This window comes from Rosa chinensis, chromosome 1 (assembly GCF_002994745.2).
Source record: "Rosa chinensis cultivar Old Blush chromosome 1, RchiOBHm-V2, whole genome shotgun sequence".
Taxonomy (NCBI): Eukaryota; Viridiplantae; Streptophyta; class Magnoliopsida; order Rosales; family Rosaceae; genus Rosa; species Rosa chinensis.
Window position 1 is genome coordinate 43,780,962 of NC_037088.1, and position 72,089 is coordinate 43,853,050.

A 72,089-nucleotide genomic window follows, 5' to 3' on the forward strand; every position below is an offset into this window, starting at 1 on the left:
AACATTCTCTATTTCTCCTATGGAAAATGATTGTTGATTTCACGGCTGACAATTCCAACATGACTCAAAACCACACGACAAGACTTATTTATTAAATGGGTTAAGTGGGTTGGAAACATGTTAGCCGTTTAATAAATGATTTGAGTTTGGATTTAAATTTTTGACTCGATTATTAAATAGGTTGGATTTGGGTTTGTCACATGTGATACGACAAATACCTTGACCCGACATGACACGACAGCCCTACCTCACATGAGGCCTAAGATTTGTGATCTCAATCCTAAGTGTCATGATATGTCACATACACATATCACCTATTTGCCAAATCATGCCATGTAATTTTTGAGAAAAAAACCATCTTATCCTTCCAAAATATAATAGCTCTAAATTACTTTGACTTTCTTCTAAATTTTTTTTTTCATTACACTCATGCTTAGATTTAAATATCTAATTAATTTTTATTTCTTCAATCTAGAATAGAAAAAAATTTCATATAATTTGATTAATAGATTTGCACATACATTCGATCAATAGATTTGCATAACACATGTATATGAATTTGAAGTTTGTCAGGTTCCTGCAAATTTTGAAAGGGTACGGCTATTGCCACCTGACTATCTACTTAGTTCACCCTACACTAGAATTTTTAATCAAATATCGCGATACTAACCCTATAATTAAGAAATTTTGTAATACAGATATATAAAAATTAATCACAACCTTAGCCCATTACCGTCATGATCTTCCTTTGTAGCAATCTCTCTTTTCTAACCATTAAAAAAAAAAAAAAACTTTGGCACTGATCCAATTTTCTGCGAGTTCTCTTAATAATTTGATGGGATCCCGGTCTTCTTCTTCTTCTTCATTTTTTTTTTCTAGTTATGGCCCCTCAATTGAGGTGATAATTATCACTACAACTTGCCCACTTATATTTATAGATCATCATAACTGTAAATGAAACCGGCTGTGGGACTGAGCCTCCCAGTTAGGTTGGGTTTCAAACCTTTAAACAAAAAAAATCTATGATCATCATAATTGTTACTTCAACCTACGACACCAGAAAGTCATATGGTACAGGTTTGGGTGTTTTAAGAAGCATGGGTAGGAGGCATGTGAGAAGAATGGAGGTATGGGTGGATTGGTGGTATTCTTTTCTAATTCTTTATTTAATTATTCTACTTTTTACTTTTAAGAAGCAAGGGTCCGAAATACTGCAGGTACCACCGGATCGTCAGTCACCCAGTTGAGAAATGCTTCGTTTTGAAAGATTTAATAATGAATCTCACCAAGCAAGGAAGGATTGAGCTAGATGTCGACGATGTTGCTGAGGTAAACTGCACTACCATAGTGTTTGGGTTATTCGAGCCGGCCCCGTTGCCTTCTCTTCCAATGAAAGCACCATATCAGCTTTCAAGAAAACAATGCATAAAGTCAAAGTTAGAGGAAGTCAAGCCAATCCAGCAAGCGAGCCTCGCACCTGTTGCTACCCCTAAAGTTGACTCAGTTGTCGATGACGAGGGATGTATACTTGTCACTCGAAGGAAGGCACGCAAGAGCCCATCGCCATATTTACCTATCACTCAAGCAAAATGCAAGCAATCACAAGAAAGTCGTCAGTGTCTCCAGAAAGGTGGGACAAGATTTGTCAAAGGGAGGGGCAATCCTTTCGTTCGAGGTTTCATCAACAAGAGCCTTTCCCAAGAGAGGTAATGAACAAGAAAAGGTAAGAGCTGCCCATATGACAACAAGCAACACAATTGATTCGAAGGATTCTGCCAAGGCTGAGTCAAGCAAGGTCAATACGAACCAAATGTCAGAGGAGAAATAGGTGTTGAAGTAGCTAGAAGACCTACCATTGCACTTTAGCATTTCTGATCTACTACAATTGCCAAAATCTGCAAGATGTGCTTTGGTACAGGTGCTGATCAACATAGGCAAGTACTCCATAGAGATTAACAAGGTAAAACCGAAGGAATGCGTCACGTATGTTGCAGATTGTGACACCAGCCACTTTACGGATGAAGACCTTCTGTTAGGCTCTAAGCCGCACAATAGACCTCTCTTCGTGACAATGTATGTACGAGATCAAAAGCTAAACCGCATGCTTGTAGATGGAGGGTCCGCTGTAAACATCATGCCTAGGTCGACTATGAAGCAACTTGACATCAATGTGGAAGAGTTGTCTCGAAGTTGTCTCATGATTCAAGGCTTCAACCAAGGGGGGATCAGGGTAGATATGACAATTGGAGAAATGAAGTCGAACACTTTGTTCCATGTGATCGATGCGAAGACCTCATACAATTTATTGTTAGGACGACCGTGGGTTCACGAAAATGGTGTCGTCCCCTCCACTCTTCTTCAATGCTTCAAGTTCTACCATGGCGGAGTAAAAACAGTAATAGGTGATACTAAACCATTCATTGAAGCTGAATCTTACTCTGCGGATTCTAAGTTTTTCATGGATGATGAAACAGTGAGGGAAGTTCTCCCAGTTGGAGTACCCTCTACAGGGAAGACTGCAGAAGTGCGTAATAAGGAAGTGGAGTCCATCATGGCAAGAAATTGCAATGAGGAACCACATAACGTTTCGTTGGAAACTAATGTGGCAGCTTCAAAGAACAAAATCAACTCCTCTGCTCCAGTCCTTTGTTATGTGCCAAAGTCTAGGCGAAAAGAAGGGGAATCTCCTTTTGTGGAGGCAAATGAGCAAGAATGTCCGTGAAAGTTAGATGAGAAGGACGCAGAATTACTAAAAGAAACATCAACCATACCGTTGACGAAGTTGAGCATAAACTCCCACCAAGCAGCCGCTAAAGGGGTTTGTCAAACCAATTCAAGGCAAGACAGAGCATGGTACCCTTCCTGACAAAAGGATAAAGGAAGGATTCGACCCTAATGCTTATAAGCTGCTAGCAAAGGCCGGATATGACTTCAGTTCTTCGAGCAAGGAAGGTGACCAAGTCATCCCTGGTAAAAAGGTGCATGAGCTTAATGAATCTCAAAGGAGGTTGAGAGAGCAAGGATGCACAGCTGACCTTGCTAAAGCAGGTTTTGGTTTTGGACCAGGCAAACCAATCAAATTTCAGGAAGAAGAAAAGTTGCAAAGGCAAGCACGCAACACATTAGTGTCGAAGTAATAGAAGAAGAGACTCAGGAATCTAAATCTGCCTCTCATGTTTCGGCATTAATCGCATTCATCCTAATTCTCAAGCTATGATGCCTGAACAAGTTGATGAGTTGGCACCTCGAGTTTCTGCATTTGACCGTGTCGATACATCAACAAGCCGAATCTCAGTTTTCAATCGCATCGCCCAAACGACCACTCGAGCTTCCGTGTTCAATAGGTTGTCATCTTCCAATGAAGAAAATAAGAAATTTGAGTTAGCCCCTCGAAAGTTGGCACTTGAAAGGATACAAGCACCTAAAGAGCAACAGAGGCAAAAGAGAAAGAGAAGTGATGACCAAGGAAATGACAAAGAAATTCAAAGTTTCATCCCATCACGCATGAAGCGACGCTCTGTGTTAGAGGTGAGATCAAGCGAACAAATCAAAGTGAAAGAGCATACCATCATACTCACTGGCCAAGTCGAAATGGGTAACTTTGTTGGCAATGACGAAGATGAGATTGTTCAGTCCACCTATCATATCACAGTACCAGAAACAGAGGCTTTTGAAGAAGATGACCATGAACATTCTGAGGATGAAGTAGATGAAGATCCTCCAAAACTTGAACACGGGGAGCAAGCTACTGTCGACAAGCTTAAAGAGCTCAATTTGGGAACTAATAAAGATCTAAGACCTATCTTCGTGAGCGCTTCACTGAGTCCCGAAGAAGAAAATGAATACTATAATCTGCTGCTTGAATATAAAGACGTCTTTGCAAGGATGTACAAAGAAATGCTTGGCCTTGACCCAAAGGTAGTGGTTCATTGTTTGGTAGTTAAACCTGAGGCTCAACCGATCAAGCAAACACAACGACGCTTTCTGACAGAACTCCTTCCTCAAATTGAAGTTGAAGTTGATAAGTTGATTGCTGCAAGTTTCATTAGAGAGGTTCAATATCCTAAGTGGATTGCAAACATTGTTCCTGTCAAGAAAAAGAATGGATAACTCTGTGTATGTGTAGACTTCCGCGACTTAAATGACGCATGTCCGAAAGATGGCTTTCCTTTGCCCATCATTGAACTCATGGTGGATGCAACAATAGGGCATGAAGCTTTATCCTTCATGGATGGGTCATCTGGATACAATCAAATTAGGATGGCCTTAGAGGATGAAGAGCTTATTGCATTTCGCACTCCCAAAGGCATTTATTGCTACAAGGTCATGCCATTCGGATTGAAACATGCTGGTGCAACATATCAACATGCTATGCAGAAAATCTTCAGAGACATGCTTCACAAGTACGTGGAATGTTATGTCCACGATTTAGTGGTCAAGTCAAAAAAGAGGACAGATCACTTGCAAGACCTAAGAAGGGTGTTTGATAGACTACGCAAGTACTAGCTCAAGATGAACCCTCTCAAATGTACTTTTGGCGTCAGTTCAGGCAAGTTTCTTGGATTCATTGTGCAACATCATGGCATTGAAGTGGACCAGTCAAAGATTAAGGCCATTCAAGACATGCCTGAGCCACGAAATCTACGCGAGTTAAAGAGTCTCCAAGGACGACTCGCCTTTATTAGACTGTTCATATCGAACCTCGCAGGCAGTTGTTAGCCTTTTAGTCGACTTCTGAAGAAGGATATGCCTTTCGTATGGGATGAAGCTTGCCATAACGCCTTTGAAAGCATAAAGAAGTACTTGGCAAACCCTCCAGTGTTAGGTGCACCCATCCTTGGGAAACCGCTTATCCTCTACATTGCTACTTAAGAGCGATCACTCGGAGCACTCCTAGCCCAAGAAAATGAAGAAAAGAAGGAGAAGGCGTTGTATTACTTTAGTCAAACTCTCACATGACCGAAATTGAACTATCCACCGATAGAGAAAATCTGTCTCGCACTCGTCATCGCCATCCAAAAGTTAAGACATTACATGCAAGCTTACATAGTGCATCTAGTGGCATGAGCTTACCCAGTCAAGTTTGTTATGTCGCAACCAGTCTTAACAGGGAGAATGGAAAAATGGGCACTACTCCTCAATCAGTATGAAATCATCTACATACCGGCCAAAGCAGTTAAAGGACAAGCATTGGCTTATTTCCTAGCGGACCATCCTATCCCTGTGGATTGGGAGATTTCAGATGACTTGCCAGATGGAGAAGTCTTTAATACAGAGGTCCTCCCTACTTGGCAAATGTTATTCGATGGGTCTTCACGAGCAGATGGGGCAGGAGCTGGTGTGGTCTTCATTTCTCCGCAAAGACAGATATTGCCTTATGCCTTTACTCTTAGTGAACTATGTTCCAATAATGTTGTTGAGTACCAAGGACTAATTATGGGACTACAAACCGCAGCTGAAATGAAAATCTCAAATCTAGAGGTGTATGGAGACTCGAAGTTAGTAGTTAATCAATTACTAACTATCTATGAAGTGAAGAAAGAGGATTTAATTCCTCATTTTCAGCTCGCCACACAACTCTTAAAGGATTTTGATGCTGTCACACTAACGCATGTGCCAAGAAAAGAAAATCAAATGGAAGACGCTTTGGCCAACTTAGCAGCAACTTTGGCATTATCAGAGGATGAAATCATACACCTTCTAATCTGCCAACGGTGGGTCGTACCGACAATCTCTGAGCTTTGGCATGAAGACTCTAATGTTGTCTCTGTTTACGTGATTGATATTGATGACTGGAGATACCCGTTGATTGATTACCTCAAGCGAGATAAGCTTTCCAATGACCCAAAGCAACGCTCAGACATAAGACGAAGAGTATCACGCTTCTTCTACTACAAGGAGACTTTTTATCGACGATCATTCGATGGATTACTTCTTAGATGTCTGGGGAAAGAGGAAGCTGCTACGGCTATGGAGGAAGCTCATTTAGGAGTATGCAGAGCTGACCAGTCAGGTCCTAAGCTCCATTTTCAAGTGAAGAAGATGAGTTACTATTGGCCCACCATGGTTAAAGATTGCATGGAGTATGCACAAAGGTGTCAACCTTGCCAGTTTCACGCGAACTTCTTCCATCAACCACCAGAGCCATTGTATCCAGCGATTGCCTCCTACCCCTTCGATGTGTGGGGACTTGATGTTGTAGGGCCCATAACTCCAAAATCCTCTGCTGGTCACTCATACATTCTAGCGGCTACGGATTCTTTTTCAAAGTGGGCAAAGGCGGTGCCGCTTAAAGAAATAAAGAAAGAAAATGATGTAGACTTCATCAAAGGGAATATCATTCAACGATATGGTGTTTCGCACTGCATCATCACAGACAATGCCAAGTACTTTTCCAATAGTGCCATGGAGAAACTCTGTGAGAAATATCATTTCAAGCTACACTTTTCTTCTATGTACAACGCCCCGGCTAATGGGTTGGCTGAAACATTCAACAAGACATTGTGTAATATTTTGAAGAAAGTTGTCAGTAAAAAAAAAAGGGATTGGCATGAAAGAATGGGTGAGGCGCTTTGGGCCTACAGAACGACATATCGAACTCCCACGAAAGCTCCGCCTTACTCCCTTGTATATGGTGTTGAAGCTGTCTTATCCTTGGAGAAACAAATTCCATCTCTGAGGATTGCTTTGCAAGAAGGATTGATTGATGAAGAGAACGTCAAGTTACGCCTTCAAGAGTTGGAAGCCTTAGATGAAAAGAGACTTGATGCGCAGCAGCACTTGGAATGCTATCAAGCTCAAATGTCACGAGCTTTCAACAAAGGGGTTCAACCCCGATCCTTTCAAGTTGGTGACCTAGTACTTGCCATGCGCAAACCTATCATCATGACTCACAAGACTGGTCCTAAATTCAAGTCAAAGTGGGATGGACCTTATGTCGTCAGCAAATTCTACACCAATGGAGCCTACAAAATTGTGGCTGAAGATGGCATGAGAATTGGCCCCATAAATGGAAAGTTCCTGAAGAGGTACTATGCTTGAAGAAAGTAAGAAGACGCTCCTAGCCAGCACAAGCCTAAACTGCACATGGCACCAAAAAAAAAAAAGTCCGTTGAGTTGAAAACCCGAGAGGGCGGCTCAAGCAAAAAAAGGGACAAAAACAAAAATACACATCATCCATAAACCCTTGAACTACGTGATGACTTGATTCCTTCATTGGAAGGATACGCAGGCAGCTTGGGAATAAAAATCTCAAGTTCAGTCACATCAAATAAAAATAAAAGGTTTGTTTACCATTCATAAAGTAAATAAATAGAAAAGTACTTTATTTTCATAATAAGTTATGATTGTCAAAGTTTGACTTATTACAGTTAATAAAGGAAAATGAAAAAAAATTGTCATAAACTACGAATGGAGAACAGCTCTTCACACCCAAGTTAAACCCTTGAAGCTATTGCGGTGGCTCTCAAAAATATCTCGCAATGATTTTGTCGTCTCAAGCTCTGCAGTGGTCACCTCGGGGGTCTCTTTGATTTGAGTCTTCTCTCTTTCTAAGTCAATAAGCTTCTTTTCATGTAGTAGAAGTTTCTAGTCTAGTGAAGTCCCTATTTGCTCCAATTTTCGCAGTTCCTCCTTTAATTTCTCCAAAGACTTGAGCGCAGATTAGCGATGATCAAAGTCAGATTGACGAATTGAAGTGACCTTTCCAATTTCTGACTCTGTATCAGCTAGACGTTGATTACATGTGCCTGTAGTAGCCTTGCGTGAACAAGAATGCCGTGCCAAGTTGTATTGGTCAGCACTAGTCAGCAATCCCTCAACTTTACCCCTTACGAATGGAGGATCAATCCCATAAAGGCTAAGCTCAGCTATCAGCTTGTCAAGTTCCCCCTTCCTGGAAAGAATGATCTTTGAGGAGTGCTTCATTATCATATCTTCAATTTGTTTACAAACTGCTTTTACAAACTGCGGTAGCAGCTTGTTGACGAATATCACGAAGTTTTTAGCTAGCATCTATAATAGTAGCTCCACCAAGAGATGCCTAAAAAAAGGCTATGGTGTTCAGAGGCTTGGGAGGATGCACCTTGGTAAGTGGACTTGTACATGTATCAGTAGTTAAAAAAAAAAAAAAAAAGGTGCTTGAAGTGCAATGAAAATACACAAGAGTTAAGAATTGTACCTGTAGGGTCAATTTGCTGTAAGTCATTCTTTGCATTGGATGTTTCTTTCATGGGTAAAGAGTAAGCCTCAAGTTCAACTGCAGAAAGAACACGTATAGGGTCTGAAGAGGCGTCATCGTTCCCCCAAAGTGGATGACCATCAATCTCTGCACCCTGAAAAGATAGGAAAAGAACAATTCAAGTTCCAAAAAAAAAACCAAAAAAAAAAATTTGACGTAAGTCCAAAAAAGGGTTACCTCATTATGTTGCAGCATCGGTTATGAAAGAAGTTGGAATGTCGCCAAGAAAGTTAGTATTTAAAGTGAACTCAGCATTGAGATCGCAATAAGTAGGGCCAAGACTAGTGTCAGTTTTCCGACGCTTAAAGTGCACTTCACTATTATTGCTACTACTGCTTCCGCTACGCCTTCCTTCTTTGATGGCAGGTTTTTTCAGCTTGAGGTGATGGACCAAAGCGACGTGAGAATCTAAGAGTCCCCATCATCTTCTAGAGTGTTGAGCGGATGAGTCTGACAATCACTATTGGGAAGCAAAGTCCTATTAGGAGGTACAGGGACATTGGTGCTACGTTCAACTTCACAAGGAATCACATTTTTGTGATGAGTCGGTGCTGCACGAGTGACGTTCTTATCTTCTTTTGCTTTCAGAGACTTGTGCAATGGTCTATTAGTAGGCACTACTTTTGTTGTCTTCACTAGTGTAGAATGGTACTATTTAGACGACCAATCGACATAGTCTCTGGTAACCATGTACTCCGTGATAGCACTTTGGATCGGTAATGTTACCAAGCACTTGGTGTTCATTCTGGTGCAAGAATCCCAATGTTTATAAGTCAGAGCCAATACGCCAGTGCGAATGTCATTCTTAAGGCTGCCAGGAATGTCTTGGATATAACCAAACTGTCGACTAAACCGATGTGGACTGTATGGCTGAATGACTCGTCGGTTATCCTGTCTGAGAGAAAGATACCCGGATCAAAGGCTGATGAGATATATGAAGTCTAAATGGGAGATGTTATTGCGGTTGATAATCACTCTGCTCTCCGAAAATACCCTGGCAAATGCATCCATCCTCACATTGTCACATGCATTGAACAAAGAAAGAGCCTGTGAATCCCCAAAATGCTTAGCTGAAAATTCTCCGAATAAGCGAACCATATGGGGCCTTAGATGGTTGGGAAGTGGAGATTGAAAGTGGGTGCCGAAGTACTCTACTAGCCATACATATATATAATGAAAAGGAAGAGCAGCTGAACAATTACCTGAATCACTGGAAACAGAGATCTCTTTCAAACCCTGATAAATGCTAGCCAACATCGGTACTGCTAGGCAAAATTTAAGACCCTGTGCCATTTTGCTGGCAACTTTGAATACTCCCTAACGAATCAAACTGATGTTGTCTCTAGGTAAAACAAACAGGCACAACCAACAAGCAAGAAAGGCAACCAAATAGGAGGGCTCTATATCTTCACCCTCCATGCCTAAGTCATCAAATACTGCAAGGTTTGCAGGAGTTTGTTGTCGGAACTCATGGATCTTGCCAGATGGATTAAACGCATTCGGGGGCGGTTCTCTTTTGTTCATGTTGCTTTTGTTCGGAGGCCTCTTATAGCGCAAAGCTCCTCTATACCAATATCCTATCCATGAAGTTATCTTCACTTTCTGCCCTTGGCCTTCCTTGTAGAGCTTATGGTAGGCGAGAAACAAATAACGGCTCTGTTGACTCCCTTTGCTTGTTGCAGAAAGCTCTTAAGAAGCTGGAACAACCGCATCATAAAATCATTCGGCAATGGCCAAACCTCCAAGTTAGTCCAAATCCCAGATGGAGATGGACATTTCCCCGCTAGAAGTGTGGAGGGTATTCGTTGTAGGACACCAATACTCACAGAAGGCCCGTATGATAGGTGCAACACAGTCATAGCTGAATAGTGAAGAGAATATCGCTCGATAGAGACTGGCCTCCCGAGTAAGCTTTCCATTCCAACTTAAGATATCTTCTACCCATTCCCAGTAGAACTCTGTGTAAGAGAAGCCCCCGTTTGCTCGAAATGCACTGCTCCACTGCACTGAACCGTTGCATATACGATCGTTGAGAAGCGTGGATGGGACTTTAGGGTTGTTCTGATCATGATGCGAAGACTTCAATGGCAACACGTTTGAGCTTTGTTTGTCATGGCCAGATCTCTGTTTAGCTAGTTGGCGAGGTGCCACATGTGTCCACTAAAGGATGTGAACTGAAAGGTCATAAGGAGGGACATCAATTGCTTGAGGCCCAGTCAACGATGGGTACACCTGCAGAGTAGTGTCATCACTTTGAGTGTCCTCCAGATCCTCGAGGATGGTAATTGTCCCTTTCTTGAAGCACTTGAAGAAAGCCATGGCCACAAAAGGACGAGAAGCGCAATCATGAGTGCCTGATGATGTACGCAAAGCCTAATCGCTTTCAGTGGACCCTACCACGAGCAAAGGTGGAGGAATCCAAGCATTTAGGACATTCGCATTCTTCTCTTCATGAACCACCAAATACGTTAAGCCTAACCGCTTTTAGTGGACCTTACCACGAGCAAAGGTGAAGGAATCCAAGTGCTCAGGACGTTCACGTTCTTCTCCTTGACGTCGACAAACACGCAAAGCCTAACTGCTTTGAGAAGATTTTCCCACGATTAAAAACTGGAAAAATCTAAGCACTTAGGTCGTCTGTGTTCTTCAATTGTCACCAAGACCCTGAAAAAGAAAAATATATATATATTGAAATACATATGAAATTGTGCGACACTAAAAAAAGAGGTGATGTCATGAAAACAAGGGAGGGGGCAAAATATATACTTTCATACCTGTGCAACATCTGGAAAAAAAAATACCTATCCTATCTAGAGCGATGCCTCGCTCTAAAATTTCAGAGCGAGGTTAGGGTTTAGGGTCACTTTTCGGTCACATATCCACATCTTGACCGTTCAGTTTTTAGGTATTAATGTATAGATCATCTCTGCAAAATTTCAGCTAAATTGATGGTCGTTAAGGCATTGATAACAGCCTTAAAGCTAGTACGGTTCAAGTTGGACAGATTTAGTTCGTCCACTGGTTTAAGTGAGTTAGATACCTTAAAGATCATCAATTTGGTTCAAATTTTGTATAGATGATCTATACATTAGTATCTAAAAACTGAACGGTTGAGATGTAGATATGAGACTAAAAAATGAACCTAAACTCTAACCTAGCTCTAAAATTTCTAAGTAAGGCCTTACTTTTGATAAAATCTGTATATATATATATATATATATATATATATATATATATATATATATTGTCAGATAAAAAAAAAAAGAGATGGCTGCGGCATCATGATAAAAGAAGAATGTGGGGCATGTGACAGAGCATGATTAAGAAAAAAAAAGAATCATGTTTTGAACTCATACCGAACAAAAAAAAAAACACATCATGCTTGGGCTGCACGTGCATATATATGAATATGTCCATATTGTCAGAGGGTGGGACATGGAATCATGGATATTTGGAGAAAGCTAGTCATGCATGGCATGTAAAAAGAAAAAGATAATAATAATAGAAAAAGGAAGGTTAATCAACAGAGGAAGACAATGAATCAATGAGAGATGCCAAAAACTTGCCTCTGCCACTACCAAGAACTTGCGTCAAATCAAGGTCACACGAGAAGCAAAACACCAGTAGCTCCAAGCCCTGAAAGTAAGCGCAGGGCCACAGTTATCTCAATTATTAATGAAGAAATGAGTAAAGACAAAGCACCTTAATTACGTGATGTTCTTCTGCAATACCAAGGGCAAAAGGCAACGAAGCAAGGAAGTTGAGAGTTGGCAGCCGAGTCTAGAGTCGCTATTATTGAAGAAGACAAGTTTGAAAAGCAATTTCGAGGAGGCCTCTATTTATATTGAAAGGCTAGGATTTCTTATACAAGGAATTTCCTAATTGAGACTAAAAAAATATGGAGGAAATCCAAAATTTCCTACTATATATGGCACCAATTTATGTGATACTTATATTAATTGCTGAAATTTTGTGAACAAATATCTCATTCGGAAAAAATCAAGGATCCATTCCATAAATATTTAACAAATATACTCATATATTATGGGCTTTGTCACCTGCCCATTTGGAGTCTTTGCCATATTTACAAAATTAAATCTTGATTGCAAGAGAATCTCTACAAAATTTAATCAAGATTTCGGGAGACTCTCTACAATTTTAAATCAAGATTCCAAGGGAATCTCTACAACTTTAGAGTTCTAGAAGTTGGCTACGGTGAAGCAAAGCCCGCGTCAAGTTATGAAAAAAAAAATGAAGTCGAATTCATACTTCAAGTCACACCTCCAACGCGGGACGACATGTTTACAGCGCACCTCGAAGTGAGGGCATTTGTAGACACAAGAATTTAATGAAAATAAAATTCGTTAAATAATTCGGTCAACACTTGAAATTATGACCGAACAAATTTGGTCGGCATGTGGGTCTCAAAAAATGTGCACGTGGCTTGTGAGTAAGCAAAACCAAGCAGACTCAGGGAATGACACGTGGCGGCATACGAAAGGCCCGACAACAATAAATAAATTTGTTCCGACTTAATCAGCTGATTTTAAAGCAGATCAATCAAATTAAATCAATTGATTCCGAGTCAAATCAAGTATTAAATTTCATCTGCTGATTAAATATCAATTTATTTAAATTGATAATCAAGATGAAAATCAACCATCAAATTAATTGGCTAAATTTCATAATAATCGTGATTAAATCGATTAATTAAAGCTAATTAATTTGATTATGCTATTAATGAAATACAATTAAAATCAATCATCAAATTAATTGGCTAAATTTCTTAATGGTCGTGATTAAATCAATTAATTGAGGCTGATTAATTCAATTATGCTATTAAGAAAAATGCAATTAATTACGCGTCATCAAGGCATTCCAAATTGAGAGAGATGCCGACACTATAAATACCCCCTCTAAAATCAAGAGAACGACTTCAGCCAAAAAGAGAAGAAAACACTCTAAAAATTTCAGAAGCCTCCCAAGCTCGTGAAGAACCATCAAGCTGCGAAATAGTCGATTCCTCACCAACCTCAAGCCAAAACGTTCGTCACTTGTCAACTCTCGTGACCATCGTATGACTCAAGATTAAGCGTCAAGCCCTTGAGTGAAATACATCGTCAGAGATAGAATCAGAGGATTACCAAAGATTGTAACCCGCACTCAAATTCTTAATAAAATTATTATTTTTTGTACACGTGTTTGTATTATGTTTGTTTTCATATTCTCGTGTTTACATACATAGATTTGAAAGTATACTTGTTCAAAGATATGAATTCATATGAATATATATACATATATATATATATATATATGTATGTATATATGGCGGAGAATATAGGTATATACTAATATTGTAATTCTAACCCACAATAGTCAAAAATTAAAATTTGATCATCATTTTCATTTAAATTATATATTTTTTTCCTTCATCCAAACACACCATAAAGAAATATGTGTCCAAAGAAAAACTATATTAATTGAAGGGATAATTTATATGGTAGCGAAAAGAGAAATTTTAAATACACACTCCTAACTACTTAATACACATCCCTATTATAGACGCTACTCAGTATAAAAAAAAATGTTCCGACTCCCTAAACCTAGCCTCTTGTGCTCGGTATTTCAATCATGGCGACTGATGTCGGTCTGCCTTCTAAATAGAGGAGACTTCTCCACCTCCATCTGTCGAACCCCAGCCTTCCAATGCTGGAATTCCCCGGCGATCACCTTCCAAAGCCAAGAGGATGAAACTTTCATGGTTTTTGCTTCTTGCCGAAATGAGTACGATTCAGATCGACTGTTAGAGATCAATGGTTTGTGGCCCAAACGGGGACAGCTGAAACTGCACTTGTGGCTCAAGTTATTAATGGAGAGATTGAACACAGAGACAGTGCTTCATAGTGAGAGGATGCAGCCTTCATTATGCAGGACCATCTCGATTCTGTATGTTTTAGACTCAATCATTCACCTCCGAATTGTGGTGTATTTGGGGTGTGAACCTAGTTACTGTGAGATGGGAGCAATACGGGATCTGGCGGTGCTGCATCAAGCTGTGACGGCTATGGCGTCTGTCGACAAAGCAAGGGCCGACATGGATGGTGTTGCGTGGCATAAGGGGGTGTCCAAAGCAAAGTTGAGGGTTGCCCAAAACTTTTTTGAGGCCCAACTCAAATGGGTGGCCCAAAACGTGGTGGGTGCTGAAGTCACAAGTTTTTTGGGCGTCCATAACAGATATTGGTATGTGTTATAATTGGGCCGTTTCATGGACCAAATTGATGAGCTTTTTTTCAATTTTAATTTTTAAAATTCTGTGTAATTCTGTCATCCAAGTTTTTTTGGTACATCAAAGATTATTAAATCGATCCACCTCAAAAATTGGATGATAAAATATGAAAACAAATATTCCGCCCACGCCTAGCACGTTTAGATGGCTAGCATCATAGTTAGTAATATTCGGGATGAGAATTAAATGTGAAAAATACATAGGTGAATAATTCGGTAAGTTTTAGTGAAAAATACTTTGAAAAATTCGGTCATAAATTACGGAAACATGAAATTTGATATGTACGTGTTTAAAATGAAATGTAATGAAAAATACAGGTTTATATTTGTCATTTATAGTACTTATATGTAGTTATATGACTTCTAAAACATAACTTTGAAGAAAAAATAAGGTGAATGATTTTTTTTTTTTTAATCAAACCGAAACCCAAAGGGCGGGTGGCAATATATTCATCTAAAGCCATAATAGGTCGTTACATACCCTTCCGCTGCCATCTACAGACAAATAAGAAGGTAGTGGTAGTACCCACAATGGTACATAGAAATAGACCTACCCATTGTTCATGAACTTAGATATAGCAGATATCCTCAATTGGTACTACTCCAGAGGCGCTAGAGAAACATAGAGTGCACACAAACACTTAGCTTCCTAAAACAAGGAATTATTGTAATTAGACTAACTAAAAACATAAAGATGGGCCTAGGGCAAAAACCCTAGCCCAAAATACTGCAGTCCAAGTAGCCCAAGAGAAGGCCCACCCAAGGCCTAGCAGGCTTGGCATGGCGCAACTCCAGCCATCACCTCCAAACCACCAAACTTCCAGCGCAGCTCCTCCTCGGTGCCTGCTCCATCATGTCCCCGCCACCCTGAGTCCGCCACAGTCTGCCACGACCAAAACCCGATGAACCCTGCCGCAACACTAAAACACGATGAGACCAGGCCGCCACAAGCTGCATCACCACAAACCAGTCTCGATTTCATCGTCCCCGATCGATGCCGCCACTGAATTCGAATTGCGCCGTCGATCCAAGCCTCTACAGACACAAGATTTGCCGCCTCCCAGAGATTACCTGCCGGAAACAGGAAAACCAAACTGCGCCTGCCAAAAACTTGAGCAACCTGATCCAAGGACTACATAAACAGCCCATTCATTCCTCGTCCGGTAGCAAAACCACATGACATCGAAGAGGCCAAGGCCAGCTAAGCTGCCAAGACCGCCACCGGACGAAAGGTTAGCACTTGGGCGCCGCAGAGTTATGAGAGAAAAAAGGGAGAGAGAAGGCTTTATCTTACGATCCAACTATTATTTATTTGTTAATACCCATCTAAGTTATTTAATAAATGAAAAGTGTAAATAATGACTTTTTAAATATTTATGACCATTAATTGTATGATCTTTTAAAATAAAATACTTTTTTTTAAAATATTTTTTCAATTGAAAAATTTGAGAATAATTCGGTTGACTTAAAAAAAAACTGATCTTTTTCCAAATCCTTGAGAAAAATTCAGAAAACAGTTTTTTTTGTTTTTTTGAAATATTCATTAGTTCGTGAATAATTCGCAATTTGACTAAGTAGGACTAGCACTGTATAAATGTTTTGAAAAATTCTAAACAATGATCTCACCCCCTTTCTCTCTCAGTTGTAAGTCCTCAGCAAGTTTTTCCTTAATTTTGACATAATTCAAATTGGATTCCATTTTTAGTCCGCCTTAATTTTGACATAATTCAAGTTTTTACTTAATGTTCTGGTCGGACCACTTATGATTCAAAGTTGTTTCTGTTGGCTGCTAATCCGCCTTTTGAAAGGTAATGGATTTAGCACTTTCAGTTAGTTTTTTTTTTTTTTTTTTGAGAATTGAATCAGTTAGTTTAGATGTAGATACAGGATCAAGATTAGATGCGAATTAGGGAAGAGACTAAAAATTTCCTTAAAAGATGATTTTCTATAATTTTAAAAGGACTAAATTCAGTTTGCCTCCTCCAACTTTGGGACAAACATCAGTTTGATCACTGATCTTTTTTTTTAATCATGATCGTTCCTGCACTTCTAATTTTCATCACCGACGTCCAATTTTTAAAATTAGCTCCAAACATGACGTCATGAGCTGAGTTGGCTCCGACATGAGGGCCTACTATACAGACTTTAAACCTCCCAAAAAGGGCAAAATGGACATCTCCCATTTAATATAATTTATTTTTTCTTTTATTAGAAATTAATTTAATTTCTATTTTTTTTTCTTCGTTTTTCTTTGTATTTTCTCTCTTCTGCTTCGCTTTGCATGTCTCTCATCTCTCCAAAGCCTAAAATAAAATTGATCCAACAGCTTCTCAATCCTCCTCCGTCCTCAAGGTCGAGATTCCGGCCACCGCACGCCCTCCTCCACCTCCTCCTCAACTGCATCCGGACTCCAACGCCATAAACTCTCAAACCTCGAAATCCCTGAATTCCCAAATTTGCAACTCGCCCAGCTTTGGGGAGGCCGGTGTGATCCGCCAGCTCCCGCCAAAGCCGTCTGGGAAAATATCAGGTCACGGAGGCAATCGGGTTGAATGGTGGCTGAGATTTAGTGATGGAATTGGGGCAGAAATAGGGATGGAATTGGGGCTGAATTTCAGGCTCTGATTGATGGGCGGAACTGAAGCAGCTAGAGAAGCAGGGGCGTGGAGATGATGAGGGCGGAGATATCAGCAGCGCTGTCAAATATGAAGAAGGAGACGCAGGCGGATTTGCTTTGCGGAGATATCGGCGGCGCAGTCTTCGATTCCAATTTCCGATTTTGACACCATAGAAATCGAAGCGATGGCCCGATTTGCTTCGCAATTTTGATTATGTTCCCTTTGTTTTGCGATTGGATTTGGGTTTCGATTCAATTCGTTTCCATGTATTCTGGGGTTTCAGAATCGGGGTAGACCTTGGTGGTGTTCATCTGGATTTGATTCGGAGGTTGTTTGGTTTGCTGATAGATTTTTGGAAATGGTAAGAGCATTAGAGTCTGATAATTTGTTGTGTCTGACCTTGTTCTTCTGGGTTCTGATAGAGATGAAAGAAGCAGGTCTAGAGCGAGAGGGTTAGTGGTGGAGGTGAGGAAGTCGATGAGCTAGGTTCGGAGGTTGTCGAGCCTTGATTAAGGCCCTTTTGCCTTTCAAGGTGTGATGAGCGGGATTTCAGAAGAGTGGGAACGGAGGAGCTGGGTGGAGAGAGTGGTGGGGTATTTGGTTTCTCTGTCTTTCATGGTGGGATTGGTGGAGGAAGCAGAGAGGGAGTCCGCCATTGTTTCTTGTTTTTGGGGTAAGAAGGGTAGTCTGGACATTTTGTCCAAATTCAGAGTCAATATCTGAAAAGTGGGCCCTCATGTCAGGGCCAACTCAGCATGTGACGTCATGTTTGGATCAAATTTTAGAATTTGGACGCATGTGATGAAAATTGGAAATGCATGGACGATCATGATTAAAAAAAAAAATCATGGACCAAACTGATGTTTGCCCTAAAGTTGGAGGGGTTAAACTGAATTTAGTCCATTTTAAAATATACTGTAAATTTAAGAGCCTCCAGGTGTGGAACCCCCACACCCGGATTCGAATCCCGCAGACGCTTATTGGAGTTAAATCCCAATATATTCTTGGTGGCCAGAGGGAGGAAGAGTTCTGACAAGATCCCCCAAGCACAGATTAGTCTCTGGGCCTAGGAAGCCTTTGAGGACACTGTGTGATTGACAAATAAAAAAAAGAAATTTTGTTTTCTCTACCTTCACTTAATCTAAAATAGAGATCTTCCAAAACCTCAACTTTTTTCATGTTTTGCCCCCTGCAACTTTTTCTAGGGTTCTTAACAAAGCCTCCTCAAAACCCAAAGAACTCTTGGTCCCACAACCCCAATTGCTGGAGAATTTTGTGATGCATGTTTCGAAATCCTTTAGATCTGTTCACTGGGCATGCTTGGCTCGTCTTCTCCAAATTTAGAAGAAATTTCTCTCTACTTGGCCTTTGAGGAAGTAAGGGTCCCACACCTCTCTTGCACTTTTTATTTCCTTCCTTTTCTGGAAAAGTTGTTTTTCTTGGCTTTTATCGCGCTCTTTCTTCCTCAACAGCCTCAATTGGGTATTCATAACCACATTTATTGTTGAATTGTACAATATAGGCTCTAATTTCTGTAATTGTTGTGAGGATTTTCTTTGATTCTTATCGGAAATGTTTGCATTTTCGTTCTGGGGATCTGTTTGTCAAATTGAGTGAGGTGGTTTGAAATTTGGCCAATTTTTGGGAGACAATTGTGGGTAAAATGCAAAGAGACACAGAGCCCATGGTTGAAATGAAAGTATCAATGTCTATTTTGCTCAAGGTTGGTGATGGCAAGAAGTTGCATGCTGTTTGTAGAAAGTCCAACTTTACACTTGGGTGTTCTTGAAATGTGGCGAATCTCCAATGGTTGCTGCTGCTCCACATTGCCTTTGGATATGATGTATAAGTATTTAGTATTGTTACCATTGTGCCTTCCTGACTTTGTATTTCTTGAATAGAATGTTGCCTTGGAATCCTATTTGTGAATGTAAGGTTCATCACACTTAATCCGAGTCATATTTCTAACTAGTAGTTCATTGGGAAGGTCACGGGTTTAAATCTCACTGACATCATAATCCGCTTCGTTGTTCTTACTAGGAGTACATTGTGGAGATCACAGTTTCAAATCTCACTGGCATCATGATCCGCTTCGTCGTTCTAACTATGAGTCCATTGTGGAGGTCACGGTTTCAAAACTCACTGGTATGATTATCCTTGCCGTCTTTCTAACTAGGAGTCTATTGTGGAGGTCACGGGTTAAAATTTCACTGGAATCATGATCCGCTCCGTCTTTCTAACTAGGAGTCTATTGTGGAGGTCACAGGTTCAAATGTCTTTCTAACTAGGAGTCAATTGTGGAGGCCATAGTTTTAAATCTCATTGGCGTCATGATCCGGGCCGTCTTTCTAACCAGGAGTTCATTATGGAGGTCACGTGTCAAATATCACTGGCATCATGGGATGAATGGGTGATGTGGAGTGGAATGGAATGGCTTTTTTTTTTTTTTTTGGGGGGGGGGGGGGGTCGGGGCGGGGGGATTGAAAGAGAAAGAAAGTATGCTTTGATGTAGACTAGAATGACAATAACTGCTTCATGAATTTTACTTGAGTTCTAAGAGATTTTGGTTCTCTGAATTTGAGACCAATGGTAACGAGAACACTCATATCATGTAATTGTACTTGATTCTTATGCATACTTCAAATGAAGTGTTACTGCTCCACTTCCACTTGCAAACACCATGCTTCATATCTTCTCCTCTTTGTAGCATTTATCACATTTAATAGCCACATGTTGAAGTTCATGTTCCTGTTGAGAATATACATATCCCACATGGGAAAAATGGGACCTTATAAGGATTTGGGCCACTCCATCCATTGCCAATTGGTTTTGGATGTGAACCACAAATTACTTTATCATGGTATCAGAACCAGGTTACGCATGCACACGTGGCTCATGGCCACACGGACTCCATGTCACCCAAAAGTTGTCCACGTGTATGGCTTGAAAATTCACCACACGTGCATGGGCGTGTTGAGAACATACATATCCCACATGGGAAAAATGAGACCTTATAAGGGTTTGGGCCACTCCATCCATTGCTAATTGGTTTTGGATGTGAACCCCAAATTACTTTATTAGTTCCATTAATTTTATATATATATATATATATATATATATATATATATATATCCTTAGTGCTTGCAATCTACGGAAAAAGAGATCTCAATGATTTGTAAAACATTTTGTTGTTTTTTTTTTTTAGTTTGTGTATGTTGCACGTATAAGCCGCACTTATAGCTTGGTAATTGGTTTGTGTTTTAGTTATGGGGCAGTTGCTAAGTGATGGGAAATCTTATAACATTGCCGATGCAATGGCTATGAACTGGCTTTACAACATGTTATTAGAGCATTTTAATGATTTTACCAAAAATGTTTGTGGCGATTCCCTTTTGATTTCTAAGTGCATTATGTTTGTGAGCATTATCTATTGGAAAGCTAAGCTTCTGCAATAGTTACACTACTAGAATTATGGCCCTAGACATCGGCCAAAAACTGATGAGAAATAAAAACCCGGCCGATGTCTTTGTGGGTGATGAGAAAGATCCGGAAAATCCAGACATCGGTTTTTAGCCGATGTCTAGTATTCGTTTAGACATCGGTTCCTCATTATAAATTGATGTAAATAGGTTTCAATGATAACAAACTTGCATGTTTTACTATTGTTAAACCCACATTTTATTGTATTTAATGCTTAAAGAAATATAGATTATACAACACAAGTTTGCGCTTTAACATCGTTATTGATTTAAGAACCGATGACTGATACTGTTACAGACATCAGTTCCCATAAACATTTCTTGTTCTTCATGATTTTGAAGCGTAATTTGCCACATATACCACGATTTTAGATTCAATATACAAAGTCTAGTATTGTAGGAACTGATGTCTGGTACTCAGTAATATACCGTTTTTGACAAAAAAAATCGATGTCTGTATATTTCAATAACATCCATTTTAATTTTGGAACTAATGTCTGGTACTCAGTAATATATCGTTTTTGACAAAAAATCGATGTCTGTATATTTTAGTAACATCGATTTTCATTTTGGAATTGATGTCTGGTACTCAGTAATATATCATTTTCAACAAAAAATCGATGTTTGTATAATTAAGTAACATCAATTTCCATTTTGGAACTGATGTATCTGTATTACTGGACATCAATTTTTATGGTTAAAACTGATTTCAACTTTATATCTTGACATCAGATTCTATAAAGAGGATGATGTCCACAAAATATGTAGCTGTTGCTATAAATTGCAATTTCGACAGTTGACAAGAGTGATTTGAATATTAGGGTATTTTATCTGAAATCATCATCCTTAACCGTCTACAAAATGGGCAGAATAAAACCCCAATTCACCTACTACAAGGCTAGCCTAGCAATTAGTATTCATTTTTGTTCATAATTGCTACAAAAATGTTAATCAAAAGCTAGCCTAACTCAAAATCAAGGAACTGGTCAGAATCTACAGCAGAGTCTGTAAGTAGTCGGCTACTTCAATGCGCACCTCGTCAAGTTGTTGTTGGGTATACCCTTTCTGATCATTTACTGCCCACTATAAATATATATAACAATATAAGTCATGACAGCACCACACAAAGCAGCAGAAGAAATTGACCAACTCGTTAACTGAAGTTTTAAAATCTACAAGTGTAGTATACTTCCGATTTAGTAGCATGGAGAACTACCTATTGCATAAACAATTAAGTTTAGCCTGGTTATGATAGACTCTGAAAAATAAAACAGTTGAAAGGGAAATATAGCATACATGAAAAATATAAGAAGCCATAGAGGTATAGACACAGGTGCAGAAAAGACAAGACCAGCAATAAGAAGCAAATAAGTAGTAACTTATAATTTGAAACTATATGTCCTTGTTATTAAATTGCGCTGTTCATTTTCTTATTGTACTTGAATCTATAATGAAGCTCATTGCAATATTGCTCATGTTTTTTTTAATTATAATGTTGTAGTTGTAGCACCTTGCTTGGTAGGCCAGGCTTAGTTTAATTTATCACAGTTTCCATATGCAGAGTGAACGTGACACTTTTGCTTTAATACATAGCATTTCTTGCTCATGTAATGGAATAAATACATTATCTTGCCTAAGCCAACAAACTAGCATAAAATTAGAGAACGCAAACATGAAAGGGGCTTATCTATCTTATATTGCAAATCTAGATTTCAAGCTACCAAATATTTTAGATTGCAGAATTGCAACTGAGCCCTAAATTACAAAACTTAAACAATTGATATCATTCAAAACAATTGATAGCATAATTCAAACATGATCACAAACTTGAGCAAAAATATCCAGACTGACCATAAAGCAAAGGGTCCTGCAATCCAAAATGCAACAATGGTAAGAATGCAGCTCTCTTTTCTGCCACCTAGTTTGGGAAAATGTTGTCTTTTGAGGCAGAAAGCAATTTAAACAATAGACTAACTAATCAACCATGTCACATGCTTCCACCAAGTTACTTAAAAAACAGCTAATTTCAATTAAGTTAATCAAGAAATGAACTTCGATATTCTAAACTTTCCAACTTTGACTACAATAAACAAATAGAGCCAATTTTTGGAATTCTCACCACCACAAACGATAATTAAACATTTCTAACCCAATGTTAGCTCATCGGACTTATAAATTAATCTGCATTTATGCTAACTAAGCACAGAATGAAAAAAATAATGGACTTGGAAGTATTAAGAAATCATAGATATACATAAATCTACTGCTAGTAGCAACAGTATAAATCTTCTTCTCAAACCTAACAGTAATTTATCCACTAATCAATGTAATCATAAGCTTCATACTAACTATTCTGAGCCTCTAATTGCTTTCTACCATTTGTGTACAGATCGCATTCATGACTTGTAGACAATAGCAAAACATCGTATAACTTTTGATAGTTCATACATAGTTGGAGAAGGAAAAAAAGTTACCTTACATAAGCATACAATGCCCAAGAGTTGAGCAATCTTTACAATCCAACAGTTCTAGGAGCTTTGTATCGCAACTTCCTATTATGAACTTGCTGCAAAGCACACAATTGATAATATCAATCATTCAAAATTGAAAACTCTGTGTTAACCAAACCTGAGTCAATTTAGTCAATAATTTAACCAATCGTTATCAAGGTAACAACACAAACCGTAAAACTTTATTACCAAGAGAGTAAAGAATACGAAAATATAGACATGAAACGAGAACCATTACCACTGTAGTGTCCCATTAGCTTCACAACACCAATACCATTGCCAATACTTTCAGCTTCCACATAAGCATTGCCTTGAAAGGTTCAGTTCATAGAGACATGCCCGCAAAAACAATTCCAACTCCAGATCTTGTGAGACAGTTTTCTGACATAAAAAAGAGCATCAGGAAGAGCAAAACAATATAAAATACTCGGATCAAATTCTTTTATTTTCTGACCATAATCAGAATCAGATAGAAAACCAAAATTTTCTGCTATATCATATATGGCATCCCAACCCTTCAATCAACTTGATCTTAGAGAAAGCATCAGCATGAAGTAACAGAGCTTTATGATACGATTACTAACGGAGGAAATTGTTAATATAAATGCTGAAAGTAATCATCAAACCTCATGAGAAACAGGCAACCAAAACAATGGCACATATCATCCTTTGTGAAAGGCTTAACCATGTTGATCAGCACTCTATGACCAGTTGGCCACCAAAAAGTTAAAACTCCAACCAAAACTCCTGAATTAATAAATATTATCAGATTGAAGCATAAACAACAAAAAGCTTAATGTTCTATGAAGCAACCACACCAAAAAAAAAAAAATTTGCAGAAACCAAACAATTGTCTGGAGTGACTTCATGTAGCACAGGGAGAGATGGAAACCCAGGAGGACTAAACTCAAGTTGCCCAACATCAGTATCCAAGTACCCAACTTTCTTATACCTGTAAAGGAAAATAAGACTAAAATGGTTTTCAACCTCTTCCATCCTAAACCACCAATAAACAGTAAGAAACCATTAAGAACAACATACCAGTTCATACGACAAAAACCACCAAAAAAAAAAAAGGACCAAGTTTTAGTTCCTATACTTGCAGGACATAAAGCAAATCCCTAAACCCAATCACCAAACACCAATATTTTGAACCCAAATCAAGAACAAGAAACCATTACCTGGTCAGATTGACCAATGAAGGAAGCAAAAACAGTGAGATTCTCCGGTACCCGTAGATGGTGAAAGCATTGACTCAAAGCATTGGTCTTCTCTCTTACACGTTTTTGGCACGAACAGCCGAACAGGACATGATAGAATAGTAGTACCGATGGTGAGCTTTCTTGCTTAAGCTTTTATTGTCTAGACTCTTATCAATATTTTTCTGCGTGTTAAAATTAAGACGGTAAGTGAAGTGTGGCTTATTGTTGTATCTCGTAGTAAATTTACCAGGATATTTGATGTGCCATTGTAAAGCCATATTTTAGACTACCTTGAGGCTGTTGTTTTTAGTTTTAGAAGGCAAGCTGACAAGTTGCAATATGTAATTGCAACATGAACTCTAGCGTTCAGGCGGATGAGCATATACATTATGTTATACAAATGAGCACACATTATGTTTCACAGATCGATCTCAATTGTCTTGATGTTATTAGTTCAATGGGCAGCTGAAATGCTGCTTGTCATTTATTCTCGTTCTCAATCAAGTTTGCATGTCAATTGCAGGTGGATTACGAATTCAACCATACAACTGAGACATTAGATATAATGCACGGCAGAGAGCATTTTATGTCTAATCTCTCCTTGTTGCTACAGTGGTCTCCATATTCAACAGAGGCTGAGCTACTGAAACAAGTAAGCTCTTACAGTTTTTCTTTCTTAAGTAATTAATAACATTCTCATTATTTTAAGAGAAACGGTGAGTTTTCTTTTGGTGGGGCGGGATATCTATGCTTCACTGTATTATTAGCCAAATTCCTCTACAACAATGCTATCTTAATCTATGTGTATTTTTCTTACATTTATACATTATCTGGGATTAGTATCCTCTACTTTTGCAAGCTGATTCATGTGTAAATCTAGGTTACTAAATTTTGAAATGAACTGGAAAAGGGCAACATACCTTTTCTCTAGGTTAGCTACTTGCCAGCTAGCTTGTCAATTGATGCTTCATATACATTGGTAGTTCTTATCTGCTTCACAGGCTGATGTAGTGCTTGAATTTTCAATCATGAGATGACAGTTTAATGACATTGGAGCTCATGGGACAGAAGTTATGATTTATAACTTATGGTTCAACGATGATGGGAGTGCAGAGCTGGACTTTGATACTGATCCCGAGGTCAACAATTTATGTCACTCTATTTTCTTCTTTTTGAATGTTGTGAAAGTAGCGTGTACCAGTCTAATGAGGTGGCTTCCTGTATCTTGGTTGTTGCAGGATATTCGTATTAGTGGGGATACCAAAAAAGTTAATGCTAGACTTGGATGGAAAAGGGTCAATGAACAGCACATTGCTAATCGTTTCCATCACTTTCTCCGTGTAAGCGTAGCATAGCCTATGTATATTTGAACTAGACATAGAAGACTGGAAGTTCTCTGAGTGTCTTTCTCTATGCTCCACAGGTTTACTTGTCTATCTTGTACTTGCGTATACCAGCAACCTTTCAAATAATACTGCGTGGGAGAGTTGTTGAGCATCATAACATTGCTGAATGCTGATGACCTAAAATTTCAAGAATATATCTTGATAGACCTCAAACTGGAGGTACTGTGGAGGTTGTACCGAATTCATAGACAATTTTTTCTAGTTGCTGTTATACTAAATGATTCCATCAGACTGCTTAGTTGTTATCATATGAACTGCTTCCTCTCCGCTTAAACAATCAAGTTGTTAAACATGCAGGGTCAAGTTATTACTACTATTGGATTTCTAAACGATGCTCCATATGTCAGTTACCACGGTTTCAATGTTTATCACAAGAATCGTCTGATACTGGTATCTTTTCCTTGCTGAATTTTACGTCCAGGAATTTTGTAATTTAATTGATTTTATAAAGGAGAAATTTTTTGTCCGGGGAAGTCTAAAGTGTGTTGATGTTTGTCATACATCAACTTTTTAATAAATATATATTAAATTAAATTAGTTAGTGAAACTTGTTATACAGGTCAACAGGTTATTCACCTATAATTTGACATGTGTACTAAAAAAAATAAAAATTACCATACTAAGTACTCATTTATTGTTTTATATGTAAATCGTTCAAAAACTTGTAATGAAGATCGTAAATGTAGTAATTACTTTGATTACAACTATAATTATCACTAAATACGTCTAATGTGGTTGTTTGTTGTAAAATGTCTTATCGATGATATAATTTACAAAAGAAAGGACTCTAGTTACAAAAAGAACAACTGGATTACAAGAATAAGGACTTGAAAAGTTTTAGGTCTAATATGATTATTTACCATATAAACGAAACATTTGTTGTAGCAGTGGTAAAATGATCGTTTTTTTTTTGTAAATAGAATTACATTTCAAGTAATTATCATAAAAACAACCATAATTACAACGTTATACCTCAATTGTTGTAATTTATAGTAAAATGCATTGTCAAAAAAGTAATTATCTCATGGATGATGAGATTTACACAAGAAAAGTATTAAATTACAAAATATAGAACTCTAATACACAATTAAGGACTCGCGCCTCATTTACAACATATACATGCATAACGTTTTACCACGTTGACAACAATTCGTTGTCACATTAGTAAAATGGGTCTCAGACTTGTAATATAAAAAATTACCACAAATAAGAGCTTGATTACTACTTCTACAACAATTCGTTGTCTCATCGGTCAAATGGTTCTCAAACTTGTAATATTAAAGAATTACCATAAATACAACCTTAGTTACTACTTTGGACCTCAATTGTCCTAAAATCAGGAAAAAAACATTGTTAAATAAGTAAATAACTCATAAAGGACAGTAGTTACAAGATAGACAATTTTATTACACCATAAAGGACTTACCGCAAATTTACTTAAATATATAAAGTTTTACTATTATAGCAACACACTCGTTATTTTATTAGTAAAGTGGTTCTGAAAACTTGTAATAACGAAGTATTAACACTTATTATAACTAAATTACCACTTTTTACCACAATTTGTTTTTTTATTAGTAAAACGGTTCTCAAACTTGTTTTAGTGAAATATTAACACTAATTACAACTTTACTACCACGTTTTACAATAAGTCGGGTTGGAATATCGAACATGGTTGTTCAATTTTTTTTTTTTTTTTTTCCGAGAGAGAGAGAACTAAGGATTGCGGTTCTCTATTTGCCTGTCTCTTCCAGCGTCCTTCTTCCTTCTTCCTTCTTCCTTCTTCCTTCTTCCTTCTTCCTTCTTCCTTCTTCCTTCTTCCTTCTTTCTTCTTTCTTCTTGGTCCATAGTTGAAATTCTAGCGTATCAGATCCATGGCTACCTGAGCATCGCTCCTCTATCACTTCCCCGCTGCAATTCTCTCCATCCTTAGTTTCTCTTGTCTTTGAATTTACAGAAATCTAATCGAAGAAGCCCCAAAACCCCTAAATCAGGATTCACAAACCCTAATATTTGCAATCTCTCTTAGTCATCTTCGGAGCCAGAAGCCGACTAATTCGAACTCCAATTCCAGTAATGTCCAATCCGTTGGGGTTTTGTTCCCTCCCTGACGCATTACTTCACCAATATTTCCTTCTGGTTTTTCTCTTCACCATCACATTCTCCTCATCATAAGGATTGGTTTTGTCTCGAGGTTACTTCACTACTTTTTCTTCCAGAGGCTCGACTTGTGTCAGCGATGTGGAGATGTCAAGTCTGGAGGAGGAGGAGGACTGGAATTTGGGGGTTTCAATGGTAGAAGATGGATTTATTGAGGACTTGATCGATGGGGAAGAGAGGTGTTGGCAGATGGATTTAATTGAGGACTTGTTTTCAGCTGAAGAGGTAAGAATTATCTCCGGTATTCCACTTTGTCTATATGCAATTGTTCATGTTTCTGCTACTCAATTTCACAGCTTTTGCATGTCCTGTGTGATTTTGGACTTTGATTCTCATATGGGTTTTGGGTGTATAAAACGAACAATAATTCAAACTCTAACATGTTCTGATTGTATTAGGAGATGCAGTTTTGAGTTTGAGTTTGAGTTTTGACAAGTCCACGGTACTCATTAGCTTTAGGAGATGCAGTATCCTCCTCTCAAATCTACAACTCAGGTGAATAAAACTCTATGATTACTGCTATAGCAACATAGCCTACTTCCATACCTTCTGATGCAGCAAGTGAAATTGGAGGAAAAGCTGTTGGACTTAGAGGTAGTGCTTGAATCAGTGGTCTTTGTAATGAAGTAGTTTTGAATTCACTTAGTATTTTCAATTTACTAATAAAGTTTGTCTATGTGATTTATGGATTATTTGATGCCAGAAATGATTTTGATAGTAGCTTCGTCCAACTTTTTGTGTAATGTTTCCACATCTTGCCATACTTTTATCAGGTTGTATTATGCCAAATCATTATATGAGACGGTAAATAACCTGCCAAACGTACTAGAGCCCATACTATCAGACTTGTGGAAGCAGGAGAAAGAAAAAATTGTTACTCCAGAGCACTGCAGTAATATTATAAAAGATCCAATCAAGGTGAGGACCAAAGGCACCCAAAAGACCATAAGCATTAAAAAAATATAGACAGTGTAGTTGGTGCAAGAACTATGGACACACAAAAATGACATGCCCGCAGAAAAAACGTCGACAAAATAGAGCTTGAAACATTTGGTTGAAACAGAGTAATAATTGTATTCTATAAACGAAGAATTTTTAAATTTTGAACCAATAGTTATGGTCAACCTAATTTTGTTAATGTACATTTTGTTTACAATGAGCAGCATATTAGTTATCATAATTACTATCGTGACTGCAGTTTCAGTGCAAAAGATCTGTCTAAACTTTTCTTATGCTTGTCCACGTCTTATTGAGTTATTGAGTATTAGGCATATCAACCTTAGCAAACAACCATCATTTTATCCTTTTGTTATCTTTTGGCGATTTTCATTTGGGTTGCTTTGAAACTTAGTAATTTGACCATTCAAAATGTCGACAAAATAGAGCTTGAAACAGAGTAATAATTGTATTCTATAAACGAAGAATTTTTAAATTTTGAACCAATAGTTATGGTCAACCTAATTTTGTTAATGTACATTTTGTTTACAATGAGCAGCATATTAGTTATCATGATTACTATCGTGACTGCAGTTTCAGTGCAAAAGATATGTCTAAACTTTTCTTATGCTTGTCCACGTCTTATTGAGTATTAGGCATATCAGCCTTAGCAAACAACCATCATTTTATCCTTTTGTTATCTTTTGGCGATCTTCATTTGGGTTGCTTTGAAACTTAGTAATTTGACCATTCAAAACAGAGGCTATAGATGATGAATACAAAATTACATTAATATCAAATGTGCAATAACATGAAGGTCCAAGTACAATAGACTCTCAATACCAGCATTGGGACTCTCAATATTTTTCTACAAAATATTCTACATTTTGAGTTTGAACGAATCATTCTACATGAGTTCTTCAGATATGTCATCTGTTGGTTCATATGTTGTTGAGGCCTCTTCTGTGATAGTGAGTTCTTCATTTGCTATTAGATGTGATGGGTTGTCACTGAAACAAATAACAAAATATAAAAAGAGCAGCATATGAAACTTAAGATTTAAGCTTTTAGTCCTACACCTTTTCTTTGTGTGTCGGAAAGATAAATGTTGCTGGTAATGAAAGATAAATACCCAAATGTTGTCATCATAGTAGAGAATAGATTTAGAATATAAAGTACCTGCAGCTTTATATACTCCTTTTCTTTTTTTCTTTTTTTTTTTTGGTCAATGCTTTTCTTTTTTCTTAAAATCATGCATTTGTTGAGTCTTAACTTGCTTTGAACAGCATCAACATATCACTAATACTTGTCAGCATTAGTCCAGTTTCAAATAGTAGCACAACAACACAAGTTTACATTAAACCCAAACGTCCAACCTGATTCCCAATGACAATCTTCTGAAAACTCATCTCTCTCTTTCTATAGCTTCTCGATTTGGGACTTAAAAGCTGCTGTAACTTTAGCTTCCTAATTATAGAGAACTTCCAAAAGAATCAGTAAAAATGAGAAATCCATACTGAAACAAATTTCCATAAAGAATTCCATAAAGAAATTTAAGTTTCTAATACAATGGTGAGTTAACATCAAAGCAAGGACTGATAACCATGCGAGTCTTTTCGTCATACCTGGTTGTTAAGAAGAAGCTTAATACATACCTCTACACAAAAGTCTCATGCTTAACTAGAGATGATTATTGAGATGCGAAACATAATGACCAGCATAATGGCAGAGCAACACTACAGCACAAGTCTCATACACATTCATCATGTGAGCCGGAGGAGAAATATGAATCAGACACCTCATGTTTGATTAGTGAAAAAAATAAAGGCCAATTGAGTTCTCAATCGTAAAAAATTACCCACAAATATAAGATCAAGAAAGTTCATCAATGAAATTAAGAGATGGGCAAGAAAGTATCTACCTTTTTGGTACTTCTGGAATACGAAAATGAGTCTTTCTCTAAGTTCATGAGCAACCTATACCATACAAATTGGGATCAAACAGTTAAATTTCACACCAAATCAATCCAAAGACTCAAACTTCTGTAAAGATCATGGGTACCCAAATAGAAATCAATCCCAATAATGAACAAAAATGAAGACGACCACATACCTTTGCTATAATCTCCCCCGCGAAGCTCTCCGGCATATCCCCAATCTCCGCCGCGAAGGTCTTCGGCATATCCCCAATACCCGGCTTTGATTGCAGAGGCAAAGACCACCGAGAGTAGCAAAGGTGGAGGCGCCGATGGAGGAACGACGTCGTCCCAAGAGCACCGAGAGAGAGAGAGAGAGAGAGAGAGAGAGAGAGAGAGAGAGAGAGAGAGAGAGAGAGAGAGAGAGAGAGAGAGAGAGAGAGAGAGAGAGAGAGAGAGAGAGAGAGAAGAGGTGCTCTAAAAGTTATGCATCCAAAAATAAAAATAAAAACTTGAACCAGTTCTTTCGTCCCCTTTCAATTTAGGTTTTCTGAGAAAATCTCAAATTTTATGGTTAATATGTAATTCAGAATTTTCTTAAGAAAAAAAATGAAAAAAAAGGCTACCTGTTGAGCAGGTCACTATTATTGAATATTCTGAATCGTTAGATATATTCTCAGTTTAATTATATCCGACAGTCTACAATATTCAAAAAAATTAATATATGGCATACATCAACGTATACTAGAATTTCCCTTTTTTGTCTATATGTGATTTCCAGACAAGCACCAGCACTATAGTCATATAAGCACGTATGCATGCACATGCATGACAGACCTACGCCAATGTCTTTGATCAAGTCATTTCCTGTCTATGGCACTGGTGCTTCTATCTTTTAGTATATGTTCTGTAGTGGATTAAGACTGGACTTGTGGCATAGAAAAAGGCAGGCAGAAACTGTATTTAACTTGAGTATTGTTCCTAATAGGATTCTATTTTCCATTGAATAATCTTGTTTCTATTTTCTTAGGTTTTCATTGCAAATCAAATGGATTCATTTGTATGATACCTGTCTATTTCAAGTGACAATCCAGAGCTTTATCTGTTTATTTCTTGTTGCAAAAAAAAAAAAAAAAAACTATTCTTAGCTGTGCATACTTTTTCTGTTTATATTTCATGTGAAAATCTTCAGCCTTATGTATAATTTTTTTTTCTTTCCATTTTGTCTCTTCCTGGGCAGCCGCATTGGCAGGTTGTGAGCTATTTAGACAGCAGGGGTCGTGGAGTTGTTGGTATGAACTGGCAAAGCACTCTTTATTGAGCTCTATATTGCTTTTTGAGGGTGTTGTAATTATGGGCCAACGTTTTGTGGGATATTTTATAGGTGTTTTGGAAGCAGATTTTGTTGAGCCGAGTCATAACAAACAAGATTTTGAGAGAACTTCTCTTTTTCAGAAACTTGAAGTCCGTTTGAAGGAGATGACGTGGGAATACTGGTAAAGCTATATGCTCACAACAATGAACCTTGTATGTTTAAATAGTTCTATAGAGCCTCATTTTGCATTTACTTTGATCTTGCATGGACATGGACTATCAAACTTTTCTTGTATACAGACAAACGAAAAGTTTTGGACATCTCAATGAATTTAATTATTTTTATTCAGAACATGACACTGAATATTATGGTCACTGCACAATTTTAATACATGGAAAAATTACAAAAAAGTTATCGGACACTTAGCGGCATCTGGTATTCATACCTGTGTATGATGGAATCTCTGTGAAGGTCTTGATGACTGTATGATGTGTCTATTGGACTTTGGCAGGGATTATGACTATGGACTAATTGGGTATCAGGTAAAGAAAAAGCTTAAACCAGTGACCCCACAAAGTGGCGTTCATCAATCTATCACATTGGGCCAAAGTTCCCCTGCTCTTGGTAGTAAAATCACAGTACTTAAAAAATCTGGGCCCTCAATTTCAAGCACCTTAAAGGAAATCTGTACAAGGCAGCAGCTTGAGCATCTTTTCTTCTCATCAATAATTTTACGTACTGATTATTGTTGAAATAGAACAAAAATAAATTGCAAGTATTATTCTGTGTTTTGGTGTAATAGGAACGATGAAGAGGAAAGAACATGATGATATTCTGCCGGTTGAAAATGTGAAAGGGGCCAAGCTGATCAATACTGGGAAAAGTCAGTCTGTACAGGTAAGCAAGCAACTTGTCTGAAACATACCATGTTTCCATTCTCGTTAGGAGGGCATTTAGTTTATTAAGCGATTTCAGCTTGTGTAATATGTGTTTCAGTTGGGAAAGCAACTGAAAGCTGCACTTGTTTCGCCCAGACTTAAGATACCCATGCCAGTTTGACACAGTACCAGTCTATAAAGATATGGCCTGCACATGTTGTTTAATACACTTCCTTTTGCTTAATGACTTTTCTTTTGTGAATTTTGTTTGGTAGCTGGGGAATCCTACTGGAAATCAGCTGAAAGATCAAGAGGCTAAAAATCTGATGCAAGAGAACAACAAGCTGCGATCTAAGTGAGTGCATGATTATTTGTTCTGTTATTTTCACCGCAATTCTTTCTGTGATGAATCCGTTTTCTTGCATATTTGGAGGTTTACTTTCTAAGCTTTTAGATTCTGAACGACGTTTTCTATATTGTCAGATGCTAGGAATATGAGAAGAGGGAGGAGGAACTAAATCTTAAGGTACTTCTGTAGTGCATATGATGTTTGTTCTTGTCTTAGTTTTGTTCTTTTTTGGTTTGTCGTTTAAAAGCTGTATGATACCCCATTTCCTTCAAATTATTCTTATTGATCAGAAGCTCATTCCGTACCTTAACTTCTTATTTTCGACGCTGAGATTTTGGCCTTGTTTACTTTCGAGGTTTTGTGAACCCATTTTTGAATCCGGTATCTTATTGGAATACAAAATCAATGTTACTCTTTAGTTCATTAAACATATCTTGGCCGTGAAACGTATGGTTAACGAAGATTGTTGTTGTTTGTGTGCAGGTGGCACAGCTTAAGAAGGAAAGGAAAGCCGTTGATGATGAATACTCTCTAATGTTGGCTGAATTAGAAGCGTTGGGGGATGTCAAGGAAGAAAAGGGTACATAAATCAATGTATGTAGTGTTGTATCTCATGTATCTCTAATTCTTTCATTTGTAAAACCTTGTTGTATCAAATGAGTGTAGCCTCCAATTTTCATTCTTTAAGATCGTAGGTTGATGTAGGGAAAAAAGTGGCTTGTGTATGATGGAGAGAAGAAAGTCGAGGAAAAAGAGTGATCAAAGTGAGGTAAAATGGTGTAAAGTTGGGAAACAGCACTCAAATCCGTATCGGGTATTAAAAAGTTTTTGTGGTTTTCGGGAGATTAGATTGAGCAGTTTCAATTATAAACTATTGTTTGGTTAGGGCTTTGGCTTCATTGTTCATCTTAAACCGACTTCAACTTTCTTTGGATTTTGCCAATGCCTTAGCACGTTGTGCTGTGGCTTCGAGTCTAAATGAATTGAGCAGTTGGTAGCAAAGCAAGGATCCACCTAGTTTGATGGCTTAGAAGGCTTATGACGAGTGAGAATTAACAGTCGCATATGAAAACATTCTTCTGGTACTAGGTATGTTGAGAATAGTAGCTAGATACTTCCTGGAGTATTCTCTTATTTTGTCGGAAATATATACCGACGACATTTTCTGGTGCAAGGATATCCTGCCTTGGATAGAAATGGAGGAAAATGTTTGGGACTGGATTGATTTTGTCGTTCAGACTGAACATTATTGATACACCACAGAAGACGACTTTTTTGAAACGTACGTAGGATGGAAAGGACTTATGGCTACAAGGATGCTATGGGGAAGCTCCCCGCTTGAAGATGTGGAAGGGAACGGATGATGTGTTCAGTAGCAATGGTGGCCCTAATTGTTCAGCAAAACCTATGCAAAGCCTCACTAGTAGACCTGTCAATAAATTAGATTTTGATTCAAATCTGGTCTGGAAATGTAGTGAGTGAACGAATTTAGATTTGATAGTTCAATATGTTAATTTTTTTTTTTTTTATTTATGGGTAAGACGACAAACTATATTAAGTGAAACTGAGAAGTACATGGAATGATGCAAAAACATCGAAATAAAAACAATAAAGCATAACAAGATGCACAAAGGCATTTAAAGTGTAGGAAAACAATAAAAGATAACAAGATGCATAGACGCATCTAGAATGAAAGGTAACCATGTGACTTGATGTCGAACGACATCGCTGCACTGGATATATCACGAGAGCAGTGTAAATATAATAGTAACCGTAACCGGTGATAGGATCACCTAGGAGAGATGATTCGCTCACCGAGAGTTCGAAAGTAACCGAGGGTGTCAGAAACTCGAAAATTAGCAAACGAACTCCCAAGAACCAAAACAAATACCATATCAATATAAGCAGCCGTCTCGGATCCAAGATCCGGATTTGAATACGACTCGGATCCCAAATGCGGATCCAAATTCGGTCAAATCCCGCCAAATCAAGACTGACGAGTCAACCTTGACAAATGCCCAAGCCCAACTCAATCTGATCTGGGCACCCTGGCTTCAGCCTTCCGTCCGACCAACCTGCCAGATCTGCAACGCCGGAAAACACAGGTCCCAGTTCTGTCCATATGACTCCAAGCGCCACCACCCTAACCACCAGTCGTACAGCCCCATCCGAGGTCGTTCCACCCTTGGATCCCCAAGCCTGCACGTCCCATTTCTGAGCCAGAAAGTCGCGTCACCATCACCCACGAACTGCAGCACCGCCGTCTCCTGCCGCGAACTCTAATCTGGGAATCAGAAACCAAAAAAAAAAACCCCGACAGCTGCACTTCCCCGGAAGGCTGAGGCGTGAACCTTCCCATCTCGAGCCCCTCCCACAGCCCTACTACCAGAAAGTCCAAGAAGGCACAGCCAAGGTTCCAAGACGTCTTCATAGTCCTTGGATCCCAGATCCGGATCCGATCCAACACCTCCAATTTTCAGGTGGAAGGTCGCCGACCACAGGCCCAAATAGACCACAGCCTGGAATCCCAAGTTGTAGAGATCTGAGAGAAAGGGAACACACCGCAATCTGCCGCCGCAGGAGGAGTCGAAAACCACACCTTTGAAAAGCAAACTGGAAGGATAGAAGAGACGGTTTGCACCGCACTCGAGGTATACGACAGCAAAGGAGGAGCCGACATTGATCTCTATCGGAGATGGAGAAAATTGCAAAAACGTCCACCCATCAGGGTAGCGTTCTCTCAAATATTATGAGAGAATTAACAGATTAAACACAAATTCGTCTTTATAATGACAAATATTATGAGAGAATTTTAGATAGAGTAGACGTGTCACGTGGCTAGTACACATGGTTAGTACCACGTGGCCCATGTAAGGGGATGTGCGGGAACTTTTAGGTATTTCATTTTAATAAAATATGTAGGGCTGCCACTTGGTTTAACCATCGTTGTCTAGGTTACTTAACCATCGTTATTTAACCGACCGAATACCACCCGATGTTTTAGGTTTGGTAAACCGATTTTTTGGTAACCGAGACCGATAAAACCGAAATCGAAAATTACCGAAAAAGTTGGTTTAGTTTTGGTAAATACCGAATCTACCGATTATCTAAATATTAGATTTATATACTACAGTTTTCAATACACATACATGTATATTAAGAAATAAAGATAAAAACTTTTATAATAGTATATGAACATTACTACATATACTACATTAATAGTATATGTATTTTAAGTAACCTAGACAACGATGGTTAAATAACCTAGTTTTATTGAAAATTGCTAAAACTTGATGTCATATATACAAAAGAAAGCTATAATTAGTAGATGAATACAGAGTTTATGACTATAAAATTTAAAACTCTAGTTTTGTTCATTCTAATTTATATAATAAAGAATTAGTTGTTTTAAAGTTGGTAATACCGAAAACCGAAATACCGAATTTGGTAGATATAATTAACAACTGAAAATTTTGGTTGGTAATTGGTAACTCAGTTTTGAAACCGAAAGCTTTGGTTTTGAAGTTAGTAATACCTATAACCGATTCGAACCGATCGAGTGACAGCCCTAAAAATATGGATAGTTTCATAATATAATTAAGAGACAGATAATCATGATCAGTTGGCTTACTATTCACGTGCCACGTCTGTCATATCTAATAATTTCTCAAATATTATGTGTATTTATATAAAATTTTATACATAACTTTGACAGAATTGAATATCTTAAAATTGTTTGAGTATCTTGTTAATTTGTTATAGTTTAATATTTTATTACATACTATGATTTTTTATTTAAGACAATAAATTTTTGAATCAAACCCAAAATCGGGTAGCAATTTCATTCATCACAAGGCAGAATGACCATTACATATCAAGCCTAAAACAACTAAGCCCATATGAGAACAGCCCAAGGACAGTTGAACCCAAACCCTAGCAATCGGCCCAAACCCGGCCCAAGTCTTCATCTCCGTCACGCACTGTTGCTCAACGCCGCCACGTCTAGCGCTGCCACCGTATCCCGAGGCTGTCAACGAAAAACTCCGACAACCTTGAACCCTGAAGGTTGAAAACCAAGCAAACCCAAACACCACGTCTGAGTTTACCCAGAAACTAGATCGATGCAGTCCACCAACAGCCATCATCACCGCCAACGACCCCAGAATTAGAGCAAATCGACCCACAAACACAGAGATGTTGCACTAGAACGGCTGTAGAGGCACAATCTACCAAACTTCGAGCAACAACTATCCAACTACATCGCTCCCGAGCCCAATCTTTAGATCACCCGTCCAGTTACAGAGAGAGTTTTCTCTGTCCCTTAACTTGTTTTAGAAATATTTATTAGGATCCTATTTATTATAATAAAATGATCAAATTAGTGGTTTGGATATTCGTTAAATCGCCTGATATGGATTTTGATTTGACAAGCAAGATCCATTGGATTATCAGCTCATATTAGATTTGAATTTTGTTTCTTATTAATTAAATCCACTTTAAATCTGTTTACTCTTCATTTGAACGTGAGTCGAACCACATGCAGTTGAAACATCGCTCCACTGCCCGGGTGGTTTAGATCCACGTCAACTATAGAGACTGCAGCAATCAAGATCCAAAACCTTACCTAATAACAATGAAGTTCGATGTAGAAAGGTTGATGAAGGCCTGCAAAATCCGGTTCCACCATTCATGGGATATATCTTTCGGTGGACTAGACCATACATATCTTAATTCTATTGTGTTTATCTGGTTATGTACGTAACAGTTGGATAAAGCCAGTCTTTTTTGTATGTATGAAAAATCAGCTTTGGACTTGGGCTGCAATGTGAAAGCAAATATGCTTGCAGTTACTTTCATTGAAATGTATGTGGTTAATTTGGTGGTTTCGTTGGGAACAAAGTGTTCCACACCATGTAAACTGGACTCCTAGAGTCACTAGGTGACAATTATAGAAAACGACTTCAAGGGTCACTATAGGCAAAACATAAAATTTCTCAGAGGTTTGTATACGTCGATGTGTCAATATATTGATTATTTAGTGTTACATCAGCTCCGTACAATAGTAGACTAACCTTCTCAGATGATAAGGAGATTTCATATGGCAAGACAGAGCTAATTAATCTACAACCATGCCCTCAGGACTTGCTACTCCTCAGGCAAAGATCATTCACAACCAGAATGAAAAGGTTGCTAGTTTTGTAGAGGATCTCCTAGATTCAGAAGGAAAATTGACGTTTGCAGCCTTCGACAACCGGAATTGGTGAACCAACACCCGATATGTTCTGTAGATCTAGCTTCTTAATCATTCTCTGGATTTAAAGTACCATGACGGAGAAGATCGAGGCGATCACTCACCGTCAACAATTACTATGGAAAAGGAGCTATCACCGATAGCAGCAACAAGAAAGCCGAAACAATTGGATGCCAACCGGACCAATGCAAGCCAGGAACTCTGAAGAGCAATAATCCCCAATGTACCTTCGTGCACTGGATATAGCACCAAGCCACCCCCACCCCCCACCTTCACATCAGCCAAACAATTTTGCTTACCGCCCCACCGGATCAAACCTATGTCACCGCTACTGCAGCAATAGCAACCTTAGACAAAACTGTGGTTTCTATCTTGCACTTCTACCATTGTCCTTTAGGGTGTTTTATGCTATGATACCGTACAGGAGAGTACTTTATTTGTAAATATTTTAGTTGTCCAGAAATCTTACAATTAAAATATGTTCACCTTCGCATTGGCCAAGACAACAAGATAAAAAAAGAGACAGAACAGCAAGTGTAGAAATTATTCTATGCACCGCGGTGCAAATGGCCCAACATTTATAAGATAATCTCAACTCTTGATATTTATAATTAATATTTTTATTAATAACCTAAGAGTGTATTTAATATAATCTAATCATCCATTTATATTGGTGTAAGTACACTTCGGTACACTAAATTCTCCCCATCAATTAGGTTCCTCGATCAACTTCTGAAAATAAAAAGCATCTTGGGTAGATGCGTTTCATAATTTTCATTTGGGGACGTCATTGCTGATCGATAAGAGATAGGTTATGTGACCTAAGCATAGTTGAAGTCTGCTGCTTATGTGTCATTGGCTGAGTGCCAGATTATCAAAGGCATTTATGAATAGAAGTTGACATGCATTCAATTTGATAAAATGAAGATGACAATTCCTGCCTTATGTTTTATTATGCAATAATAGCATGTGCATGATAAATGTTCTTAACTATGCCATATATGCTACTTATCTGTGTAATTGGTTATAATATATACGCACACACACACGTGTGTGTAAATGGCTAATAGTTTAGTAGTAACGCCTGACGAAGATTATGAAAGAGAAGTAAATGGCTTGGTTTATGACTTAGAGGTTAGGAATTAGATGATTTAAAGGGATAAGAGGTTCTGAACGCAAAATCTTATAAAATTAGGCTTCTAACCCTTATTTACAGGCCAGTTAGCGAACTCTAAAATTGTGGAAAAACGAATCCACATTGATAATAATAAGCTATATTTGTATCATGATCTATATATTTACACCATGACGATGTATTGACTTAGCAACATTGGGTGAATGATCACACCTCAATCGGCAAATGGAAGTAATAGGGGTTGTTTTTATTTTATTTATTATTATTATTATTTTTTTTTTTATGAAATGGAAGTAATACGGGTTTCAAAGTGTTGCCATATACTAGCTTTTACTAATTAATATCATGAAACCTTCTAATTTGTAACTTATCAAATGGCCGGAAAGAATATGGATTTTCTCTATGGAATCAAAAGTTATGTCAATTGATCAGGACTCAGGAGGCAAAAGCCAGTACAACGTACAATTTTTAAATACGCCATGTAAAATGGAATATTATAACTCAAACTGCTACATGTAAAGAGTAACAAAATTCCACTAGAAACTGATTATTTTCTTCACCACTATAATATCAACAACTGTCTATACAATCATATTATAATAGAACCTCCCATTACATATATACCCACAGATCATCCCAACAGTTTCCTTGAAAAAAACAGAACTATCAAGAGACTAATTCAGTGATTCAGTCCCAGCTTCATCATAACAAACTAAAACTTAGATGAAGGGGAGAAAACTTAAAGATGAGAAAAGCCAAATGACAAAAAAATACAGTATCAGGCCATCATTTTATTCTTTGTGAGAAACTATGATAAAAGGATTCATTTCACCTTGGGCTAGATAGAGCTTGATGATTGCAACTCTATAGAGGCCATGTACGTGAGCTTCTCGCATACAAAATCCTCTCTCCATTTCCTTGTGTGCTTGGCTATGAATTCCTCAGCTCTCCTCTCCAACTCTTCACTATCAATCTCTTCACCATAAAACTCTTCACTATTAACATCGTCATCGCTACCATCGTCATCATTATCTTCATCATAACCATCAGAACCGCACTCATTTTTATCCTCATCGGAATCGCTACATTTGTAGTAGTAATAGTAATCTTCATCACTTACCTTCAATACAGTATAGTCTTTCACTTCATCTAGCCGAACATGATGATCAGCATCTTCCCTAGGAGGCATCAAAATCCCAAACACGATATTAATCGTGATAGAAACGACAGCGAACATGAAGAACACGAACTCGCGATTTGATTTTGCCACTACCATAAACTCGTAGGTGGACAAAAGAAAACTATGGTGCTTAGAAACTGATAGAGATATGTAGAAGCAAACCAAGAGGAAAAAAGGGATTGCTACACGTAAAACGTGAAAAACAAGTGGTGTAGGTACTGAAACCAACTTCATACCTTTGTATAAACCAAGATGCTATGTTCCTTTCTTTTTTTCCTTTCTCAGCTACAAGAAGAACATATATTTTGTAAGGTTCTTTTATAGCCCATTTGGGAAGCTTCTCATTAAAAAAGATTTAAGAAATTTTCTGAGAAATTGTTAAAAGTCTACTTCTGGAAGTATTGAAGATGTTTAGGGGGGATTACTTTTACTGTCGAAATTCTAATTTGTATGCATGGACACTTGTGGTACATAACTATGACTTTGTCAATAAAATTCTTTATTAACAAGTACTACGAAATTTCTGAACGTCAAATCAAAAGCCAAGGAAAGTATGAGAGCGATATTATGTAGAATATCATGACATAGCTAGAAATTCAAAGAGCAAGCAAATCGATGATCCACTTGACTGGAGGGGATATGTAAGAAAACAAATTAAGATAAAAGCAGTTGAAATCTTGAACAAAAAGAAGTCATTAATAATTTGATGAAGGAATAAATATTCATTTACTTTAATCTGGCCGGTTACGTTTAAGTCTTTGTTTATATACATGAAGGAAGATTTCTCCAATTACTCAGGACCCAGGAGATCGAGTGAACTTTATCACTTAGCCATCCATGTCACTTGTAAGAAAGGTGTGAACGTGGAAACATTGATCGATCATTGCAAAAAGCAAAAAAGCAAAAATAAATAAATAAATAAGAAAAAGAAAGAAGAGATTGATGCATTTAACTAAAGTAAGATGATGTGATCGAGAGAACTGTAGAGTATTAACCGTTGCTTAACAGAAGTATAGAACACAAAGTTTTTGTATTAGATCGAGCAACAAAGGTTTTAAGATTCCTCAATCAGATCCGTTTTCGTATTGAGAGTACTACAGATCCGTCAATTTCCAGCCAACTGAAGTAGGGGTCATCATTTGGCCCGCGGGCCTAAAAGCCCATGGGCGCCCGCCCGGCCCAGTGGGCAAAAGCCCAGCCCGGCCCGCAGAAAAGCTCATCTCGGCCCTGCCCATTGGGCACGAGGCAGGGCTAGGGCGGAGGGTTCAAAGCCCAGGCCCGGCCAGCGGCCCGGCCCGTTATATGCCCATTAAAGCCCGCCCGGCCTGGCCTTATAAGCCTGCCCGAAAGCCCATTCAATTTTTGTATTAATATATTTTTATGTAGTTATATTGAACTAATTATTGCATTAGGCCATATGTTTTTTTAATTTTGTATTTTATTTTGTTCAATAATTAACATATCATCATTTTTTCATAGGTTTTTGTATTTTTTTAACAAAATAATATGACATATAAATATAATGGGCTCGGCCCTGCCCATCCAAAAAAGCCCGGCCCGGCCCGGCCCTAAAAAGCCCGTAAGGCCCTGGGCCCATGGGCGGCCCTGGGCCTTGATTTTTAAGAGAAGCCCGGCCCTTCCCGGCCCGAAAAATAAAAAAAAAATGTTTTGGCCCGGCCCGAGCCCATTAATTTTGGGCAGGGCCGGCCCTGCCCTGCCCATTGACGACCCCTAAACTGAAGTATAAACTGTTGTTCAACCTACGTACGTTTCATACTGTTCGGCCAGAACTCCCTCTCTCAAATACTCGTATAAATCTACTGTTAAGCAATATATATAGTACGTTAAGAGCATCTCCAACAGTAGAATTTATTTTTTAGTTAAATTTAACTAAACTTGTGAAATATAGATATTGATTTAACAATGTTGCTCAAGCAATGATAGGTATTTGTAAGTGATATATTATGTTTCATCGAATCATAAATTGACATGTGGACAAAAGATGAGAGAGAAATATAATTTTTGCTTAGCTATAACTAGTCTGTTGAAGTTGAATTTCTTCAAAAATAGTCAAATATAGCTAAAATTAAACTTAGCTACTTTGTTGGAAATGCTCTAAGCTTTGCTTGATATGACTAACTTGAATGGTCAACTCATGAAGGATTTCAACGTTGATTATATTTTTTTTAGCATCAGGCGAGCTCAGCTATCTCAGTCTAGGTATGCATATATGTTTATTGCTTATTTATTTATATTTTATGTTGGTGTTTCTTCCACAAGGAGCTTGCTATGCCCTAAAAGTCTTCACCTGATGGCGCCTCATGGAGGAGGCCGGCCGGAAGTAGCAAGTCTGGGGCAACATATTAATTTTTTTTTTTTAAGCTCTATTTAGTCAAGCCAGGCTTTTACCTGACAAGTGCTAATCAAACGTCACCCTTTTGTTTAGAGGCTTGAACTGCAACCGAAGTTGTTGTGAAATTTTGTTGATACAATAATAGCACTGGGATATGTTAATTAAGTACGGAGATGAAAATTCACACCCGGTAGTTACATTATTAGATAGGTCCCACGGAACAATATGCTTTAGTAGACCTAAGATTTTGACACTTCTCAAGTCTTCGATCATGGATACATATATGGTTTAGAAGGGCTCACCATTAATTTGATTATAAGTTTTAATAGTACAAGTGTTTAGCAACGTGATTGCATATATATACAAGACTAACATAATAAAATGACTTATTTTGGATGGCTATTTTTCAGTTCATAAATGTGGTTGCTTATTAGCAATAGTGACTAGTGAACACCATAAATATGGCCGGGCCGAGCATGGCTCTGTAGTTGAAGATGTCATAGTGGAGAAGATAAAACATTAAAACGTGCTTTTGACACTATTACAGGTTTTCAAGGTTGCTTTTTAGTCTCATAAATATGATGATGCGGTTTGTAGACATTGCTCACTTCAGTATGTAAAAAATTAGAATTTTATTTGTTTGGTTATAACGTGAGACAGCATAATTGGCTTTTGAATTGCACTGAGAGTGATTTTTCAATAACACATTACTTTTGGACAGCCTTGTTGAAGGGACCAAAACTATCTATAGTCAAGCAAGGCTTATTTTATTAAAAAGTAGCCATAGCATACATTTATAGTGGAATTAGATGGAAGTTGCATGGAAAACAAAAATATCATCCCAACTTAAAGACCTAACTACCTCATCCAACCAAGGCACAGCTCAACTGGTAGGATGAATTGGGCAATTTAATGCAATAAATGATCGTTGGTTTCACGTTAGGGTTGTCAATTCCAACACGACTCGAACCCCATATGAAATAAATGGGTTGAATCCGTACGATTAAAAGGCAAGTCGGCAGTGGATCAACCGGCCATGACCCATTTAATAAACAAGTTGGTCGCAAGTCAACCCGTCAATACGAAGTAAACTCATATAACCCGTTTATTAAATGAATTGGGTTATATATGTAATGAATTGGGTGATATATTATATGTATATAATATAACACTGCTTACATATAACGTGCATGGACGATCCATTTAAAAAGTAATATTATATGTATATAATGGTCAAATAAGTCTTTTTTTCACTTTAAGCTAGGTTTACCACTTCATCGTTAACACTATATATTTTCTAGTAAATTTAATCATTTTATGCATTTTGTTAGTTAAATGGGTCACAATGTTAACCCTTAAATGAGTGCTTTTGTCCAATGCGACAAGACTTATTTATTAAACGGGTTAAGCGAGTTGGAAACGGGTTAGCCGTTTAATAAATAGTTTGAGTTTGGATTTAAATTATTGACACAATTATTAAATGGGTTGAATTTCGGTTTGTCACCTGTGACGCGACAAATGCCTTGACTCGACACGATCCTGACATGACACGACAACCCTACCTCACATGAGGCCTAAAATTTATGACATCAATCCTAGGTGTCATGACATGTCACCCACATGTTACCTACACACATCACCTATTTGCCAAATCATGAAATGTAATTCTTGAGAAAAAGACCATCTTATCCTTCTAAAATATAATGGCTCTAAATTATTTTGACTTTCTCTAAAAAAACAAATTTTCATTTTTTTTATTAAACTCATGCTTAGATTTAAATATTTAATTAATTTCTATTTTTTCAATCTAGAATAGAAAAAAAAATTCATATAATTTGATTAATAGATTTGCACATACATTAATTCGATAAATAGATTTGCATAACACATGTATATGAATTTGAATTTTGTTGGGTTCTTGCAAATTTTGAAAGAGTACGACCATTGACACCTGACTATTTACTTAGTTTACCCTACACTAAAATTTTTAATTAAATATCGCGATACTAACCCTATAATTAAGAAATTTTGTGAACAAATATATAAAAATTAATCACAATCTTAGCCCACTACCCTCATGATCTTCCTTTGCAGCAATCTCTCTCTTTTCTAACCATTCAAAAAAAAACTTTGGCATTGATCTAATTTTCTGCGAGTTCTCTTAATAATTTGATGGGATCCCGGTCTTCTTCTTCTTTTTTATTTATTTATTTTGTTATAGCTCCTCAATTGAGGTGATTATCACTACAACTTGCCCACTTATATTTATAGATTATCATAACTGTAAATAAAAACGGACGTGGGGCTGAGTCTCCCAGTTAGGCTGGGTTCCAAACCCTTAAACAAAAAAAATCTATATATCATCATAATTGTTACTTCTGCCTACTATACCAGAAAGTTATATGATAGAGGTTTATTAGGTGCTTAGAAGAATGAGGAGGAAAGCATGTGAGAAGAATGGAGGTTTGGGTGGATTGGTGGTATTCTTTTCTAATTCTTTATTTAATTATTCTATGTTTTATCTTTAGATTAATTTTTTTTTCTATTGTCTAGGGACAAAATTAAAACTTTATGGGTCAAAAGAAAATATTGGGTGAATTGAGAATTTAATAGTGTAGAAATAGCCGCACTCATTAAATATGAAAATATAATGTGAAGAATACATAGATTATTTTTTAAAGTATACTTGTTCAAAGATGTGAATTCATATGCATATATATATATATATATATATATATATATATTCGGTGGAGAATATGGTATAGGTATATACTAAAATTGTAATTCTAACCCACAACAGTCAAAAATTAAAATTGGATCGTCATTTTCATTTAAATTTCATATTTTTTTCCTTCATTCAAACACACCATATTGTTTTTCTTTCGACAGGTATTTCTTTATGAGAGTTTCTATTGGAAAGAAAAATAATATGGTGCGACTATTGCCACTCTACTAATTACTTTTTTTGTAGGAGTTTTCAATTTATTGAATGACTAAAATATCATAGTATAAAATTACAATAAAGGACAATATTTTATTAAAATTACAATATATTTTTCTTATTACACCCTACATAATACGTACTTAAACTTCTTTTTAATCTCTTCATTCATCGTTAAACCCTAACGATTTCTTTCTTAACATTCATCATCTTCAATTGTTCTCATGTTGTGCTAACAGAAAAAGAATTCGGCACATAGAGGAAGACAAATAGAAAAATAATTTGAGTAAAACCCTTGTACCATTGGAAAATGGTATTTTGGGCACTATAAATGTAAACTTAAAATTAAGAAAATATATGTAGGGTGATACGAGAATACAGGGTGAAGAAAGTAGTTGGTAGGGTGGCAATAGCTGCACCCAAAATTTAATGAAAATAATTTATTATTAGATCCACTTATAATTTTCTTACCATGTATTTCCATCATTTATTAAGAGAGTTTAATATTACTTCAATTACGAGATTTCATGGGTTAAAATTATGATTTCAATATATTTTCTTTTCATTTTTGTGGATTCAATTTAGTTTTTGACATTTCTAATTAACTTGTTAGTGTGAGGATGATTAGTTACCTTTCATTAATTTTATTAAATTATTTAAAACAACTTTTTACACCATAACACTAACCAAAATACATATATATAATTTTTTTTTGTATGAAATATATATATATATAACTCTCTTTTTTCTGTTTTTTTTTGTATCCATATGAATATGTATACGTATATATACATATATGAATACACATTATATTTTTCATAATTTTTGTTATCAATAAACTTCGAATTCATATACATGTGTTATGCAAATATATTGATCGAATGTATGTGCAAATCTATTGATTGAATAAGATGAATTTTCTTTATTCTTGATTAAAGAAAAAAAAATTGTTGTTTAAATCTAAGCATGAGTAAGAAAAGAAAATAAAGAAAAAAAAAGCGATTTTTTTTTAAGAAAGAATTTAGAGCAATTAGATTTTAGAAGAATAAGATGGTCATTTTCTCAAGAATTACATGATATGATTTGGCTAATATGTGATGTGTGTAGGTGACATGACATGAGACCTAGGATTGAGATCACAAATCTTAGGCTCATGTAAGGCCAACAATCATTTTCCATAGGAGAAAAACAGTGTTCAAGTAGAAGAGGACTCGAAAGGGCTTATCTATTGTAAGATTATATATCATTGTTATCTCTCTTCAACTTACAAGTTGGGATGATATATTGTTTTCCATGCAACTTCCAACTAATTTCACTATACATGTATGCTATTAAGCCTTGATTGACTATAGATAGATTTCTTCCCTTCCACAAGGCTTTCCAAATGTAATGTGTTCTTGAAAAATCATTCTCAATGCAACTCAAAAGCCAAGATGTCTCATGTTATAACCAAACAAAGAAAAATCTTTTTTTTTTTTTTAAAGCCTTCAACAATGATTGCTAATAATAATATAATATTATCGGAAAGAGTTTAAATTGGGAATTACTAGTGTGTTATTAAGATCAGTATTGACAAAGAAAAATTATGGGTTCGAGCACCAACTACCTATGTATGAAGTCATGGGTTCGAGTCATCATGGAGGCAGGAGTGAAACTATTTGATCCTCTTTTTTAAGAAAAAGTATTGAAAAAAAAAAAGACAAAGAATAATTATCCATGTTTAGTAAACTTGAAAGAAAAATCAATACCATTAAGTATTTAGATAATCTGTCACAACTTGCAGAAAGCACACAAATTACTCGCCGTCCTTCTTGGGAGAATTTGACAACCCTCCTGTTGATATCCTTAATCCCAAAAAACAAAAGAGATAGATGACAATAATGTTAAGATAGAAATAGAAAGTAATAATATCAAGAGAAAATAGAATTAGAGTTGCATATTGACCATTACAGATGCATATTCTTTTTTGATACAAAGTTCTTACATGTTATGTGTATGTCTGCTAGAACATTTTGCTGACATAACTTTTTAATACTACGTTTGGTTTGACATACCTCCGCATTGACAGAGATGATGTGGGGCATAAAGCTTCTTCCATTGTAAGCTGCCCCGGGATTGCCTGCAACACAATTATAGTTAAAAACAAAAATAAAAAATGCTATTGTTGCTGTAATGCAAAATAACTAGAGAGAAGGGACAAAAAAAGGCAAAAGGAAATAGATGAGTCCTGAGGTGTGAGAGATACTTGAGAAAGAGGTGAATGAACAGAGATAGTAATTATAGAGAAGAATTAAAGAGAGGTGGGGAAGTGACCTGAGACTGAGAGACATGAAATTGAAACGGGTGACTCTGTTTTTGTTTTGTTCTTCTTTTTTTTTTTTATTTGCTTAGGGGTATAACGGGGTTTAAAATTGTGCAAAAATTTGAGGAGGTCCAAATCTTAAATTATGATATATGAATAGAACCACTCTATATACTAACACTGAAAAATCTAAAAAGCAAATATAATAAATAAAATCTGAGCAAAAAATAAAAAGCAATATAATAAATAAAATATGAATAAAGATCTAAAAAAGAAAATTATAATAAATGAAAATCTGAGTGGTTTTTTCAGGTAAGGAAAAGAAAATTAATTTTTATTGAAACAATATTCTAAATGGCTGATATGGTAAATGTGTGGGGAAAAAAGTAGAAAAAAAAAAGTAGTTTCTTTTTTTCAATTAAGAAAGATTGTTTTCCTTAAATTTGGTCTTTGACCGTGACTAAAACTGTGTCATTTTCTTTGGATAGAACTATAATTATTTAGTATGTCACTCGTTGAAAAATAAATTCTAAAAAAGTCTATGAAAGTGAACTAAAAAGTCCTGCGTCTATGATAGATTTTGTTTTTAATGTGTGGGGTTGGTGAGAATTGTGCCACGTCATGGTAATGTTGAATATGTTACGCTTACCCCAATCATGTGAAAAAAATATTTTCCAAAAAAAAAAAAAAAAAATTAGTTGTGACGATGGAATTATGGTTTTAAGAGTCTCTTTATTAATTCATCTTTTGCTTGAAGAAGAAAAGAAAAATTCACTATTTTGAAACTATAAAATAAATAACAAAAACTTGTTGCTTCTCCTCTATTTTTATAAATGTGCAAAAGCGTGTCTTAAAGATATCTGCCGTAGACATCTAATTTATGAATTCAAGAAAATCAAAAAATACTAGTAAAGGATATGAAATTGATAAGATGAAAATATAAATTAAAATATTTATGTAAATACCTAAAAGAATGAATCATATAATTACAGAGGCTTCTGGGGAGGTATACCCCATGAGAAGGACATCTTTATGTCTGGTAGATCGTTGATTCGATTGATGTTGCTAACTATATCGATCCTCATAATAATTCTTTGAAGCAAATGTTTTATGAAACTTAGTGATTCAAAGAGGGAAATACTTTTATCAAAAAAAAAAAAAAAAAAAAAGAGGGACATACTTTGGATGTGAAATAAAAGACCTCAGGATTAGTTGCAACAATAAATATTGTTACGCATATGAATTCTATAAAAATTATGAATGCACATAGACCTAATAGAAGCTCGTTATATAGAATTGACGGACTTTTTTTGGACATTTGGTGTCTATGGCTTATTAATACATGTATCTATACCCACACATTTGTATCCATCTGTCACTTTAAGACACTTGTCAAATGTTGATTGTTTCTGACACATTAAAAATTTCAAATGGTAAATTATATTGGGGCGTTAGGGATGAGATAGACGTCCATAAAACGAGTTTATTTGTCCACGTTTTTGTCAATTCCGTCTTCTGTGTAACCTTAGCCAATTCCTGTATCTATACTCACATATATTTATCCATCTGCCACTTTTAGACACTTGTCAAATATTGATTGTGTCTGCCACGTTAAAAATTTAAAAAAGGTAAATTGTGTTGATGCATTGGACATGGCACGTCAATAAAACCAGTTTATTGGTCTACGTTTTTGTCAATTTTGTCTTGTGTGTAACCTTAGCCTATTCACTAGGGCTGGGATTTTAGCCCGGAAGCCTGAAACCTGACCCGAAACTGGCTCGGGATAGGCCCGAACGGTCCGGGCTTTAATATTTATTTTACATGTTTTGCAAGGCCCGGCCTGAAATAAATATAATACAGTCCGGGCCCGGGCCCAAGAAATAAAAAAATTAAAAAGCCCGAAGGCCCGAAAATTGGTGCTATTGACACATGTTTGCATATTATTGGTAGTGATATTTAGGCTTACAATATATGTGCACAGGCGATTCCTAACCCAACTAAAAACCTAAGTGACTTAGAGCAAGTTCACCTGTTGGGTCACCGGGTCACCTACTATTCACTACTTTTTAGTGTATATTTTCATTCTCTGGGTCACGAAATACACTGTGCTCGTGACCCAGGGCACGAAATACACTGTGCAGGTCACCATAGTGACCCGAACACTGTACATGGTGACCCAGGGCACGAAATACACTGTGCTCGTGACCCAGAGGGTGAAATTAACACTAAAAAGTAGTGAATAGTGGGTGACCTGGTGACCCAACGAGTAAACTTGCTCTTAATACCTTAGCCTCACTCCCTCAGTCTCAGCGACGCCTTTCTTGAGTTTCTTTGACTCACTCTCTCTCTCTCTCCCTTTCGGCCACCATTTTTGTTGAACGGCCGACCCACCCTGTCGCCGCTTCTACCGCCGACCACCCTCGCCCGTTCGATCTCTCTGACCCACTGTAAGTAAAACCTTCTCTTCATTGTTGGGATTGAATTCGAAACCACCTCTTCCAATATCCCAAATTGTGAAATTGTTGCGATTTCCTTTCAATCTTTCATGGCCATGACTCCGTGAGAAGATTGGTATGCGAGGAAGGTCTGCTATCAATTTTGGCTGCTGGGATTCGGGGAAGGTCAAGGTTTGCACCGTCTGCTATCACCTGGAAGGTCTATAGCGCCGTTATCCGACGTGGAGGACAACACCACCACTGTGGTACGCATAGCTCCAATCTCTCCCTCTTTCTATAAATCTTGCTCTTTTTTTCTTCTTTTTTTGTAATTGTTTTAGGGTTTTTAACTGATCTTGGTGATGTGGGTCCGTGATGATCTTTCTTGTTGTGGGTCTGTGATAAATTTGTTTGTTGCGTGATACAGGATTTAGAATATTTCAAAAAAAAATTCAATAACTTTCTGGTTCTGCTATTCTCTGCAATTTTTCTTCGAAAGTGAATGCATCTAGTGCGATTTTGTATAATTGACACAAAATTTTGGTGTTTTGTTTTTATTTTTTGTTGTTTCCAAGTTGTTGAATTTATGCTTTAGTTTTTAGTGTTGATACTGTTTTCGATTTTTTTTTTCCTCCTCAGCTTCAGTCAATCATGCATAGTCTCATACTCTGAATATGGCCACTGATGATTCGACGATGGCGAAAGAAATTGTTCTAGCTTATGAAGAAGAGCGAAAAGAAGAAAAGCAGCTTCTAAAGATTTTAATCTGCAATTTGTTATGTTGGAATGTGGATCTTGTTCAGTTGGACTTTGAATTGCTGGAATGTGGAAAACTGGAAGTTTGGAACTTATTCTTGTTCATTTTGTTTCACTTGAATTGTTGGAATGTGGAAAACTAGAAGTTTGGAACTTGTTCTTGTTCATTTTGTTTCACTTTTTCAGTTAGCTGTTGTTATTTTTTTTTCTTCCCCCTAATCAGGTTTTTGGGCCCGAAAGCCCAGAAAAGCCGGCTCGAAAAAAAATGGTCATAACTCAGGCCCATCAAATTTTACACGGGCTCGGCCTGATCCTAGCCCTACTATTCACCTATCTATACCCACACATATTTATCCATCTATCACTTTTATACAATTGTCAAATGTTAATTGTGTCTGCCACGTTAAAAAATTTAAAAGGTAAGTTATATTGATGCATTGGAAATGACACATTAATAAAATCGGTTTATTAGTCCACGTTTTTGTCAATTCCGTCTTGTGTGTAACCTTAGCCTATTCACATATCTATACCCACACATTTGTATCCATCTGTCACTTTTAGACACTTGTCAAATGTTTATTGTGAAAAAATTTCAAAAAGGTAAATTGTATTAATGCGTTGGATATGGCACGTCAATATATAATACAAGTTTATTGGTCCACGTTTTTGTCAATTTTATCTTATGTGTAACCTTAGCCTATACATGTATCTATACTCACACATATTTATCCATCTGTCAATTTTAGACACTCGCCAAATGTTAATTGTGTCTGACACATTAAAAAATTTAAGAGGTGAATTATATTAATGCATTGGACATGACACATCAATAAAACCGATTTATTGGTACACTTTTTTGTCAATTCTGTCATGTGTGTAACCTTAGCCTGTTCATGTAGTTATACCTACACATATTTATTCATCTATCACTTTTAGACACTAGCCAAATATTGATTGCGTCTGCCACGTTAAAAATTTTAAAAGGTACATTATAAATGCATTGGACATGTCACATCTATAAAATCGGTTTATTAGTCCACGTTTTTGTCAATTTCATTTAGTGTGTAACCTTAGCTTATTCACGTATCTATACCCATACATATGTATCCATCCGTCAATTTTAGACACTTGTCAAATGTTGATTGTGTTTGCCACGTTAAAAATTTCAAATGGTAAATTATGTTGATGCATTGGACATGACATGTCAATAAAACCAAATTATAGATCCACATTTTTGTCAATTCTAATTTATGTGTAACTTTATCCCCTTTTTCACTATTTTTATCAATTTTTTTTTTCAAGTTCTCACTAAGAGTCGACATGCTCCCATATTTTATTAAACTTAAATCATTATGGACCAAAAGGTATCAAATAAACTCTTAGTGAGAACTTGAAAAAAAAAATTGATAATATAAACTGTATTTAGGACTAAATTCGGTTTAGTCCCTTGAACTTTAGGGCTAAAATCAGTTTGGTCCTTAATTTTTTTTTTTTAATCATGATGGTCCTTGATTTTCCAAATTGCATCAATCGAGTCCAAAATTTGAAATTGGTTCAAAAGATGACGTCACTTGCTGAGTTAGAGCCAACATAAGGGCCCATTTTTCAGCCTTTGACCCGCTGAGAAGGGTAAAATGGACATTTCCCCTTCCATCCCCAATTCCAAACCCACCTTTCTTCTTCCGATCACACTCCCATCCTTCTGTCTCAACAGCCTCCAATTCCAACCGACCACCCCAATGTAAAGCACCGCCCCACTCCAAACAGTCTCTCCCTCTCTCTCTCTCTCCCCTCTCTCCTAGCACCTTCTCCTGTGCAAAACGACCACAACAGTGTCACCCTTCAATCTGGACTGGAGCTTCACCAGCAAAAAGCCCAAACTAAAATGGCTAGCCCCCAAATCTTCTCTCTACACCCAGAACCTCTTCGACTTCGCAATTAACCAAGAAGCCTAGAAAAGCAGTCGAGGACGGCGGTTCCGATGGTACCCGTAAACACCCAAAAACACAATCCGTCAAAACTCGATCGAATTTAAAATCCAGTGATACCATCATGTAAGCTTGGAGAGGAGATTGATTTTCATACCTTACACAACCCTGAAGATCGCCGGAAATTGCAGATACACCGCCAGAAAATTTAAACATTTCGAGCTTCGATTCTCTCTATTTGCTCCACAGATGGATCAATAGTGACTACAAGGAGGGAGGGGATGATAAGACGATCCAAACGCAACTAGTGCGCCATCGGGAAGTGGTCGGAGTAGTCGAAGACCGCTCGAGATGTAAAAACTACTTGGGGTCGATTCTTCCTTCACAGCCGGTGAACGATCGATCAAACCAGTGCTAGAAATATGACGGCAACAGCGAGGTGGTCTGAACATGACCAGTTTTCCAGTCGGAGATGCCGGAGGAGAGAGAAATCGGGTCGCCAGGTTGCTTTCGGGTCAGAAGCTCTGATGCTTCTGGGTTTATGTATGAAAGAAAGAGTTCGCAGAGAGAGTTTGAGAGAGAGATCTTTTTTTTATTTTTATTTTTTATGAATTTAGCTTCAAAGGTTATTTTAGGAATTTACCCTTCTTATGGGGTCAATGGCTGAAAAATGGGCCCCTATGTCTGCTCCAACTCAGCAAGTGACGTCATCTTTCGAGCCAATTTCAAATTTGGGACTCGATTGATGCAATTTGGAATATCAAGGACCATCGTGATTGAAAAAAGGGGAATGCTATATAAACACGCAGCTGAGTGTGTGTTAGCCACACTCAGCCATCTGTCACTTTTTCATTATAAAGCAGTCACCAAACTTCTCTCTCCTCATGTGCTTTTTTTCTGGGTCAATTTTACCCTCTGTGTCTCAGAGCCAACTCTGCCTCCACCACCACTCCCTCCGACTTCATCAAACCTCATGTAGTGCCGCTACCTACCCCGCCCCCATACGCCTAGTTGTTCGTCAACAAGCCTTCTCCCCTAAAAATTATTCTGATTTTTTTCTTCAAAAAGAAAACAAAATTATATGAAAAGGAAAACCCAGCACTCGTCTCGATCTCATTCAAAGTTTCGCTCTGATTTTCATTTTTGATCCAAAGAATTTCGCCATGAATTCCGATCTGGGTCTCGGATCCAACCACCCCAGATCACTCAAACGACAATTTTTAAAATTTGAGCTCTGCTTCATACTTGCGTGGTTGGTTCAGGCTTGTTAGCCTTATGACAAAGATTTAATCTTGCTTAAAGAGAAGGCACAAAATTAGAATTTAGAAGAGAGAAGGCAATGAAAGATGAAAATTTGCTGAGGATTTTGTTCTGGGTAGGAAGAGAGAAAGAGGAGAGAGAAGAGAGAATTAGGCCGAAGAAATTTTGGCACATGAGAGGGAGACAAAGGGTAAAATAGACCGAAAGAATATGGTATATGAGGAGAGAGAGATCTGTTGCTGCTTTATTTCTTTATCAAATGAAAAAATAACAGATGGCTGAGTGTGGCTAACACACACTCAGCTGCATGTGTATATAGCACTTCCCTTGAAAAAAAAGTCAGAGACCAAATTGATTTTAACCCTAAAATTTAAGGGACTAAACTGAATGTAGTCCTTACATTTATTTTTTTCCCATTTTTCTAAATGTAACTATTGGGGTGGAATTCTCGTTGACTAATAGGCATTCCTTTGGTGGTTTAGCATGATCCTCCTTTCTAATTACTAGGCCCAAGATCTTTCAAGGGAAGCACTCTAATATATATGTTTTCAAAGACTGATATTTCTACAACTTGTAATGGACGTCCAGTGATAATAGTGCTTAAAATTTTGAGTGTGTTGACATGTGAGATTGATGTTTGGGAGCTAAAACTTCACAAGTTTAGTAATGGGAAAAGCTCATTAGTAGGACCAATGTAGATAAAGTGATAATGACTAAGGCTCATACGAACTAGGGAGCATTTAAGGATGAAGGAAGGGTGAGGTTATTTTAAATTTTAAGCTTTTTAGGTGAGGTAATTCTAAATTTTAATTTTACATCGGTTATATTAAGTTGTAGAGGTCTTCTGTTTTAGTCGAGTGGGTGTGTGGTATTAGGAGATATGCATGACATAGAGAGAAGGTATGAAATTGCTTATGAAATGCTTACAAAACCTTTATAAATTTTATAAAAACACTTTTATACAAGGAAACATTTGTCAAATGCTTCTTAAATCACTTTCAAGTGCTTTTAAAACTCACACAAAACAAAGCAATTATGGCTCTCCGCCTCTCTCTATCTTTACTAAACCCTAGCCACCATGGCCGGGGACTCTATCAATGGCGCACAACGCCAACACCACGCAGATCGGCCCTCTCTGCCCCTCGCTGCCTCATCGCGGCAATCCAACGGCGACTTTGTTCGACGAACTTTCATTCAATTATTGTCTCCATTGAGAATTATCAAAATGAGTTTGGAACAAAATACGGGGGTGTAATAAACCGAAAATTAGTGTCAACTATAGAACACTATATTATTAACTATATTCGAAAAATCTTTGTTATTAAGCTCAAGACTCTCATCTATGTTATTTTTGTGATGCATGACATTTTAGTATTAATTATTGTATTTTTTTTTACCTTAAGAAAGCACTAAAGTTCTTTACTTATTACTTTGGGTAAATGTGCATATGGATATGTGTGTGTTACATACATACATATATATACACACACACACACACACACACATATATATATATATATATATATTTAGCAAGTGGATTTATGCTTTCTTTCTTTTATTACTTTTTTTAATTTTATCTTATCATTTTAATCATTCAACCTAAATAGTAATTAGTCACTCACCTTATAATAATTTGTCACTTACTTATTTTATGCTTAATTCTAGCCTATATAAACACATGATCTCTATCATATTTCCTACAAGCTTAAAAATCAAGTGCAAAACTGATTTGAAGCCTCCTTAGTTGTAGAGAAAACTCAAGATTCCCACACAAATCCTTCATCCTTTTTCTCTTTAGAAGCTCCCTTTGTTTTTCTTAAAGAAGTCCAAGCTTGAATTCAAGACCAAAATCTTCACCTCACCCCTGAGTTTCTTAAGTAAGTACATGAATACATTTTTATGCTCTTTTGTCTTAAAGATTTATCAAACTACATAATCAATGATAAGATGGAAAAGGATCTGCTTTGCTGCAAACCAGTATTTTCGTATATAACAAAATCTGTTTTGTTAAAACTATTTACAGTATTAAATTCCTCATCAAAAGTTCTTCAATTTAGGCTTTTGAATCACTAAAAAAGGTTAAGAAATGAAGAAGTTATGGCTAATCAAAGTTTTCAACTTTTAAACTTGCTGGAAATCTCATACAGCCATCACAACTTCAAAAATTCATATCTCACTCATTTCTTATCCATTTTCTACAAACTTTATATAAATTTGAAGCTTAGGATCTCTACTTCTGATCTGGAGAGTTTGAGAAGTAATGGTAAAATACACAGTACGTAATTACTTAGACATCAAAGGACAGTATCAAAAATATCGGTTTCTGCACTGTTATGGTTCTTCACCATTTCTGGACTATATCACTCTGGTTTGGACTACATGACTTATTCCATTAGATTCCTTGTGAAAAACCCTTTGAAATGGTGTACTCATTTGACTAATTCGGACTTGTGATGGACAACATAACACATCTTGAAGTTTGATGACTCTAATCGGAGAAACATGAACATGGTTGATGAACTTCAATGGATTTGGACATAAGGACTGAAATACTAACTATAATATAATTTTGTTAAATTGTTTATAGTTACTTATTTAATGCTTGTGCTTTATTATTACCTATTTTACTTGATTTCAATTATGTATAAGCTTCTTTTTAATGTTTATACTAACTATAATATAATTTTGTTAAATTGTTTATAGTTACTTATTTAATGCTTGTGCTTTATTATTACCTATTTTACTTGATTTCAATTATGTATAAGCTTCTTTTTAATGTTTATACTAACTATAATATAATTTTGTTAAATTGTTTATAGTTACTTATTTAATGCTTGTGCTTTATTATTACCTATTTTACTTGATTTCAATTATGTATAAGCTTCTTTTTAATTATGTTGTTTGCTAGTGAATTTACTTATTTGTGTTATACAATTATGTTACACATGTTTTCATATGAGATTATTCCTAAGTATATGTATCTATATGTGTGTGTACATATACATATATTACGATCTATAATTCATAAAGATTGTATGTTGTGAATTTGATTATGTCTGAAAAGTACAATTGTGAAGCCGGGTGATTACAACAACCCCGTGCTTAAGTGAATTACTGGTAAATGTGTTTTGGTGCTTCGTGGTAATGCTTCGTGATTGTGCTTCGTGGTTCTGCTTCGTGGTTGTGCTTCGTGGTTGTTAAGCTGTGGGCCCTAGTCCCTTCAGATAGTGCACTATTATACTCTTAGGAAGGGTGCTTACTTTGAGTATACATACTTTGGTAGTGTCCTTGGTATGCTACGGCTTACCCGTGCTTTGGTATTATGGACCCTAGCACGTGGATTTATGATTTGTTACCAGTTAATCTGAAAATTCACTAAAAAGAGAAGTGTACTTATATTATTTTGATCAAATATCTATCTATGATATATTTTTAATATGTGATGGTGCTAAGTGAAAAGAGAATCAAGCATGTATTGCTTAAAGTTTATTTCACATATTAATGCTGCAATATTTGTTGGTTTGATAAGAAGATGTGACTATGTGATTTATTACCAAACCATTCACACGAATGAATATATTTGTATATATGTGTGTGTATGTATTGTGTGTATATATATACATATTTAAGAATTTGTATGAACATATAAATGGTTCTTGGTACATTTTAATTGGTTGTTCAGTTTTGATTTCTTATAAGACACATTAATATAAGAATGTAAGTTGTGTACTTACTGGGCTTGTGTTGCTCATGATGCTACACCTTCTTGTTTTCAGGTATTGAGTAGATGCTTGGGGAAACGGGATGAACCTACTAGATAAAATAATATTTTTCTACTACTATTTCTAGTAAATACCTGTACTGATTCGAATTTTACTTAACTTTGGTTATGTAAATATATTACCGATATTTGTTTTCTAATAAAAGTACTATTCAAACATGTATATAATTTCTTTTACTTCCTGTTGATTTATTCAAGAAGAAAATTGTATTTGTTTTGACTCACGTCACAAATTCACGAGCCATATTTCAGTACAATATTGGCCTTGGATTTGGGGGCGTGACAGGGGGTACCGCTGCATTCTTGAGCAAGATGGCGGAAGATCGGATTCGATCCAGGCCAGGCAGGAAGCGACTGAAGGAGGAGATACAGGCGATCCGATTGGGGTACAACCATGGCCTTTGTACTCGGAGAAGAGTGGCGACGAACCTTGTAAAGGGGATGGTGCTGACCAAAGCACCCCATGGTGTGAAGATGGAGGCCGACCGCCCAGTTGGAGCGACGATCCAATCGGAGCCTCGATCTAGGGATGTTTTGGAGAGCATCATCGACCACCAATCTGTTGGTCGAATGAAGGTGAGGATGTTGGTGATGGTCTGGAAAGTGGATCCTGCCGGAGAGGCGCTCCGATCTGCGAGCTCATCGGAGTGGTCTACTAGTCGCATGCCGGCGGTGGTGGTCGTGACCGAGACAAACGCCGGAGACAGAAAGGCCGTGGTGCCTAGTTCTTGTTGGGTGCCAAAATAATTTCTGGGGCCCATATCAGATTGGGAGCCCAAAGAGAGTTGGAGGCCAAGGCTAAGGGCCTGGAGGTGGGCTCAACAGTGGGCTCAAAGGTGGACCTGGGCTCTTTTATGGGTCAATCTGATGGAATCCTATTCTCTAGGATTTCGAATATGGGATCCGGGTGGTGTCGATCCAGCAAAATATGTTTACCTTAATATTATTGGTACTAGCGAATCTTTTGGAGTAGTACTAAAGGAGGATTCAAGCTATTTAGTATTGGCGGAGCACTGGTTGTTCAATTAGTGGACCTATCTCTATGTACCATCGTGGGTACTACCACATCTTCTTGTCTTATCCTTAGATGATAGCGGAAGGGTATGTAATGGCCGCTCTGGCTTGAGGCTAGCACAAATTTCAAATCATTTGTTAATACTCCTACAACTTTTCTGGATGTATTACAATACGATTGTAATCGACTTTTTGAGTCTTTCTATTATATGAAGATAATTCCCTTATTCAAAAAAAAAAAAAAAAACTCACACAAAACACATTCCCTTTTTGTTTTACTTGTATTTATTTATTTATTTTTGAATTTTTGTATATTTATAGTTTTTTTTTTTTTTGGAAATCTTTAAAATTAATTCAAAAGTTCTTTTGGAAAACAATCCCAAACATATATACCCTATGAGTGAGTGTGCTCAGGTATGTGGGTGACTGCGGTTAGGTGTGCAAACTAGTATTGTAAGAATGGTTTAGCATAACTCTTAAACAGTATTCATGAACGTACGCTAGCTAACTCAACCCAGTTTTGCAATTGTTCAAAGATATTGATCTTTCTCTCGTATTGGTTCATTCAAATAGTTGTTCATAAGTCATTATATTAATCACTATTTACAACATGTCTCACATTAGTCTAACAATTCATGACTCTCGGCTTCAGAGTTTCATTGCCCATGCAAAGTACAAGTAACTCAATATTACAATTTAGCACAAAAATAATAATTATTATAAATAAAAAAATTTCCACAAAAAAGAAATTTTCTATGCAACCAAAATCTGTTAAATTCAAAAAACTTCCAAGTCACATTCTCCGAACAATCATATTCATCGACTCGGTCACTACTATAAAGCCAGGCCATCTTTTTGGTGTCAAAGGCTTCACCAATTTTTTAAGTACCAAAAATATCCATAACTAGAATGAAGTTGGATCATAGAGAAAAATATCTGCAAGGGTTAATAAAGTAAAACACTCTATAGAAAATAAAAAATAAAAGTTAGAAAACCTGGAAAACTTTTCACGCACGTTCGATTTCAAGTTTTCAACTGCCCGTAGCAGTTTGCACGATATAAGTAATTGGAGGCCCCCTAAATAGAAGAGAAATCAGGCAACTGAAGAAGGAAACAAGTCAGGTAGGTTTATGTACATGAATTCCAACTTACTTTTGCTTAGTCTGTAACTCCTATTTTTCTGTTGCTGTTACTTTTTAATTGGGTTTTTACTTTTTTAGTGTGGTATTGCAATTGATCTGGATGAAAGGGTTGGATTAATTTTGTCGTATTTTTTAATGTTTCAGGGGTCATCTTTATGCAAAGTTGCAAATTAAAGTTTGAGCCGAATAATCAAGGGATTTGGGTTAAGGTGTTGAAGATTTGAAATTATAGGGGTTCAGACCAGGTGAGTTCATTGCTTGGAGTAATAAGGGGAGTTCAGACCAGGTGAGTTCATTGCTTGGAGTTTAATTTTGTTTAATCTTTTAAAAGATAAGTTGGGATGTATGAGATTGGCAGATTGCTGTTTTCTTTGATGAATAGGCTAGTGATGTTTTGGATGATGATTTTGTGGTTTAAAAAAAGGTCGCGTACTAACAACTTCCTTTATTCCCCAGGTCGATCTCTACTGCAAAGATATAGCTACTGTCTCTTCTTTGATTAAGGATAAGACCAACTCTCTTTCCATCTAATATCTTATCTCATGGATTTAGCAGATGGATCTCAATTTTGGATGATTGCCATTTTGAAAGATGGCCTGAATTTCACTTAGGCAATTTGATTTGTTTTTGTATGCAGAGTTATATCACCTGAAGTTTTAGGTAAATGGGGTGATCAAGGAAGAAAAAGCAAAAGAGAGTGAAAATGAGTTTGCATAACCTTGAGTTATTTGGAAAATCAGGCTCAAGTGATATCAAAGTTTTTGTTTTGTTTTTCGTCGCTTTCAAGCAGAGCAGGTACTATTTGAGATTGATACTGAAACTCTTAAGACACAGACCGCATCCAGGAATGGTAAATCTTTGATTTTCTTTCATCTGTTCTATAAATGGCTCTGTGTACGGATTACCTTTTCAACCGTATTAACTGCAATATTATACTTTCCTATAGTGTTGTATTACTTTCGGTTAATTTTTTTTTCTTTTTTTTGCTTAACTTTGGCAGTAAACGTGTAATAGGCTTCATATTGTCATCAATTTTAGTTTTGGATTTTGAATTTGCTTCCTATTGTTTCATTACACGATCAATAGATGTATAATATGATTATTAGCACTTTGGAACATCAATTCTTTAGTTTTGAATTTTAGTCAAAAGTGTTTCAAAATATCATAATTTGTTTGGTTAAACACAATGCTTGAAATTTTTATTATTCTTGGGTGGATTGCAAGATGTGACTTTCGAACTTCAGTTTGTAGAATCCACCCTTTTTTGTTGAGGTAAACTGATGTACTAGGATTAAGTGATCTATGGGTGTAAGCTTGAGTGAAGATGCAAGGAAAAGTTGAGTGGAAGCTTCAAGTTCCTTTATCAATTTTACTATCAGATTGCCTATTAGAATACTGCTTCGGTTTTTGTTTCCCTTTCTTAAATGCAGTTTTTGTTTTGGTAAATTTTCAGTATGTTCAATTTATTTTTCCGTTTGTTGTTTATTTTCTGATGCCCCCTACTGTTGTTTTCCTATTTCATTTTTAAATCTTGATACTTTTATTATCAAGTGCAACTATTTAGGCATGGCTCCATAATGTTAGAAGAAGTTAAGGAAGAAAAAGCAAAAGAGAGTGAAAATGAGTCTGAGGAGAACACTTCGGCGAAGAAGCAAGGAAAATTAGAAGGTGGGGAGAAAACTAAGCTGTAGAGAAAGGAGCAACTCAACATGGCCGCATTAGACTTACAGCTGTTTCTTGCATTTGAGCTTAAATCAACTCAATTTGGCCGCATCTATTGAAAAATTAATATATATAAATATATATATATATATATATATATATATATATATGCTATTTGATTTTCCTCATTTCGGTCTATGTTCTACGAGGTCAAATTATATATCTTTTGAATTAATTTTTGATTTTTTCCATTGAAAAGTTAGAGGGAATCACAAACATGCTTTCACATATTCGCAATCTTCCTTTCATTTGTTTTCTGTCCCATAAGAGGAAAAGTCTATGTTTACGCCTGCGCCAACATTTTTGTTTTTCCCAAGCACATTAAATTTAACTGCAAAATCGATATTCGATCCATTGCATTCCCACTCAAATGGAATGAACTCTCGCACGCGCGAGCGTGGCCCATTCTGCAAGCGCCATACTCTCGCAATCTTGCATATATGATTGTGCTGTTGCTTATTTGGGTGTCATTTAGCGTAGATTTTGGGTTAACTTTTTTTCATAGTTGTTTTCTCCAAATTTTGCAGGTATCTTGAACAAATGACCAATTTCTTTTGTTCCTGGTAATCGTTGCTCTCTGCTCTCTCGCGGCCCATTCTGCAATCTTGCATATATGATTGTGCTGTTGCTTATTGGAATTTACACCCTGCACTCTTGCTTATTGAAATCCTCATATACCTTCAGATTTGGATACACGAATATTAATTATCATTTTGATACCAATTGATAGATATAAATGCCAGTTACCACAGAGAGTTCTGCTTGCCTGAATTCGTTCAATTAGTATGGAGACTAAGAACTCCGTATATCAAATCTACACCAATTGATGAAGCTAATCCTCTTCCTTTTATGCTTTTAATATATTGCAAATAGATTTATATACTATGTGTACAAGAGGTCTTGCAAACATACTGACTCCTGTGTTAATGAATTTGGGTAGCTTTCAAATCGGGTGTGTGAGAGAGAAGATGAGTGTTGACAATGAAATACAAATATTTTTAAAATGGGGGTAAAATTGGAAATAGTAAATTAAAAATATTAGGGCTGGGTACACTTAGAAATTTGTTGGGTTTAAATAGTTCAACCCTTAGTTTTTCCTATAAAAACTACAGTTTAAGTTTGTTCTCTATATATAATAGGTAGAAATCAATTGACCAAAACAGTTGAGGCAGTCCATTAAAGGTGGCAAGCGAATTCGTTAAAGCAGACAACAAATGGAGGCAGTCGAACAAAACTTGTAAGTGATATTTCTCCATAGTCATAAAAGGTTGCAAGTTCATATCTCTCATTAGATGATCTATTGAGAAAGAATAAAGAATGGTATCAAACTCTAATACAATGCAATCCAATGTAGCATGAATTATCCAAACACCACATTTCTCTGTTCTTAGCAACATAATGTCAAACTCTTCTGGTATGATGAGCAATAGAGTTTGTTGTACAACGAAACTATTTGTACCACATTATAGATCACATCTCTTAACAAGAGCGACTCATTTATGCCTACAATGCGATCTAACATAACTCTTTAATTCTTTATTATATCAGAAAACTAGTCAGTGTGTTCCGCTACCACTAGGACCATTCCTAACTGCCTGCATTGTATGATTTAGGACGGTTGAAACCAGCTCTCACCTCCTCGAACGAGTATTCAACTTGTCGACCAGATTTCTCAAACTTGTTGTGAGCACCAGAGGTGAAAGGTGTAGCTGGTGTGGCTGTCAGTGTATGAACTAATATTGTTGAAGGAGTGGGAGGCACTTGAATTGGCATTGTCTTGGGGGTACTGTTCTCTTCATCATTGACGATTATTGGCTTGGAAGGGGTCATGATGGGCACTTCACTGAAAAGAGGTACTGCTTCAATGGAAGGTGACATGATGGGGACTTCTTTAAAAAGATGTACTGATTCGATGTTTTTCTTCTGTTGTCTTTTCTGATCTTCAAGGAAATTTAGAGTGTTGGCCTTCGATGACACTTTGGAAGAGACAGGAGAAAGGGGTTTCCGAATCAATGGCGATTCCATCTCACGAGCCTTTGCAGCAGTGGATGGTTGGTTCTTCACTGAATGACCAGAAAACTCTGAGCCTCTCCTCCCTACACATATTTTGTGGCACTTGGTCATAGAGACATTGAAAGGTAGTGAAAATTTCTTTAAGCAGCATATGTTTTTCATTTTCACCTTTTCAGTATGTTAAATTATGTTTTAGTAAATTCAGTCCAATAATTGGGATAATAAATTTCTAAATTGTACCAAAGGATAGAGCTTCTACTCCACTGTATTGCTGGTGAGAGCTCCTTTGATTGAGAGAGTCACCCTTCTTTATAGGGTGGAGGACATGTAGAGCAGCTTTCTCAATCTTCTGGTTTCGCATTAATGGCCCACCAAGAGACATTTTTCGATCGGAAACCTTCTTCCCACTCTTAGATGCACTGTGTTTTGACCCATAAAGTACTTCCTTCTCAGCTAGCAGTTGTCCTTGAAATTTTTTGTGGTCCTAGAATGCAAGAGAAGAAATTCAAGAACTAGGAAAACTAGAAAAGAAAAATCTAGAATTTGACATATAGAATAGTAAGGTCCATACTCTGTGTCTTTGCTTTTCTTGCTCTTTCTCTTGCCTTAGCATGCTATATTGTTTGAGCATTGATAGCAATTCGCTCTGCACAACAGATAGGACATAAATTTGTTTGATATCAAACACCATGTGAATATGACTAACCCTAAACCACAATTTGAATAACTTTTACCAATTGGTCTAACTTTGAAAGTACTTACACCATCGTACAAGAATTCTAGTCCTCTTTCTTTTTCCCAACCTGTGGCTTTTGAAGTTAATGTTTCCACCATTGCTGCTCCATTAACCATTTCAAACAAAGAACTTGAGGAAATATAAAATTCACTCTGGTACTAATTTTAAGTTCAACATAAGTTACTAACAACCCGTTTATACAAGAAATTGCTAATACCCTTGCTTTCCTGTTTCCCGATACACTAGTGGTACATAAAGTCTAAGAGCTGCATATATGCAATTGTCATATCTTCAGCGTGTAAGTGTGTATTGCTATGTGAATGAGACATATACCTATGAAACAACTGACAGTTTGATTCACTATAGCAAATAAAGGCATGACATGGAACACAAATATATACATCTTCTCTGCATGCTATAATCAAAAGGATCCCATGCAAATTACAATTTGTCATTTAACCAAGTCTTTACCGGGAATTTTGTTTACTAAAACACGCGCTTTTTCTGCACGTTTCAAAGTAAGATGAGCACCTCTTCCTGCTGTATAGCGATTATCATCCTGAAAGCACACAACATGGAAGGAGAATGAAGTGCGATGTATTCCTTAACGGTTTTAAGTGGTTAGTATTGACAAAGTGAAACGGAGAGGACAATAATATGTGAAAAAGACAAAAAGAAAAAACGAATAGAATTCTCAACCCTATTGTACTCCTCTAGCCAGGATTCTTCTTGACAAGCAGCCAACCACTTTTCAATCTTTTCTAGTATTTCTTTCCTGCTTAGAGCTTCCTCTTTTGCCCTTGCAATTTGAAGCTCAATTTGTTCCAACAGGCATGCAGGGTCCACAGCTCCTAAACATATTAAATATGCTAATGAGTTGACATTGAGTTTGCTGCTGCTGATTCGTGAGTTTATATTTCGTATGAATTATACAAGTAATGGCAGTTCTCACATCAGAAACTAATGATTCAATGGACCAAGAAATAGTTTTATAAGGTAATACATCACTATGGCATTCACTCACAATGAAGCTCTCTCGTATCTTAATGCTACCACAGCATTGCTATTAGTTTCGGTAGTGATATACACAACCTAAAAGAACAAAGAAAGAAAGAAATTACCAGACTCTATAGCTTCATTTGAGTATTCTGCAGCACTCAGTATTTCTGTAACCATGTGAGACTGTCTGCATACCTCCTCCAGTTCCAACTTCTTTTTCAGAAGGATCTCTTTGAGCTTACTTGACTTGAGCTGCTCCAACTTTGACACTTCAGCTTCAACCTGCAGAAAGAAAGTTAATATATTTAGTTAAACACATTTCTGCTCCAAATGTTGCTATAGAGCAGATGCAATGAAAAAGCATAACATATATCACCTTATCCGAGATATCTGAACTGAAATAACATACTCACATCATTTAGAAGGTCTACAGAAAGAATGTTAGGCTCAGTGATTTCAGATTCTGAAGCAGCTATGCGACTAGTTACATTCTGAAATTTCTTTTGCTCCTCCATGGGTGTATCCATCAGATTCCACATCTCCAAGAGGGCACTTGCGAACATTTCAAGCTGGTACAAAGGCAAAGTTTAGAGATGCTAACAAAAAGAGATGTTGATTTTAATAATTTTGCACCAAGAAAAAAAAAATACAAGATCTACTGTACACACATACTAACCCTCTGCCATCTCTGTATCTTGACCTCTCTCAATATCTGAACCGAATTAGCCAAACCCTCGATTGTGCTGTTCGTTACGTCTTTTTCTCCATTAAGATCATCTAAGGTGGGGTGGATTTCATGAATTGTGTGTTTAAAATCCATACCAAGAACCAAGCACAGAGAGTTTAGCATGCTCATGTGGTCCATTATCAGCTTCAAACGGTTCCTCTGCATGGTATGAATAGAAGAAATAGTAAAGCAGCTTCAACTTTATTAGGAGGGAAACACAATTAAGAGGATCTGAGACTACATTCAAAATAAATGGATGCATTGCAACTATACCCAACTTAGTACAAGATGCCTGTTACAGGTCTTCAAATAATGCTATTCTCATCATAACCATTGGTTTTAGAGCGAGATACTTCAATGAATCCAAAATGCAGAACTATTTTCAGTATAAATGCATGAATTTTCCAGCAAGAACAACTAAGTAAATTTGAGATGGAGCAAACAAGTTCAAGGGAATACAAAACCTTCTCATCTTGATATTCAAGCAACTGCCTATGTAGTTCTGCTAGCCTTTTCAAGGACAAGTCAGTCTCTTCCACCACCATTTTGTACAGATTATCTTCCAAGGACCTGCTTATTTCAGTCGAAAGTCTCTGTAACTGATCCAAGACAGAAAAAAATTGGTCCTTCCTTTCAATTTTCCGCTTCTTCATGACCTCCAATTGTGGGATAATGATTTCAAACTCTTTCTTCAAACTTCCACTGATCTTATGATCAAACTGTGGACACCAGAAGAAAAATGTGAAGGGTTCCAATCAACTAAGAGGTCGTTTTGGTAACAAAGAAAATACAGTAGACAATAGTCAGAAGACTCAAGTGGCAAGACCTCTTTCAACTAAAATCCTAGCAAAATCATTGGAATCTTCAGTCCGGACAAGACTCGGTCACTTACATCTGGTGGTTTCTCACCCAGAACAGCACATATGTCTAGAAACTCTGCTTCACAATTAGCAATTGCTTGCTGCAGTTGAGCTTTACACTGTTCCGCCTCATCAACTTTTGTCCTAAACACATCCACACACTGCTGCTCGATTTTTAAAAGCATTGTATCCCTTTCAACATTAGGCACTCCTACTTCATCCCATATTTTCTGAATACAAAAACAAGAAGGCAAAATAGGGTTGAAGACATATAGAAGTAGTTCAGGTGATTCATGATTAGATTGTTCACTTTCAAAGGGTTGTGGGGGATGAACCTGCAGTTCCTGCAGAAAACATCCAGACTTTGTTTCTATCTGCAAAAACCGATTACTGCTACTCTGACTGAACATGGTGAACTACTGGCCTGCAAATGGAAAAAAAATTGTGTAAGTCCACATTTGGATAGAGACATTTCAAAGTGAAGAATTTTAGTTAACATTCTCCAGTGAAATTGCTCGACTGGATTAGAAACAATACATTTGCATTAGAACCAAATGAGTAATTGCTCCTTTCAAGCTCAAGAACGTTACCATGTTAAACTGTCTTTTCACCTCATCTGGTCACACTTATGTTTTGGTAATCAAATCGAGCTACATTCCAAACCATTCTATCGAATAACAGATTTCAAACAAACTTTTGAACATTGCTTTTCAAAGACGAAAAAAATCGAGGACACATGCATTTCAACCAGTTTCTTGTAAATATTTACTCCATTCTATATCAATGTAAGCTCCCTAGTTATAATATCAAATACATAGAATTTAAAATTTTACAGTTTCTAACCAAACAGAACTGATCCTGGAGCCAAAAAAAAAAAAAAAATTACAGCCAAACAGTCTCTAATCCTCTAGTTACAGATTTCGTCATTCTAATCTGCATTTACAAAGCAAGAAAATAGATCAGAACAAGACAATTCCTCACAAGCCTAACATACATTTCGAAGCAGAAACTAACAGAGGCTTAGAATCGAAGCCATGAGGGGAAGATAGGCTCGCATTGATGGAGTATTTGTTTGTTTCCAGAGAAAATGAAAGCGGAGATACAATCAGTGAGCCAAAATTAGAAAGCGAGAGAGTGAAAGCGATAGAGAGCAAAAAGGAACTGACCTTATCGCCGGAGAAATTTTCACAGTGCGGTTGAGGTTTGGGAGTGGTGCTTTTCGCTAGAAGACGACGATGGAGACCCTTGAGATTTTCTGTGTAACGCTTTTGAGTGCGTGAGAGTTTCGTGAGGGAGGGAAAACCAGAGCGAGCGAGCAAGCCGTTATATTGGGAACAGAGAGAGAGGGGTAGGTGGGGTGTGATTTTGACACGTGGGTGTTTTGTTGGGTTCGGGTGACGTGGCGGGGGGTAAAAGACTAGAGATGATGACGTTAAAGGTAAATTTGAATTTCGAAATTATTTTGATTAATTTCGAACGGGCAAAAGTGTTTTTAAGACGTCATTTATTTCTGAAATAATTTAGTTTCAAGAAAAAGATTTCGTGTAAATGTAATTTTACTTGTGAATGTGAGTATCTTTGAGTAATGATCTTTGATCAAGTGATGTGACACGGGTAAATAATGTGTTGGGACTATTTTGTTTTGTTTTTTCAAAAAAAGCAAATTACTTCATACGCCTCCCTCCATTTTTATTACAATAATTCGAATCTATTGACCCCTCAGCACAACCTGTCTTTGATGACTCGTCACATTTGTCAATGAAACATTCAATGAAAACTTATTATGTAACAACAATTTGTTTATTGAATGTCAATAAATGTCTATTTTTGAGATGCAAATATGTATTCTTTCATTTGCAATATTTCATTAAAAATAGTGAAATTCTGCCAAATGCCTGAAGTTTTCAGTGAAATTTCGTAGAGATTCTCCTGTTGTGCTATATCTCTCTTAGTTGTCGACCTATCTGTGTCTTTGAAAATTGCATATCTCAATGCCTCTAGCGTGGACCTCATAAGTGGCACCACATTACGCAACTTCAACAACTGCATCTTTTACGAAATCTCGTCGGGACGAACAACGGCAATGCAATCTCGTTGGTATGGGCAACTTTCTCAATTCAAAAAGCCACGTGGCAGCGTAAAACCTCTAACCTCCTTGATTGAACTAGTTTGCTAATACAAAGATCTAAAAGATCTTGGAGGTATGAGTAAAAACGCTCCTACAAAGATCTACTACTAATGAAAAACAGCACAAAAGATCCCAAAAATTCAACACACGCAAGCCCTAAAACAATTATCATCTCCGAATTCTTTTTGCTCCCACTGAAGAGGAGCCTCCGCCCAAGCATTGACACTGTGAAGAGGAAGTATAGTTCACGGTAGGGAGACATCCACAAAATATCGACAAAGTCTGGTAATGTCCCATGCCTCAAGAGGATGGATGGAGAAATTTAAAGAAAAAAGCTCAGAAGATATTCAAGCTGTCATGATGTGCCAAGGAGCATGCATAAGGCATAGTTAATGACTTAGCACTTGGGGCAAGGCAAGCGTACACACCACCTATATTCTATGCCTATTTTGGAGCGATTGGGAGATTCATCATCCTCTAAGAGCATCTTCAATGGCTTTGTTATTTGGCTTTGGTCAAATTTGAATTTGACATATGACATGGCAAATTTGATATAGCAACATTTTGACAATTTTTAGCCCCAATGGAGATGTCAAATTTGAATATTACTTCAATATATAAAATTCTATTTATGTTGTTTTTCCTCTCTTTTTTTTATCTTGTAATCTAAGATCATACAATGAATGGTTCCATTTAAGAGATGCATGAAGAGATTATGAGAAAAGAGATGCAATTGAGATTATGAGAATACATCAAGATGGGAATACATAGCAGGAAACAGAAACAGAAACAGCAAAAAAAAAAGTAGCAGTCAACTAGCAACAAACAGAAACAGCTTAAATTTGATAGCAACAAACTGATACAAACTCGTCTTCCAAGCAACAAACTGATACAAACTGATATATAGCAACAAACTGATACAAACTCGAGATCCCAGCAAAAACCGCTAAACGTCAATCGAACTGAGCAAAAACCATGCACATCTAGTGAGGCATTTAACTCATCTGCAGAAAAAGAACATAAAAATCAATGCAGCTTAGTGAGACATTTAACTCAAGAACATAAAAATCAATGTTGTATGGTCCTGCACGTCTAATTACAAAACCAGCAACTCAAAACAAGAAAACAAATTGAAAGAACTAGATTGTAAGCTACTGACTACCAAATTGAAAGAACCTGGATCATACAATCAGTAGCCTGGAGTTAAGGGTATGCAAGAGGTCACTTGGATCATACATTATTGTACTTATCAAAATAAAAGGGACTCTAGAATCCACAAAGTCCAAAAGGAATGCTGCAGAGTTACGATAGGAAAAAAGGGACTGGTAAACCTAATCATTTGCTTGCATTATCTAGCAACATCGTATCCTCCACAGGTCTCAACCCTAGAAAGACCGGCTACTGGTTTTGGGAGCTGTTCTGCATATTTCGCCAACTGTTTCCAATTTACTACAAGACTTGCATTCAACAGTCAGTTAACTTATTCCTGTATCGGAGCTATAATACATCCAAAACAGAGGAGATTATCTGATATACTTATTCCCAAAACTCACTCTTTTTTTAGGTACGCTCTAAGACACTTAAAAATGAGACATCAGATGCACGCATGCTGCATCAAATACACTAATCAAGCATAAAGTACACCTACTAGCCTAGAAACAGTTAGACTGCTAACACCCAGAGAATGAGTACCACAAGAGAAATAACTAGGCCATTACATCGCAACTGCATCCCGATTCAACAAAATTAAAGAAGATAAGAGCACACATGGGAACAGCATTAGATTTGTTAAAGGAAGTACAACATCAGTAATAACAGTTTCTTTCTCAAAATAGGGAGAGAAAAAAAAAAGTTAGAGAATCTATCAAAACTTTAACAAAACTACTGTTGCCTTTACTCCACAACAAGACAAATGGAAGACTTTAGTGTTTTATGAAGGGGGTGATATAGCAGTATGGTTCATGAAAGGGTGCACTGTTATTTAGATATACAGTGCATAATGCTCATCAACCCGATTCTGGATTCTGATAAGAAATCTATCGCAACCCATGTCATGCTTGCTAACACAAGTTTCATTCCTTCAATTTGTTTGACATGATTTACAATTCTATGATTCCAATCAAACAAAATCTGG

At 36.9% G+C, this 72,089-nt stretch overlaps 2 protein-coding genes and 1 long non-coding RNA gene across 3 annotated transcripts; 1 reads left to right on the forward strand and 2 right to left on the reverse strand.

The window, feature by feature from the left end:
- Positions 1-23,045: 23,045 nt before the first annotated feature.
- On the reverse strand, positions 23,046-24,174 carry LOC121049841. The gene is made up of 3 exons (XR_005801440.1): positions 23,758-24,174; positions 23,370-23,512; positions 23,046-23,187 (listed from the first exon to the last, which is right to left on the reverse strand). It is a non-coding gene; the product is annotated as an uncharacterized LOC121049841 (long non-coding RNA).
- A 263-nt stretch (positions 24,175-24,437) lies between these two features.
- On the forward strand, positions 24,438-34,173 carry LOC112167445 (protein MICRORCHIDIA 6-like). The gene is made up of 12 exons (XM_040506830.1): positions 24,438-24,464; positions 24,857-24,985; positions 25,374-25,673; positions 25,757-25,781; positions 25,870-25,898; positions 26,037-26,129; positions 31,991-32,042; positions 32,135-32,246; positions 32,860-32,962; positions 33,219-33,298; positions 33,427-33,469; positions 33,776-34,173. The coding sequence occupies exons 1-11, from the start codon at positions 24,462-24,464 to the stop codon at positions 33,431-33,433; spliced, it is 933 nt and encodes a 310-aa protein (XP_040362764.1). The 5' UTR covers positions 24,438-24,461; the 3' UTR covers positions 33,434-33,469; positions 33,776-34,173.
- Positions 34,174-63,889: 29,716 nt separating this feature from the next.
- On the reverse strand, positions 63,890-69,114 carry LOC112167453 (65-kDa microtubule-associated protein 9). The gene is made up of 13 exons (XM_024304485.2): positions 68,994-69,114; positions 68,163-68,251; positions 67,860-68,057; positions 67,432-67,686; positions 66,917-67,126; positions 66,654-66,809; positions 66,363-66,522; positions 65,941-66,092; positions 65,713-65,800; positions 65,268-65,341; positions 65,077-65,151; positions 64,746-64,989; positions 63,890-64,588 (listed from the first exon to the last, which is right to left on the reverse strand). Exons 2-13 carry the CDS (start codon positions 68,235-68,237, stop codon positions 64,080-64,082), a joined length of 2,196 nt encoding a protein of 731 aa, XP_024160253.2. The 5' UTR covers positions 68,238-68,251; positions 68,994-69,114; the 3' UTR covers positions 63,890-64,079.
- Between the last annotated feature and the right edge of the window lie 2,975 nt (positions 69,115-72,089).

Bases quoted from the DNA above. Each gene is read 5' to 3' on its own strand.
- LOC112167445 (XM_040506830.1), top strand. The intron at 25,899-26,036 runs GTACTGTGGAGG...TTAAACATGCAG, and splicing joins TGATAGACCTCAAACTGGAG to GGTCAAGTTATTACTACTAT. The intron at 32,963-33,218 runs GTAAGCAAGCAA...TTTGTTTGGTAG, and splicing joins GGAAAAGTCAGTCTGTACAG to CTGGGGAATCCTACTGGAAA.
- LOC112167453 (XM_024304485.2), bottom strand. From the start codon at position 68,237: ATGTTCAGTCAGAGTAGCAGTAATCGGTTTTTGCAGATAGAAACAAAG. The intron at 66,523-66,653 runs GTGAGTATGTTA...TTCTTTCTGCAG, and splicing joins CTGTAGACCTTCTAAATGAT to GTTGAAGCTGAAGTGTCAAA. The intron at 64,589-64,745 runs GTACAATTTAGA...AAATATGTGTAG, and splicing joins AGTAGAAGCTCTATCCTTTG to GGAGGAGAGGCTCAGAGTTT.